This window comes from Alosa alosa, chromosome 15 (genome assembly GCF_017589495.1).
Source record: "Alosa alosa isolate M-15738 ecotype Scorff River chromosome 15, AALO_Geno_1.1, whole genome shotgun sequence".
NCBI classification, from domain to species: Eukaryota; Metazoa; Chordata; class Actinopteri; order Clupeiformes; family Clupeidae; genus Alosa; species Alosa alosa.
The window spans coordinates 2,996,526-3,068,614 of record NC_063203.1 but is presented as its reverse complement, the minus strand read 5'-3'; the positions used below and the strand labels follow the sequence as shown (position 1 = coordinate 3,068,614).

The window sequence follows — 72,089 nt, the reverse complement described above, 5'->3', positions numbered from 1 at the left end:
CCTGCCATACTGATTTTACATAAAAACAATGGTTTTATTTTATTCCCCTGAGGCTTGGACCTCAGGACGTCCCTCTGACTATGAAAAAGTATCAAAGTCAGAATATGCATAATTCGCCACCCGTACATGAATGTACAGGAACTAAAGTCTGGTAAATAATTAATGCAAAGACTTTAAGAGGAAAACATAGCTAACTATTTATGGCCACTTCCCACATCTGAATATAGTTAGGTAACTCACTGATACTGGTTCTAAGCTGTCTGTGATTTTCTTCACATATATACTTCCACCTGCAGAGCTACATTTTTTTCTGTTTAAAACAAACTAAATATATATATATATATATATGCTCTATCGGCAACATAGGTCCTGTGATGTTATGTTCATCCTATATTTTAACACTGGTTTAGTAGAGCTTAAGTAGCCTGTTCATAAAATATAATGATCACTACTGCTGATTTAGATTTGTGTAATTGTTGCAACGTATTTAATGCTAACTTTTTCCATTTATGTTTTGGCAGTCTTGCCTATTTCATCACAATTTAATAAAACTAATGTGATTCTCTAAATATTGAAAATCAATGCAGGATTTTGGGTCAAGTTCGAAAGATTCACACATTTCTTAGAGGACTGGACAAACACATTGCCAAAGTTCTACCTATTCCACTACATGAGGACAAGTGATAGGAAATGGACATATATAAGCTTTGTTAGTTTACAAAAATCCTGACAAAATGGCCTGTATGAACGAATCTTTCCCTCTATCAATTATGCTTCACATAGAGGCTGTCTAGTGATAGGCCGTGAACCTCAGCTTGGTCTGGAATTTCTAACACAAAGCTTTCTTTTTACCATGAACACAGCTCAGTCACAAAGATAAGGCAACCACACTTTGTTTACAGAGGGAGAAAGACAATCCAGGCGCCACAGTCAAGCGGTCCAATGTAAAGAAGCAAGCACGGAGGCTATTCACACAGCATCTGCTCTGCCACATATATCCAAATGCAAACATAAGAGAACAACCAAACCTTATGAGACACTTTCTTTCTGGGTTAAGGACTGTGATCGCACAGACACAGAGAGAGAGAAAGAAAGAGAGAGAGAACGAGGAAAAGGGAGAGCAAGAATAGAGTTAAACTCACCGTAGTTGAGCAACAGTTGAACCATGTGCAGGAAGCACAGAATCCATTTCAGCGAACCCCCTGTGCCATTCCAGTTTTGCGCGTTTCAGACAACTCCCTCTCTCTCCAGCCCAAGCTGAAAGCGAACCCCCTCCCTCTCTCCCTCCCTCTCTCCCTCCCTCTCTCTCTCTCTCTCTCTTCAGCCCAAGCTGAAAACGAACCCCCTCCCTCTCTCCCTGCCGTGCTGTCCCCCGCCCCCCATCCACGAGGGAATCATTTTCGAGTGCCCATCAGACTGCGAGCCGGCTTTAGCATGGTGCAGCTGTACCCTTGTCCAGTTTTCTTTCTCTCCAGTAAGGTCCCCTAATCCTTTGCAGCACGAAAGCAAAGAAGAAAAAAAAGGAGGAAAAAAGAGAGGGGGGGGGGGGTGCATAAGATCTGGCCTGAAGCAAACAGACAGAAAGAAAGTGAAAAAGAGGGCAGAGAAAAGTATGCACAGCTGCAACCTGAGTTGGGTGATCAGAGGGAGAGGAGCTGCCACCTGGGCCAGGGACAGGCTCGCTACTCTTCCTCCGAGGGGCTGAGGATCGGCTCAGCGACACAGAGGACTGAAAAGGCTGCTATTGAGGGGGAGGAGAGCTGGCGGCTAAGGAAACAGTGCATAATCCCTGCCTGTAGAAACTTCCTCCCTCTCATTTTCTAATAAGTGCAGCTACCCCCTTGGCCAGGAATGTTGAGGCAGGGCTTCAAGGGGCCCAGCTAGACAAACCCTCTAAGTCATTTCACCATAGTCCTGAGGTCAGACGGAGCAAGTGTGTGTGTGTGTATGTGTGTGTGTGTGTGTGTGTGTGTGTGTGTGTGTGTGTGTGTGTGTGTTATGTGTGTGTGTGTGTGTGTGTGTGTTGTGTGTGTGTGTGTGTGTGAGAGAGAGAGAGAGTGTGTGAGAGAGACAGAGAGAGCTTGCACTTGTGTGTGGGTGAGCATGCTTGTTAATTCACATGTTCCACTACATTACAGGACTTAACTGAACTCACAGGTAAATGGAAGAAATGAGTTCAGAAAATATTTCCTCCCCTCTTTTCTAATCTTCTACACGAACCCAATATCTTCTTGCACACTATGTCTTCATCCAACCATAGTCTCTCACTGTGACTAAACTGTTTTCTAAATCGGAATATAAATGAACCACACCATGTAACTCAAACACTGTCCCTTGCGCTCTGATCAAAGATAAAGAAAACACAGCCAGACTCCCCTAGTCTGTGCCCCTAAATAAAGACTGGCTTGTGTTTTAAACAGACAGAAACAGTTCCATTATTAACTACAGTGGGGCCAGCAGTATCAGATAACAGCTGTCATCCTGCTGAATGACATAAACCTGCTCTCTCTTGCTCTCTCGTTCGCTTTCCCACATGCACTCAGAATGCAGCTATATACCTGAGAAAGAAAAGAGCTGCCAGATCAGAACTCTGCAGGGAGGAACTACCCATATGGACAGCGCTACACTTTGATTTCAACACTCATGTTGTGCATACTTTTCTGTTTAAGTGACAAACTGAAAAGGATGTATTAGTTTTGACCTCAAGTGAAGTTGCTATATATCCATAAATATTCAACCAGGCATTGAGATGGGCTTTGAAGTAACTGAAAGTGTGCGAATGAAACTAATCCAAATGTTAAGCAGCAGAGAGGCCGCACCAGCATGGCCCACATGAGTTGGAGTGCACTTCCTCAAACGATAATGAAGCTGACAGCCTGTCTTAAGACCATCACAAGACATGAAGCTGCTGCTGTGGCTGAGGGGCTCAGCAGACCGAGCCTTTAGCCTCCCTGGCCAGCACTCCAGTACTTGACCCTAAGCGCAAACATCACCCCATCCGAGATAAATCAGAAGCACGCTCAAGCATTATCCAGTGTGATATGTATACAAAAGCCTCAGGTTTTGAAGATCTGAGTATGTTGTTTGCTGAGAATAAACATACTATCATTTACATTTAAGTCAAGCGAGACCATTAACACATTATATTTCAATGGGAGCTCCAATGTTTTAAAATATCCACGACGTCACTGAATGAAAAATGTCCAAACCAAACTATTAAACTCCAGAGAGGGAAAAGAAAATAATTCTAATACAGAGACAACCATGACCTCATGCTGACTTCTTGTCATGGTCCCTTATAATGATGTTCAGTCTTATGTTTTGCCTCTAACCCTGACACTGCAATACACACTACTCTCCTTGTGAATTGCAGTCAGTACCATGCACACAGCCCTTGATCCTTTCATAGCATTAATCACTGACTGTTTCTCGCACCTCTCTCTCAACATGTCTGATGTACCTCAGCTTTTATTGGCCTTTTATAAAAGCCTTTATATGGTTGTAAAGCTCCCTTTCGTTATGGCCTAATGAGTGGTCCTCTTGTATTTCCAGGCACAGTAATATAGATATCTGCTGCCTTACTGTTAGCTAGTTTTTGCTTCTGAAGAGTTAAAATGCAACGCCAGTCCCTAACCCTGGTGAAAGATGGTTTATACGTGTATCTGAACCACTGTAGCAATACTGTTGATTGCCTGGATCAGTGTTTGCTCAGTCTGAGTCACCATATTTGTTTCCCATTCATGTAGCCAGGACCAAGCACAAGCGTTTTTGAATACACAAACACAACAGAGCAACTAAAGCATCATAAGGAGAAATTGCCTGAATTTGAGAAAATGTGCATTTGATTATTATCAATTACTGCTGCTTTAAGATTTCTCTCTCAATCTTTCTCTCTCCCAGATACTCTGATGTCATCAGCAACCGCTAAAATCTTGCAAAGTTTCCACTAGTTCCATGACTCTTTCAAGTCTCATCTTCTACGTTCCTTCTGCTCTCTCTTCAAACAAGACCTCAGAGTTCTGACAGTCATGGTGGGCCATCATACACTTGAGTCAAGCAAAATAAACAAATAAAGTGCTTGCCTTTTTCTAAAACAAACAATGCAAAAGATTTTTTCTGCAATGTGATTGGAACACCATCAACTTTATCCAACAGCATCATCCATTGTTCGCTGTTCAGGCAAGGTATCAGCACCAAGACCACACAAGTCTCAAATGCAAGGGCAGTTAAGCAGTCGTCAACCTTGTCTTCACCGTGGCCTTTTCCAGAATTATTTTGGAGACTAATCACGCCCTGGGGAAAAGCACCTCAGCAGCCGTGGGCTTAGAATAGGGGCTCTATTAGATGTTCACTTGGGTCTATGCCAGCCAACAGCACTGGGAATTATTGCCAGCAGGACAAGTGGTTGTTCCTGCCCCTTACAATCCACCTCTCGGTGAAGTAGCATTGGTTTTGTCCATGGGTTGAAGCACCATGGATCCCACAGGCCAGTGGGTCAGAATGCCGGTGCTTCAGTCTGCATACCTATATTAAACCCCACTCCAAATAGCGTCTCAGCCCTTCTGGTGCCTGCAATTACTGGGCTCCAATGGAACTAACATACCATGGCTGCTAGCACTTTCCTTTATAGTTGTTCTCTAATTACAGAGAAATACCTCTATAATAAGGTGGTCATTAAATAGCAATAGAGATGCTTGTATTCACCAGGGTAGTTAAGGAGTGGGTTCTTCTATCTAAGCCTTCATTACAGTCTCCTAAACCTACCTCCTAGGTAAGACAAAATTCAACACAGGGTGAACTAAACAACTTTAACAAAGTAATTGTAATTGAATTTACTGTGCAATTTGCTGCCACGGTTTATCTTGACCAAGTGATTTTGATCTGATGACTTCCAAATGAACATAATTAATGTACTGGGTGAATCTGTCTGAGTGTTTTTTTTTTTTTTTTTATGAGCCATGGCTTTTTGTCATGTTCACATAAAAGACATGCAAAATTATTACAAATTATTACAAATTATTACCGATTGCAGGACTGATCCATGGTAGCAATTCGCCTCAACAGTCCCGTTAATTTTATGATGACTTCAGAAACCCATAACAACTAAAAACCCTCTTCCTTGATTAAAAAAGTATATATTTTTTTAGCATCTTTCTCCAGATGAGTCATTGCTATTATCTAAGTTTGTGTTCTCCTCTATCTTAATTTATGGGAGTTGGGGAGCGGCTGCTGACACTGGGAGGCCCGATCTGGCCTCCCAGATGTTATTGTTGAAAGGCGGCTGGCCAGTTTGCCTGTGTGAATGATAGCCTGAGCAGGCGGCGTGCCAGTGGAAGGGCTGGGACTTTCAGTGGTAGAGGCAGCCTGAGACTGGTGAGGCTGCCCTTGAGGGTTCATATATCATTACAGATTATTCAAATTACAATTTGAACGGCAGAAAGGAGTAAACCCTGTGCTAAATCAGCCCTGAGTCTCACAAATATGAGACGATACTATGATGAAACTAAGATTAGGCTTTCTTGCCTTTTTGGCTCTTTCCTTCAGAAGAGTTGAGGAGAGATGTAAGGTGACATGGGCAGGGTTTGAGTTGTCTTCTCCAATCTCATTTTCATTAACAACTTTAAAGTTGGACTGAGCAGGTCAACAATGTTGGTTAAGGTTAAGTTTAGGAGGTACTGAAAAAATTGATAGACAAAAACCAAGCTGGTTTGTATAACCGACAGATGTGTCTATGTGCTACACAGTCAATCTTGATATGACTTTTTCTTTCATGCAATGGAAAATATCTGAATGATTTTTGAATGATCACACATGCAATTATAAAAACACCTCAGCCCCTCCCCCTCTCTTCTTTCCAACACGAGAAGTGAGTTGGTTGATTTCCTCATCTGACCCAAGATTCATTAAGAAGAACTCAAAAGACAAAACTATATTTTGAAAGAAATATTGAGGAAAAACATGAGAATGCATATTTTAATGACTAGAGCCAAATTCACCCAAACAATGGTTGCTGTTTACAAAAGTTAATTATCATTTTCATTAAGGCATACTTTAAGGATATCATCTAGCCCTAAGGAACTCCAATTTAGTGTATGAGGGAGGGAAGGCAATTTGCTCTATAATTTGTATTATAATGATGCTTTTCTGATGACTTGATATTGGAAGACATTTACATACAACCAGGCAGAAAAGTGATTATTTCCCATCATCACATGGCCATTGAGTGAGAGACACAGGGTGAGCAAGATGGGGAAGAGGCAGAGGAACCAAAACAAAGGTAAGGAGAGAGACTGAAATGAAGCACTAGGTAATGACAAAGAACACATGCAGTCATCTGCAATCATTTTTCAGCAGCTAACAGTAACAGCATGCAAGCTCTCTTTTCTCTCTCTCTCTCTCTCTCTCTCTTTCTCTCACACACACACACACACTCTCACACACACACACACACACACACACACACACACACACACACACACACACACACACACACACACACACACACACACACACACACACACACTTCATTAGGCACATGGACTGAAATTAGTTTCTCACCATTGTTGTCTGTGATTGGCTGGGAACTGGAGTTGTGCCCAATGGACGCACAGTGTAGGAATGCTGGATTGGCTGCCTGGGCTTCCAGTAACCATAGCAGCCTAGACAGAGGCAGAGACTGGTGCTTGCTCCTTGTCTGGTGACTGAAAGTGAATCTGCTACCCCACCGCTGAGCTGCAGTCTCTCCATGGAATGGCCACCTTACGAGAGTCTCCCCCTGATCTCCCAGCAGCCTTTGCGTGAGGAAGTAGCCGCTGTGAAACACCAGACGTTGGCAGCGAGCCCAGAAAGCTCTTCAACCCATACAACCCCATCCACCCACCACCACCACACCCACCCGTGCAACTTCCATCTCACCATAAAACACTATCAAGCTACAAAAGCATCAATAAAGCAGTAAATACAAAACAATACTCATGCATGCCTACATCATACAAAATCACATAAAAATAATACAAATTTTAACAAATTTTAAAAAACACAATTTTAGCATGAATTGTATTATTTTCTACACATAATTCACTCTCTGATTCTGTTTTTTTCCCTATTGGTTTGTATTTTAAACTTAAACTGCTAAGAGGCAATAAATTACATTCTAGTTAGTTCTAAATGTAATTGTTACACATTATCTCTATTCCCTGGGAATGACAACGAAACAACAGTCAGTAAGACAGTCAGATCTGAGATAAATATATGCCCAGATCAGGGAAATTGATGAGAATACTCCTTGGACTAGAGAGTATAATGTAAAAACACAACCAGGCAATGGAACTAACATTGACATACATTCAGTTTAGTAGTTGTAGCTCTGTGAGTTGAGTTATATGAATCCTCTCTCTTCTTTTATTCCTATTTACAACATAGACATTTTTTCGTTTGCTACCTAAACTCTAGTGTTCTATGCCATTTAGAAATTATTCTAAATATTTATAACATCAATACAGAGGACCTGCACTTGGACCTTGAGTAGCAGTACAGATATTGGTCTATTTTTCTTGGGCTAATTTGTGAACAATTACACCCTTCATTTAGGGTGTAATTGTCCTCAAACAAATGAAAGATAAATAAATAAATAAAATGAATGTCTGGTTTACCAATTACATCAAGACTCTGGCTGGTAAATTTGTCCATATCTATCTGTGATGTCCACATGACAGTAAACAAAATACAATGGAACAGGTGAAAATAAAATCTGTCTTGTTATTTTTCATCCAGTCAAAGGATGCAAACGTTTTCCCTGCGATAGCTGTTGGTGCATGTACTACTGATTTACCAGTGATAATGTTCAGTGATTCCAAAAAAATGAAGACCAATCTTAGACAGTGGGATAGTGCCCAGTCTGCTAGCAAAGATTCTGAGAATATATTCTGTCTGCCGGGGTTCAGAGCAATGCCACAGAGAACCTCAAAAACAATAAATAACAAATACATTTCAAATATCAAGCTTGCTTTTCACTAATTGTTACTTGAAATGTAATCCTCCAAAATATTGCTTCTGTCTTTCATATGTTCAGCTATTAAACGTTTCATTACCCAGGCCTGATGATGGAGCAAACGTCAACACTTCCCTCGCTATATTTTATTTGGCGTCTGCACTTGAACAGAACTACCATCTTTGTTCCTGAAAAACGTTCCACTAAATCTGTCAGGGGTGACCAGGGGGAGTAAATGGGCTTCATTCTGAGGGCTTGACAAAAAAACAACCAATATTGTCTATTTGTCGTTGAGAGATCAAAGTGAGGATTTTTTCATTGCTTTACCATGGATAAGCCTTTGGACAAACAGCTATTCTGAACAATTCAGATCACTCCCCTTCACCAACAAAAGGTCTCAGGGATTCGTTGGCTGATATTCTAATACCTATTGTTCACTGTGAACCTGATAAACATGGTGAGACTCAGGAGAATGGTGATTCCACAAAGCCACCCCCTCCCCGTTTTCAACAGCCATGGAGCTAATCTTCTTGCCTGATACCGTATTAATGACCTTTTAATTAAAACCAAGAGCAACTGTGGACAAAGGCTGAATTGGTCCACGCCAGGATCTACCATCAGAATCAATAGAGGCCATTACCAAGAAACTAGAGTCACAGTGATGAGGGAGGGATGAAACCTCAAGTCTTACCCCAGACGACCATAGCATACATTAAGGTAATAACTGCACCAATGTACACAATGCTATGTACGCAGCACTTATCTACATGAGAGTGGGGCAACTGCAGGGCTCTAATGGACTAAAGTTTGCTTGAGTGATTGCTTTTTCTGATGTTGGCCAACATGAAGACCTGCTGGGCAATTCTGGGCTGTGCTTGCACAGGTTAAGTCTTTACTTTTTGTACCCATTAACTTGACAATCGGTACATCTTTCAAAATATGGGAAAACAACAAAAGAAAACTGTGTTAAATATAGGAGATGTTTGCATGTGTGTGTGTGTGTGTGTGTGTGTGTGTATGGAGGGGGGTGGGGGGTCTTACCATGACGGTGACAAAAAAAAAAACTCTTTCACAAACACCACAACAATTTCCCATCTCAAATCTACAGTCCATACATATCCCAAAGAGATATATCATACCATAAATACCAACATTTTCCCTCCCAGATATCCAGACTGCCATTAGAATTAAACAAAAAACATAAAGGTTTAAAATACCTAAAAAGAAGATTGGAAAGAAGACAAGAGACAATCTGTGAGCCATCCTCTAGACATGAGTCTAAAAGTGCCATACAGGACAAATGACGGTGCAGCCCAGACAAGCACCTGCGTCTGGCCGCTGATGAGCTCCATATATTCATTTGTATTGTGTGATGGGCCCCTGGCTGGTGGGGGAGGAAGGGGGGCAGACTGTGGCGAGCTGCTCATCTCTCATTAGCCATGACCTGGCAACACAGGGGTCGCGCAGCGGCCCAGTCATGGCTAAGCTGCTGGTGCTGGCCACTCAGAGAGGCTTTTTGATCTTGCACGGGTAACCAAGCGCGCTCACTGTGGAGCAGCTATCTGGGACCGCCCTCCCCACGTTCTGCTGCCTCTCTTGGGCCAGTGGGTGGGAGAGGGAAAGAGGAGGGAGGAGGCTTAAAGGAGGAGGGGGAAGGGGTCGCTGAAGGTCAAAGGGCAGGTCAAGAGCACTGCTTATTTTACTCCTCTGGCCAGTTTCCCCCTGCCCTCCCTCCTCCCCCTCTCCGTCTGTGATTGCCTCTGGGACACATGGGGTCTGGCTACATTGTTAACGGTGGAGGCGCACCACTGGGCCTCCGCAAAGGTCTTTCCACAGGTCTGCCAAGCCCCTCACCCCTCTAACCTCTCCAGCTGGCCTCATTATCTCTCATTATACCCATCCTAGCATATTCCGAGATGTTTAAAAAAAAAAAAAATGAGATGTGCCAAAATATTTATTCTGCTTTCTGAACTGTAAACAACAATTATTGGATGAAAGCAAAATAATGCATAGAATGGTCTAGGCACCTCATATAGCCCATCAGTATGTCTGTAAGCTATGCTGTCAAGTCATTCCTCCTGTCTCCATCACACACAGAATCAGAATCCAGCGTGGAGAAGCTGTATGGAGAGGTCAGAACATAGAGCTCAGATTCTATCTCCAATACAAACCAGCACCATCAGAGGGTGTTTGAGAAACTACACACAACTAGCCACTTTCACAAAGACTCCCCGCTTAAATGGAACCAATCCGCCTTTCTGCTGTAAGCCAGCACCCTGAAGCATAGCAAAAGGGGGTAGGGTGTGTGTGTGTGTGTGTGTGTGTGCATGTGTGTGGGAGGGGGGTACTTTTTCTTGATGTTACACGCTGTTCGCCCAAACCATACAGAGAGCAAATGGAGCAGCTTAAGGGGAAATGGGATCCATTCTGGGCAGGCTTGCTGAGGGTGAAGAGAGGACATTGCTGAGCCATTCATGTACCCCTGTGCACTGTTTGCTTCCCCACCACACCTGCTTCCTGTGCGAGCTCTGCCAATCAGATGTCACAACGCCAGCCACCAGACAAGGAGGGAAAAACACAGGAAGTTTCTGCACATCATGAAAAGGGTGTCCGATTGAACAGTGCACTGTACTGTATGTACTGGCTTATTTTGTAGTGGCTTGTCATGCTTCCAACTTCAACCTTTGTAGACGTCTCGGAGAAAAGAACATCCCTTGGCAAATTAGTGCAGCAGCTTTACATTGTAACACAACACTTTTCAGTGTTTAAAAACTCAGCAAGTGTAATGAACATGAGCGATAAGACATGACACGAATGGATGATGTCTTCACACACCACAGCATTGATCCTCTACGAAACTCACATTATCAACATTATCCAGCTTATAGCAAATGTCAGATCACATTGATTACTGCTCATTTATAAAAGCCCATAATGCAACAATTTGCAAGGCCTCAAAAATAAACAGTAAGCAATTATGATTATATTAATTACTCAATCAATGAAATATGACATCATGTTTACTGTAAGCCAGTGTCTTAACTAGTTTTATAATTTATAAATCTACCACAGTATCATGCATTGATTCTGTCAGCACTGATGCTGTCTGCATAGACTCTTTTATTACCTATTACCATACGGAACAACTCTTTAATAAGGGCATTCTTTTCAAAACCCAACAAAGCCATTTGTAGGCCATTGTTTGGTCTTGCTGCCATCTAGTGGCAAAAGTGATATATAATGTTTGGCATCTTTGTTAGTTTGGCCATAATTTGTCTACCTAGTTATGTGTAGGCCCTGTGTTCCTTAAAATATCTTGCTAGATGCTTCATTATGAAGTTGAGCAAACAAATCACCATTAAGAAATGGCTTTGAAATGTGGCCAGTATGTACCCAGAACACTAATTACCTACTATGAGAAACACCTGTAACAAGCATACTGTATACAGCCTATATCAGGTCAGCAACAGTTATAGAAGAGATCAGACACACCAACACATAAACCACGCAAACCTGTTAAAGCTAACAAGCTAAAAGCTGACAGACTTGCCTTTTCAAAAGCAAGAGTCAACACAGCTGTTATAAAAGCTAGCTAAAGTGTTGAATGGCAATGCCATGCTGTAAAAGCTCAGAGCACAAACATACATTGTGAATAGTACAATCTATCTAATAACTCAAATTCTAATTCTATATCATCTCATATAAACTTCTCATTCCCTCAACAAATAGATTTCAGAAATAGTCACTGACCTTTTAGACATGACTACTGTGGAGCATTCCAAATGACCTCGCAGAGGAGGGCACTGAGGGCATCTGACAAATGCTGTCATTTCCCCATGTCAAGCTGCTAAGAGAGAGAATGCTATCAAAGTTAATGGGCACTAACACAGCACTGTCAAGATTTTTCCAGGGCTTTATGGAACTCCTGCAAAGTGGTGTGTATTTAACCCAGTCTCTGGCAGAAGGGGCAGGGGGTCAGCATTGGCAGAGCTGCTTGCGTTGTCCTTGCCAGCAGCATTAAAGTAGCCACGGCCCTATAATGGGGACTGACAGGTCAAGGACCTGTGGAAGGTCTGTGTCCCACCCACTCACCCTCCAGCCAGAAGCAAAACACCAGCTTGTCAAAGTAGTTCCTCTTTAGCTGCTGTCTTAGTCTTTGCAAACTGCTGAGAGCAGCACAGGCTTGGTTCTGAATGAATGATACTTTTGTGGATCTTTTTTTGGCCATCCAACAAACATGAGTGTAGAATGTATTCAGTGAAAGCCACACTGTTTACACGGTTGGACTTGCAATATTTTAAATATCTTATTTTCTCAGACTGACAGAAGTTTGACAGTGAAAATGGAAATATGTTAAAAAGTTTAACTTTGCGATGTATCTGACCAGGGGATGGGTTAATGAGTCTGAATGCACAATAGTGCAATAAGTATCAGTAACTTAGCTAATTTTAACCATATATTAGTTGACTTGCACTTTCTTACCTGTAGGTGATTTTACATCATTCTCTTCTGTTTGGGCATTAGGGAATTAAAGTAATAGGGAATTAAATAATGAGAACTGCTTAGAGTCAACTTTCAAATCTCCCAGTGTCCTTATAGCCCTCTGTACTGTGTAATCTTGGCTTACCAGACAAAGGGTAGCTGGTGTTTGTGATATAAAGACAGCATGATGTTCACATAAAATGTGAATTCTGGTAATAAAAACCAACGTGTTCATTATCAACAAAAGTTTATGGTGGATGTCCATGTCTCATATCAATGTGATTTAAACAAATGCAGAAAAGTATTTTCATGTTTGCGGTGTGGTATGGAGGTGGATGGGTAAAGTAAAACAAAACAATCATACCCATGTACAGGCTGCACCTGAGTGAGAATTTAAGCCCGTCCACAAAATGTTAGGGAATAGAATTGAGTATGGCTACGTCAGGCTACACCTGAGTATGAACTGGAATAGGAATAGAATTGAGTATGGCTACGTCAGGCTACACCTGAGTAGGAACTGGGTTAATACCAGGGCAGCAGAACGTTTACAAAATCAATGTATAAACCACAGTTTATGCTCAGGAAATTCAAGTCAAGTCAAGTCAAGTCAAGTCGACTTGACTTGACTTGACTTGACTTGAGGAAATTAGAGTAATGTTTTCTGTGTCAGACACCAAACTATATGAAAATGGCAATAAAAAAATACATCTACAAATAAAACAGTTTGCTCAGTTTGCCGTTGCAGTTTGCTGACATGAATGAAAACAATTTACTACTATCAAGACAAAAAAACAATCATGTCAACATGATCATGTCAACAGTGGGTAGTCTGCCCACAGACTATCTACACATGCACAGACTATCAACACACTGTTGAGACTGTGTCAACTACACTATTAGGGCTCAGCGTTGGGTAAGGTGATGTTCAGCAATTGTTCAACAAGTTTTATATCCTGAATCTATTAACAGATGATCTGTGGGCAGACTATCCAAGTAAAAGTGTTACCAAAGCCTCAATGACCTCACCAACCTAAATGTCAAGCTCACCTGCCTTAAGCTGCTTTCTGTGTCTCTGGGATCACCCCTAATCTACAGCTGAGTCAACTCATCTGTATGGAGAGGAAATTTCACATGGTCCTCAAGTTAATACAAAATAAAATGCACATTTCAGTGATTTCATCCTGTTGTCACTTTAATCAGTTTATTGCTGTGTTTAATGGCAATCATTTTAGACATTTTTTGTGATAATATGCTTCTTTATGTGGTTTCTACAGACAGTCAGACAAATAGACACATCATTAAGAGGCTCCAATGAAAGGAGAATACTAGAAAATCATTCTGTAAAACGTACAAAATAATTAGGTTAGAGAGACAGCTAACCAAAGAGATATACTTTAGTTTTAAACATTACAAAACACATTCTGGACAGATTCAGGTCTTTAGGGCAGATGGCTTGGAAAGGGTCACTGATAATGAGCAGAATGCCTAACTGGATCATGATTATTTCCAAATCACCATGCTCCTTTACTAAATAGCTCTGAAAGTCAGCCACTCAAAACGCCTCACCATTATCAAATGAATACACTTGAATGTAATAACTCAATAGCATAACACATAAACTGTTATTTATGATCATATATGAGGTGTTTCTTCTGTTAAACACACCTTCGTAATCTGAGTCCATCTAAAGGCCATGTGATCTCTGGCATGTTCTACTACTTAATCATAAGCGTTCAAGTCATAGATATAGATATCTATGGTTCAGGTGGCACTGACAGCATCATCTGTGATCTTCCTCACTGACCACAGCCCCCAGTGGTCCCACCTCCGCCACATGCTCCGTCGGACAGTCCATCTGCTCCTCCGCCGACTTCTGTTTTAGAGCACTGCTTTACAGAGGCTCCAAGTTTATCGGCGAGTAGGAAAGGGCTGAGGTGGCAGTACTGCACACGAACACACACCACCAGGCAGACAGACCGACACACACACACACACACACACAGTTAACTAAACCATCAGTATCACAGGAAAAGTACAACTGAATATCTTGGTGAGACCATGATTGTAGACTTTAAAGGAACACTATGCAAGATGTTCACCTTTACAAAGCCAAATTGATAGTGAACAAACTTGTAGGAGGAGAATCGTTCACCTAGCATAGCTATACAGCATAGACATTGCGAGTTGCTACCGAGAAACCAGCCATGCAACTAAAAGAACGGCGGCCCGACAAATCTTGCGAGATTCCTGAAACATTACCTTGACAGTAGATACAGCTCTTTGGAGATAGTTTTTGCCTGTTGTTAATCCTTCACCTCCACAACAAAAGAATTTTCATTGTGTACAGGGGGATAAGTCACGAGACGTTTGCTATTTACAACAGCAGAGTAAAATATAAATATATCGTGACTAGAGGGAGCTCTACAGTCGCCAAAAATACCTAAAGCTGCATAGTGTACCTTTAATCTATTTCACATTTCTTAAATACACAGACAGAATATTCCAGTTGAAGACATTTTTCAGCACCTTTGATGGCTTCTGATGAGGGGTGTCCAACATCTGGATGCTGAAGTCTGCAGAAAAGCGTGTGCACTGCAGTACAGTGGCCATCTCACCATCAACCTCCACAGCAACGTTCGTCTGCCATGACACAAGAAGAGTGTTGACACTAGGGATGTAACGATTACCGGTATAATGGTAAACCGCGATTACCGGTATAATGGTAAACCGCAATAAAAATGTTGACGATAACAATTACCGTTTTAATTTCAAATATCATGATTATCACGGATGATTACCACGGTGTGGAAACTGTGTGTTTAATCCTTCCCAGCTTCATCCAAGCCTGCTTTTGACATACAGTAGGCCTGGTACAATGAAACAAAACTGGTACCCTACTGATTCTGTTACCTACTTGATGGATTTAATTGAGGCACAAAGTCAATTAAACATGACCAAGGAAAAAGTGAATGGGACAACACACAATGATACGGTAACGTTATGCTATGAATTAAGAATGCTCAGCTCAGCCAGGTTCGTTTGTGCAGTCAACCTATGAATGTGAATGAAAATATGCCCTTCTCCAGTAGCAATAGGCCACCTTAAAATGCACCAGAATAATAGAATCACTCAGTAACAATGTTTTTACCCTCCCTCAGCACCCCCTCTATGAGCACCCCCAGATGAAAATGAGGTCCAGCGTCCCTGGTTAAATGTTGCACTTTTGACAAGGTTTTGCCTATATTTTGCAAATGCGGTCACACTTTTTGAAACTATTTCAGCTTGTGTAGGCCTATTAGTCCTTTCAGAACATATCGAACACACTTTTAAAAATATTGCGATAATACCGAAAACTGTGATAATTTTGGTCACTATAACCGTGAGGTTAAATTTAATATCGTTACATCCCTAGTTGACACTGGTGTTGAGAACACAAAACCTGACTCTTTATGTTCCTTCACATGTATTATTATTTTGTGACTTATTTTATGACACACTTTTTCCTGAAATTAAAAGATACATTTGTTTGACTAGAATCTCAGGTATCAGCAGTAGTCAAGAATGGTATGATGCTGCCCCCTAATTTGAGCCCTGCTGATGATGGACCTTCAGGGTACTATACTTTAAAGGAATGTGAGGCATCAAAATCCAGCTGTTCTGCGCAGTCCAACACCGTTCCTTTGTATGTCACCAGCGCCTTCTTCTCCAAAGTGGTCTTGGGTAATTTAAAGAAACGGTATGTTCCGGAGGCATATTTAACACCACCTAAGGAAAACAACTGAAATGTAACTAACATTTTACTCTAATAGAGTAACAAATAAATGACAAGATTATGCCAACTCAATTGAAATTATACATCTGACGAGGATGCAACAACTGATGAGAACTGAAATTAAATAAACAACCTGTGTCACAGACTCAGACAGTTCTCTGTAGAAAGTAGTTTATTAGTTTCAAAAAGTATTACATAATCAAAAAGAGTATATGAGCAAACCATTTCCATAACCTACAACTAATTACAAAAACAAAGAGTAGGAAAATGGACGTATTACATGGCAGCACCTGTTTTATAAATATACACATAATTACCTGTTTTTTTTAAGAGTTCACAGTTGTGGACCACAATATGAGTTGCAGCCACAAGGTAGGGAATGCTGAAACCAATCTCCTTCACCATTGAAATTAAATCTTGCCAGTAGAGGGAGCCAGCCATTCCTTCACCTACCATCCATCCAACCATTCAGAACAAAAAAATAAATAAAGACATTCTAACATGATACTGATAAGATTTGGTACATCAAACACCTATTTATATGACAATTGAAGGACTCTGGCAAGACATCCTGAGGTTTAGAAAAGAGAATGAAGTGTAAATGTCCATATATGACCCTTCCTGTACATCAGTGCTAATATTAGTGCCTAAAAAAACATTTACCCCACAAGACAGGATCTTCCTTGAAGGATTCTGGCACAACTTCACTGGCATACATATCGCTGAAGTAGAGCTCCCCTCCTTCCTACGAGATACACATAAAAATGACACAGCATAGTCATAGACACACTGTAGGCTATTGCATGTCTACATATGCGACTGCATTGGTGCTGTGGTTTCACTCTTCTACAGTACTGCAAAAGGTTAGTGCTTCAGCTTTTGTTATTTATTTATCGTGGTGAAATACAACAGATGTTGTGCTTGACCTTCCCTTCCTTAGAATTCCATGATTACACACACACACACACCAGGGTTGCATCAGCTGGCACATTTGATATGATACATGCACAACAGCACAGTCCCACCCATGTGACATCAGTGTATACCCCTTTAAGGTTTTTTTTATTGTCTGATTTGTTATGTATTTAATCATGACCAAATGTATGCTTTATATGGTATTCCGCACACATGGCTAGATTTACTTATGGCTTGGCAGTCTTGCTGAAGGTCAAACATGGCTAATGGTAATATATGCAAGGCTGTAAAATTTTAAAGGGACACTTTTCTCTTTACTGTGTGTCCTCAGGTGGGAACTGAAGCACTGTCTCCATATTTCCCCTTGACACATAGCCGAGGGAGACGAGAGGCTCACCTTGAGCACTCTGTAGGCTTCCATTAGCACGGCCCGCTTGTCAGGGCACAAGCATATCACACAGTTAGACCTGCACAAAGCCAGAGTCTGCATTACCACAAGCCACAGACATATATCATCTTATCTTTTTGTGAGCTACCACACTCAGCTTTGACTTTGTTGAAACATAAATGGAAAATGAAATATAGTTCAAACCTACACCACCACATCTAAAGAGTTACTTTGTATCCCAGCTTCATCAAGCTTCTCCATATAACCCTGCACAAACACAGTGTTGGGTTTTTTGTAACCAAACATCTCCTGGTGGTACTGAACAAACTTCTGTGCGGCAGAGACCTATGAGATGAGAGAGACAGGAAGGTCACAGACACCATAAGGCCCATGCAAGTACTTCATTAAAAGCTTATTCTAAATACACACCAGTGATTCTGTCATGTCGATGCCAGTCACTTGGCCATGCTCCCCAACCATTTTGCCGATGACGTAGCAATCTCGTCCCGAACCACTGCCCAGATCCAACACTTTACATCCCTCCAGTTTCTCTGGGATCACAAGACCACAGCCAAAGAACCTGCAGCAACAACATCAGCATCCATCCACCCATATTATATTCATTAACGTCTGTTTAGGCCTATATGCCAGAGTTAAAGGACAGACCTTCATATTAAAATCTCTAAGGACCATTCTGGAACATGACAGGCATGTTGGGGCTACAAATCTCCATTCTAACATATACGCGTATCTGACCAATCTTACACAAGCAGCAGGACTAGTAGGCTAGTCGAACTCTCAAGGAGTGAGGGTTACCTTTTGCACACATCAGGGTGAACTACTTTTAAGGCATCCCGGGCGCTTTTCCGCATTAAAGGTGGAGGCCTGGAGCACGACGTAGCACTCGTCTGCAGATCTGCAGAAGTTTCCAATCGCGAGCCATAGTAATTCTGTGGGAAGTCGGTTGCATGCATAAACTTCACGTGAACTTTAGAGTTTTGCGGTATTTTGCTTCGTATGGCGCTATGAGTTAGTGGCCTGCAATGTTAAATATCTACATTTGTAAAATGTAAAAACATGTAATGTAGCACCTTGACACTTTCGTGAACTTGCGACGCCATTGCGTCCTTTATGTAACTTTGTTGGGCTATGCTAGTTACTGCTGCCGCTGCAAAACAACACTGCAAACATGTAATCTTACAACAACAGGGTCAAACACAGTGACATTCGACCAATATAGTTTCCATCAAAAAAAGGTGTTTCGGTTAAGTAAAAATGTGAGTTAGTCCGCTGACAAGACGGCTATGCCATTAATCAATCGTTCCGCACTTCTTACAATAACATAGGCTAAGCCTTTACAATCTATAACTTGTATGGCTTCTGCGCGATGTAGACTAAATGTTATAGTCTAATCAATAATTAGTCCAGTCCTTACAGAATTACCGGGGTAGGCGCTCTGAGTTAGTTCTCTAAACTCGATTCACGCCGGGCATGATCATTTCCGGTGCTGTGGAGCAATCTTGGAGTACATTTCCTTGTGTATTTTATGCTCCAGTCAAGGATTCAGTAGGCTATTCACTTTTTTCCTCTAATTTTCTGACTACATAATCGGTGATCGGATAAAGTATAGCCCCAGAACCGCATTTGGAAGACTGGGAATTTAGGCTACAAACAATAGATTTTTTCTTCAATTAATTTATATAAACCCAGCGCTAATAAATGCAGGATTTATTATCTAAACATGATTAATGCACTGCAGGGTCTCATGTAGCCTGAAGAGACAATAAAATATCAAAGACACTAAGTTCCTGTTTTGTTATGGACTGGCCTGGGAGTACCTGATAGTGCAAATGCTGATCTATGTCTTGTATTTTATTTAACTAAAGAAATAACATGCTTACAAATGTTGAGCATTCCTGGTCAGGTTTTAGGGTAACACCATACTCACCTTAAAGTATCAGTCCTCCTCAAAATGACTCGGTCACCAAAAGCAGACAATTTATGTTAGCCTCTGGCCTGAACCCTGAACTTCAGCAGTGATAGGATCAAATCACTGTGACTCATGATAATAAATAAAAAATAAAAAAGCACGCTGATAGTGACAAGTTAGCATGACCGTGCATGTATAACGAAGATGGTCATACAATTTACGCAATTTAAGTTCTTCATAATGGATGTCCAAACAGGACTTAATCCTATAATGGGCACTTAACAAGTAGGTAGGACAGGTAGCCCAAGGGTAGGTAGTCTATATTTGTTTGATCTTGATCTTGAATTGTGAATCAAGATTGATCCGTTTCCCTTTGTTTGTGTGTCATTGAAACATAACAAACATATCATTCAAATTATGTGACTAATGTAATGCTTATGTCTCTTTTAAAGTACACAATTACCGTAGCTATACAGAACAAAAAAATATCACAGTGGACAAAACTTTCACTTTTTTACATGTAGGCTAGACCTATAACTTCATTTCCTCAATCATTGAAATAGATATTACATTCCATGTCCTGTTCTTACCAGAGGGCTGTCTATGTGCTGGCAAATGTTCTCTTTTAAGATCTGTTCCTTTCTTATGTTGCCAACCAGTATCACTATGAGGCTATGTTCTACAACCCACACACACAGACCACTATAATGACAGTAGTATCTTGGGCCCAGACATGGGCAGTATTTTAATTATATGTATTTAAAAATATGATTTAATTACTTTAGCGTATTTTGTCATTTGTATTTTGCAGGATTGGAAAAACTCAAATGTAGTTTGTAACAAAATACTTTGAGGGATTGTATTTGAGCATTTCAACTACTTAAATACTTCTCAAATAAGCCAAAATGTCACTCAATTAAATATACTACCTGCTATAACCATGCAATAGGCAATGATTGGTGAATCTGGTTTTAAGAATAGGCTGGGTGCCTGGAGATATCATTTGGGCAATTCCCTATATTCAACTGTAAAGTTGACCTAAACATTTCATTACCTTTTTGGAAGAAAAGCATGAAATGTTTACCCATTTTCCATTTTTCTTGCTGTGGTATGCCACATTGTGACCAACTTAAAAGTGTTAGATCCAACTTTCTTCTATTACGATCCCCTTTGAACATGTGTAAAGTTGAAAAAAAAAAATGAAAAGAAAAGTCAATTGTGGGAGCCAAAATGGTCAACTTCATCACCCTTCTGTAAGGACAACATGGGGTGTAAACCCAATTTGTTTGTTTGTCAATTTTTGTCACCCTGTAGACAACCTAAAAGCCCCTAAGAACCTCTTAGGCTTAGAACATGTAAGGAAGTTGACAGAATCTAAAAAGTAACTAGGAGCTTGAATTGTCAGGTGTGTTAAGTGCTACAAGGCTACAATTTGAAAACGATACAGATAATATACTGAGGAAGAATATTAGGACCATGGCCTTTGACCCCATGACCTTGAGTACCTAATAGCTGATGTTCATTCTCACTACAGGACAGTATTAAAACTTGGATTTGACATAAGGATTTATGTAAGGAGTAACATCCGCTAAGGTGCCCTGATATGCAGAAACTAGATGTACCGCATAGTGGTACAAAATATGACCGCCGCTCAGTCCTGTACATCCGTTCCGCGAAAATAAATCACACTTCAATTTGTCTCCATATTTTACTCCATCCCCCACTCTTGAAACGTTTGTGTATGCTTGTTTGGCATGCCTGAGTGTGTGTGTGCGGCTGCACAGAGAGTAGCCTACTGGTGCTGAAAAGGTGAATAGATTGTAGAATAGCCAAAGAAGATGTAGCATTGTTATAAAACCTTTAACATCTCTAAACAATCACAAGTAGGGCAGTTCATCACAGTTCATCCATTGCAACTGGATTGATGAAAGGTCACTTACACCTGTAGGCTACATTGTATTTGGGAAAAGCAAAAGGTATCAGAATAATGTTATTTATTTATTTATTTATTTATTTATTTATTTATTTATAAACAAAAACATCTCTGTCAGTTCCGTGCTGTTTTCAACAGCTATCAAAAACAAAGGTCATTTTTGGATGGATGGATTTTTTGTGAATGTTTCTTCTTCTACATAAGATTTTAGTCATCTTTAGTTCATGTAATACTTTATTGTCTGCACAAATTAAGTAACAGTAGTCTGAAACGTTATTGTTAATGCACAAATTAAGTAACAGTAGTCTGAAACGAAATGCTGTTTTACATCTAGTGGTGCAAATAACTGACATGTCCAAATGTGCCTTGATGAATTGCGTCGCTAGACTGTTCATACACATTTTAACGGGCCAAAGTTGAAGAGCTGTTGTCCGTTATTGTTCGTGCAAATATAGGCTGATTCATGTTCGCTTGCATTGTGTAACTGAGGTCCATGGCTAGTCTGGCTTTCACCAGACCAACCTCAATCTTTTAAGAAATCAAAAAATAAATAGCGGGCAGGCTGGGTTCACCAAGCCTAGTCATAGGCACCCGATATTGTTCACGCTCTGGCTATTCTAAATGCAAAAATGCATCAGGGAGTTATGACAAAACTGTAACTAACACACTATCCTAATAGAAAGCTGTTAGCTTCCCTAAGCTACAGGTAGGCTTATAAGGTAGGCCTATTTACAACATAAATTGTCAATAGGCTATGCTGGCTTTAACAAATAAAATCTCCTTTGAAAACCAATGGCTTACGCCTTACAGTATCAAGCCCGGACTTAAACTGCCATATCGCGGGCGAAAAGTTGTAATAACATTCACGCAGCTCCATGAGTCAAGGAAAGCGCGAATGAAGTAGCCACTTCTAAATGGGACCCACTACACAGTATCTTAAGGTGTGTTGCTAAAGCAGCCATAATGAAATTGTCATTGTTTGGATACTTCACACACACGTGCTTTTTAATTTCACAGACTACAACTACCAAGCTGGAATCAAAGCACATCGATTCCCCTCTCACACCCTGCACGCACTTAAAACAAAATGAACAGGCGTCTCAGCCTCACGCATGTATAGGCAAAACTGTATCAGACCGGTGTAACGTTGGTAAATCTTCCATTGCACAGAATGATTTTTGTAGCACATGCAACAAATGACAGTCGAAAGATACAATTACAGTGCTGCTATCAATTTGCTTGGTATAACCGCATTTATAGTTTTCTACAAATGCAATCAATCAAATTGGCCTCCATCACTCAACCAACGCTAACGGTAACATTACCTAGGTCCTTATTGATATTATAAGATTAACGCATTACTGCAGTAAAACCAAGCATGTCCGATAAACATCCTCAGATTTATTTCGGCTTCAAGAAGAAATGGGAATTACATTTCATGTGAACATCATCCTATCCTTATTAGACGTTCTCTGCGGTAAACTATAGTCCCTGTAGGAAGCGTCCATTGTTATTCCAACCCACGTTTAACTTCCAACAAAATTACGTCTCACTGCAACGATGCGCCATCTAGTGGACAAACGACTACTTATCGCCAATACTGGAAATGCAGCCATGATGATGATGAATATATATTTTGGCTTTCTATTAATCCTACTGAATTTGTAATTATGTATCGGCCGTTCTAATACCGATAGTATGTGGGTGCCTGTGTGTGTGTGTATATGTGTGCACCGCCATCTACAGGCCAATGAGTGTACAGTCACTAAATGTACACATAATCTATTTTTTTTTAAGACCCCCCCATGGATGAAATTCTACGAAACTTGGCATACCCCCAGAGAATGCCAGGTCAATCATACAAATAAAATTTGGTGCAGTTCTGAACATCTTAACTGAAGATAGGGGTGATTAAAGCAGAATAATATTGCATTTTCATTTTTTACCGGGGGGGGGGGTGCAAATCACAAATGAGTGGTTATGGGCCAGATTGATGTGGGCCCTTGAGACCAACATACCATAAAAGATTCTTCATCCTCGGTGCCACGGTTCAGGTAGTTATTTAGGAAAAACTGCTTTTTTTGCGGTTCGGGGGGCCCAGCACGGGGTGGAGTGGACCCGGGGACGAAACAAATTTTTCCGTAAAAGTCTAGTGGGGCTACATACCCACCAAATTTCATGTGTCCCGGTGGTTCGGTGTCCCGGGTATCGTTGACCAAAAATTCAGGAAGTAGATGACGGAAATAAAAAAAAAAAACGTTGACAACCCCTATAGGCTATGAGCGCTTCGCTAGCGGCGGTCATAATAATGGAGGAGACGGAGACAAAGACCTCCCGGAGTGGAATTCCCCAAGTTAATTCATTCCGTATATTGGGACACCTTATAGGTTGTTATTCTGTTTATCCCCCATGCTGCCAGTAGGCATGCATTTATAGCACAATAGCACAACAAGGGAAATGTAGGCTAGTTCAGTTTAAAAAGAGGCCAACCTGTTCAATTTGTTGTACTACTTACATTGGTTACGGAAAATGATGGTGGGTGCTTTGTTACAGTTGATTCCACTGTTGCGAAGCCTGCTTGTCAGTTCAATCATTGTTTACATTGATATGGGATGGTGATTACATTTTTTACCAGATCTACTTCATAGGTGCCCCAGTGTACAGAATTAATAACCCCTGCCAGCCAATCAAAAATAGTATTTCTTGTCTCTTGGGGTACATTTCAATAATATGCCTTGTTAGTACCATGATTATTGTGTGGGTACTTTTGTATTTTCAAATTACTGATTACTTGTATTTTAATTAAATACATTTTTCACATCAGTATTTTGTATTTTATTTAGTTACATTTCATGAGCCAGTATTTGTAATTTGTAACAAAATAGTTTTTGATGTATTTCTGCCCACCTCTGCTTGGGCCTAGACTAGTAGAGTATAACAGCTTCTCAACATTAAGATGTGTCCTATCTCTGGGCCTCACGTCCCTCATCTCTGAATGTTCTCTTATGCATTTACTTAACCTTTAGCTTATAAAAGTGTGAGGGATTTTGTTTAGTACTGTAGATGTCTCGAGAGACTTTATAATGAGGAGACACAGCACTCCAAAAATCCTCTATAGAAATGCATGGGGTTAGTTACTACACATATCCCGCCCCTTCGGCTGCCAAATGTCAACATGTGAATACATTGTGCAAATCATGTGATGTGTTGTTAATACATTGTACCAATTATGTGTTGTGATCTCGTTGCTGGAGGTTGGTGTTGTGAAGACTTGAGCATGCACTGTTTTGCTCGAAATGCCCGACAAGTGCCCAAAATACGTTGCAATATGGCCGCAGAGTGGAGGCACTTGCATAAAAGGACTTGATGTCTCCCTTACAGAAAACTATACTACTTTAAAGGAGAAATCTGGCAAGTTTTCACATAGATCTCGGTTTCTTGAGGTCACCGAGTTCAGTCAGTAGAAAAACAAAAAACAATCGGTTTTACCTAGCTCGAGTTGCTACAGCCAGGCAGCTAGAGTGCTACACTCTGGGGGCATGCCCGTGAGCTCCCATTTACATGCCCACAAAGTGTAGTGCTGTAGCTGCCTGACTGCATTAGCTGCTGGCGGTAGCAACTCAAGCCAGAGACTTTCTAATAAAGAGACACAACACTCAAAAATCCTCCATAGAAATGCATGGGGTTAGTTTGTAATGCCAATATGGCAGTTGTCTACACATATCCCGCTCCTTCCACAGCAAAAAAAGTCAACATGTGAATACATTGTGCCAATCATGTGGTGTGTTGTGAATACATCGTGCCAATCATGTGTTGTGATCTCACTGCTGGAGCAAAGTTGGTGAAGTGAAGCCTTGCGCACGCGCATTTTTGCCGAAATAGATGGCCGATAAGTGCCCAAAAAACGTTACAATATGGCCACCAAGTGGAGGCACTTGCCTAAAAGGACTTTGCTTGAGCTAGGTAAAACGGAATGGTTTGGGGTTTTTTTCATACTGACAGTACTTGGTGACCTCGAGAAGTGGAGATCTATGTGAAAACTGCACCTAACTGCAGAAATCCAATATTTTGCACATGGAGATGTTATTGTAAAGCATTAGGCCTGTAGGGGTTTTTTGTCTCATAACTGCATTTTTTTTTGTTGGTGAGGGCTGGTAACCTACTCTACTCTCATCTCATTGTTTACCTTCCATGATGTGTTTTCTTGTTGTTGTTGTTGCTGCAGGGGTATTTAAATAGGATACATCAGCTAGATGCATTTTTTTATTGCGTTGCGCAAGGAATAACTAAATTTATCCACCAACGAATTAAAAGGAGCTTTGCTCAATCACAAATCAGTAAAAGAGTAGTAGTAATAACAGCAGTAAAATAGGCCCATGGTATTGATTTAGGCTATCGCTTATTCTTGTTTATCGCCGGTGAAATGCGGAATCTAAATCCTGAATGATCCTGATGATATTTTAATTGAAGTCTAGGCCTTCTTCTCGTTTTCATAAATTCCAAACGGCATTTTCCTTCTTGACTGGCCACACAGTGGCGCAATAACACCAAACACCCTGGCGCCACTGCCAATTCAAGAGAGCAAGGCGGCTGGCCGTCAGATTCTCTAAAGTGGGTATAAGATAGATATTTGGAATACGACGCGCCACATTTCTAAAAGGATCCAGTCATTGGTTATTAATGACACAGTTGACTTTCTTGTTTGTATTATTTTCTCAAAGTCATTGATATCTATCCTTATCACTGTAGTCTGAGGATGAACGGCTCGTTCTTATCTAAATAGTCAATGCAAAACCATAAACATAGCAGTCAGGGTTCCTTTATGTCAAACTGATAGGTCTATCCCAAATTGCACTGAATATTCATTTATTCCCATCCTCTCCAACATTATCTTGACAAGGGATGTTAAACAAAGATGCAGGCTTTGGTTGCGCACCAAGGCCAAGACAGAAAATGAAGAAGGACATATCAGTCAAATCAAATGCCTTATTCTATACATTTTACTGATAGGCAGTAGTTCAGTGATCTAAAAATAAATACTCCATAGAAATGGTAGTATGGAAGTTATATAATAATAATAATATTATTAATAATAATACAACCGATATTAAAAAAATACTATATTATTGACTTAATTGGTAAATTAGGCCATAACACAAATATGTATTTATGTTGTCTGTTGTGACTGCCTCAGCCTTCAGCAGCTCTGGGAGGCTTCTAGACAAACAGAAGAACCCAGGTGATGGTCTGGGTAAAACAGAAGGAGAGGGAGCTGAGGAGAAGTAGCCTGGGAATACCCATACAAACATTCAGGAAATTTGGGATTTGCTCTTGTGAGTGTCTGGGTGTTCCCTGGCTAGAGGACAGGGAGAGTTTGTTTTAAATCTGTGATTAGCGCTAGCCCGATTAGAAGGTCTTGACCTATGCATGCTAGTCTACCTTCAACATTTTACACCTCAGTGACCACCATTTGACATACCAGTTGGCAGTTGGTGGAGGGAGTCTTGGCAGCAATAAGAACAGATAAATAAAGCTTCTTGCTAGAGGAAGAAGGCTGATGTACTACAATGAATGCAGACATTGTTGTTTCTATGCCTGCGCCATGCTCGAGAACTCTTCCCACAGCACGCTGTCTGACATTAAGCAGAATCAGTCAGCTGTGACCTCTTTTTGCCCTCTGTGTCCTGGGTCTCTCACAAAAGAGCGCACGGCTGCCTTCCAAAGGGCAGGCTAAGTATGTCAGTTTTTACCTTGTTGTAAGCAAATATCTGTGGGATAAGCTGAAAGACATTTTTCCCTAAAGGAATATTTGTTAGAGATACTCTCTAAGTCTGCCTATTTTACTGATCTTACTGTCAGTGTTAATTATCTGGAAAGGTGAAAAACAGGTCAGGGACTAAAATAAAATCCTTGAACTGCAGAGGTCAAAAGGTCATGACTCTGAACCCTTATAGAGGATAGAGGTTTAATGTCTGAGGCAGCTGTCAGCAATAGGGTGTATGCAGGATGGAAAAAACACAAAATGGGAGTTAAATTACTGGGCTTTTATAGGAATCTGCAGGATTGCATTTGATGGTAAATTCATAATGGAATTGAAGTAGGCTGCTGTACTTTACCAGCTGTAGGGTGCAATAAGTTAAGCAAATGCAGACATGATCCATTCCATTTTTAAGCAATAAGATTGTTTCATCATCAGACATGGTACTGCTGTCTGTGTCATGCGCTTGAATGGGCCAGTGGATGTTCATGTAAGGGCTTGTTATCAGTTTGATAGCCAATGCTTTGTTTGGAAAATTGTTTTCTTGTGATGGAAAAAAGATACAATTTCGGTTTGATGTTAAAGAGCTGACCTTAATCAAATCTCCTCTGCTCCTCTCTGACCCTTTGTACCACATCCAGAAAGCTCTGACCACTGACTTAGCCTTGAACATCAAAGCCAGCATTTAGAAAAGACTCCCAGTCTTCTCTTCTTACAGAAGTCTCTGAAAAACAGATAGCTGTCAAACTCCATAACCTGGCCTCTGTTTGAATGGCTTTCTTATTTGTTTAATTTCTTTTCCCTTTTTGTTGTCAAGGCAGGCGAGGGGTTATTGTTAGTTCAAGCCTGACAAACATGTCCGCAGAGGGTAGGTTCACTGCTAGACTAAAGGTTACATGAAGTTTAAGCAAAGGGTAATCATTGGAAGATCAAATAAAGTGGAAGTCAACATCAGGGGATGTGTACAGTGTGACTCAGGCGCCCTTCTGCTCAGGAGACAAAACCTTACTGTTCACATCCGCTGAGCTAAGTTCTCTTTCTCTCCCTCTCTCTCACACACACACACACACACACACAATGTCCCAGGCACATATGCAGACATACTGTACACAAATTCAGGGTCATAGTCTTGCACAAACTGAGATCTCACTTAACCTCTGCTCTGCCTTTGAACTTTCAGCCTTTCCAGTTAAAGTGAGACATTACAACACTCACTCATTTCCCAGACATAAATACAGGAACATTAAACTGGAACGTCAGATAATTAGAGCATGATTTTAAAAGTGGCATAATGTTATATATCTCTCAGGAAAAGTAATAATAATTGAAACATATAATTGATATGGAAACATATGTAGCCTATATGAGGAGGACACTTCATTCATCCTCCCCTCCCCTTTTCATTCTAAGTTCCCCATGGCAGTACAGACTGACTTTGCAGGTTGATGGGAAGTAGAAAAAACAAGAACAAAATGTTTCACTTCCAGATTAGTCTGCCCTTTGGTAGGAAAGACTGTGGAGGTTATGGTGACTTTTTCAAGGTGCATGTAATGTCTTGTACATTGAGTTCATCTATGACAGATGTGTGTGTGTGTGTGTGTGTGTGTAACATACCAACATATCCAGCAGCTGTGGACCTCTGAATAATATAAATCAAATGTAAGATTTTCATTCTCCCACTTAAGCACAGGGGTCATTAGCTCTCATCTGCGCAGCAGGGCATGCTTTATGTGTATTGTTCCACATCAGCAGATTCATGCCAACTGTGCAACTTTCTTTAACCCAACAAAAATGCACGCAAGCTCTCATCCAATTACCCGGGCGAGGATCTGTAAAACCTTCAGCAGGGACATGAAGTGTGTCATCCACTTATACCGAGTGCTAACGCGGCTCTACTCCCTCTCTCCATCCATCAAAGCTCAGGGCCGAATGGATCACTGACAGGAGACTTTTTTGGAGGGAAATTTCAGTGCATTAGTTGAATAGGGGACCTGAAAGCTAAGCTCAGGCTTTTAGATGGTTAGCCCACTCTGGATGTTAAAAATGGCACCTTCGTCTTATGTTGGCATCAAAGATGTATTGAGGTATTTCACAGATTTATTTTGTGATCAACGTGGAGATTTTGCATTGTGCACATCTCATAATGACCTGAACTGGCATGAACTGGACATTTGTGCACAGTCTTGCCTGAAAACAAAACAATGGTCTGTCAGCTGCAGGTGTGAGGCGTCTCTCCAGCACTGCTGTGAGCAGTAGACGTTTGTCATATCTTTCAGTTCAACGGAAAATCTATTGAATCAGGACTGTGCAGCCCGGTGACCTTGCTTCTTGTGATGCCAAGAGCCGTAACTCCCCTCTGCTTGTTGGTGTCATTTATCTCGCACCTCCAGCATGCTGCTGATTCACTCCTCTGACCTTGCGTCGCTTTTCCTGCCATTGTCTGCATGGCACGGCCCTCCGATAGGGAAGGCAGCTTCCAGAACTCCTACCAGGCAACCCGAAATACACGCTTTTTAGTCTGACAGACCACAAAGAACTCTGCTTCAAACTGCAACATGATTGTTTGTGTTTTTAAAGAAAGGGTTTGTCAGAAAGAGAGGTAATTACTGTGTGTGAGAGAAAGTGATGGAGAAGAGACATTAGCACTGTGTGTGTATGGCTAAGGGAGAGAGAGACATTAGCATTGTGTGTGTATGGCTAAGGGAGAGAGAGACATTAGCATTGTGTGTGTATGGCTAAGGGAGAGAGAGTCTCTTTCTCTGAGGCCGCTGGATCTCTGTGTGCATGAGTTCTCTTCTATTTCTCGAGATGCAAACCGTGAGCCTGAGGGAGGCTGCTTTTCTTCACAGAGTGTCTCTTTCTGGAATAATTCTCTTCACAGGCCACTGATCTCTCTTGATGGTGACCCAGCTGAAGCTCGGGGTCACACCCACTCGATCACTTCCTTACACATTTATGTCACAGTGACCAACAGGAATTAAGGTCACAAGTGAGGGCTCAGCATAGTATGTAGGCCAGCTACAAGGTTGGGAGTCTGAATATAGTCAAAACTTTCTTCTCTGCTCTGTCATTCATCAGAAGCAGTGCATGCTATTTCTTTTATGGAATGGTAAATTGTATGTATGTATGTACCTCAAACATATCTATATTAATTTGCAAATGTATCTCTCTACATTAACAACCAAGGAAAAGTGGGGTTTAAATAATATTACTATAAAATAAGTATTTATTTAGTGTGTATTGGATCTATCAATTCAAACTGCTGTACATAATAGGCTGTACATACTAAATTGCAGTGTATGAGGAATTTCTGGGTCCCAAATCGCAAGAAGATGTAAACATATCTTAACAGTGTCAAGTATATTAGCAAAATTCTCCTTAGCAGACCAGCTAGCTTTTATTAGTGCCTGCTGTGCTGTTTGCAAGGTGCATTGCCTGTAGCCAATTGGCTTGCTACAACTCTGCTCCTGTATAGGCTACACAGTATGCAGCATATGTATATTAGCAATCTCTCTGTATGTATGTACTCTATGTACATACAGTACAGTATACTATTAGTACCGGTATGTGTGCTGACCTGAAAATGCACTGATAAACAGCAGCGCATGCTCAGCAATATACAGCATATTTTCTCAGGATAAGTACTTCATATGTCAGGAACAGGATTTTCCAAGAATAAATCCATTTTATTCCAGTTGTGCATTTTAGTACTTTATTTAAAATCTGTGCAAGTAAACACCAAAAATGAAAACATTAAAAAAAATGATAATATTAATAACCATAATCATAATATAGCAGTTCACCTGCAAGAAAACAATACATATATTTATATATATTTATATACTTCTTTAAACAAGCATTCATTCTGAAGCTCCAAAAATGATTTTTAGCACTTGTACTGTGTAGAGCTTGATTGTTGGTTTTCTACTTGTAAAAGAACAACATAAAGAAACAAAAACAAAACAAACAAAAAAACAAGTATAATGCACATCTGTTTCCAAAATTTTAAACGGTTTCTCTTTTTTCTTCTTTTATCTTTTGTTCAGCAGTCTACTTCTTATGACTGACAGACAAATCACATTGTTTAATGCTATGGGCTTCATGACAAAATACCTATGCTTTAAGACTCAGAAGATCCCCATGTCCAGCGTTACACAGGGACCATCCCATGCATCATCATGCAACAGGCAGTCAATATCAGACATAACACAACATGTTGCAGAACAGATTACTGTAATATTACCATGTAGAGACACATGCAAAAGAGGGACTGGAAACAAAAAGAACATTTTCTTTAAAGTTATGTACAGTGTCACACAACAGTGTTAATATTTCCTCTGGGAATTTAAAACAGCTCTCTTTCATCCATACAAAATAGCTCATCTTTCATAAAGTTTTGGCTATTTACAGAAATATAGATTGTAATGAGTCTATGACAAGTCTTTTAAGGAAAAGAAAAGCAATGAAACTAATACCTAGGAAAATGTAAGACTTCAAAATGTAACATTTCAGCAAACTTTCTGTGGGACACAAAAAACCCTTTTGCATCTTTGACCACCCTTTGACATCCATGACCCACAAAATAGCTTTGACTTTGAGCCGACTTTAGGTATACCTCATAGTCCACCTGGACCGGCCACCTCACGTGGATCTAACTCACTCAACCAATGTTTACACCAAAGAGACTGCACTTGTCCAGTGTATGTTTATCGGCCAAAGCTGACTGAAGAAGCTGTTGTTGTTACAGTATGCCCCTTTTAGCCAATGATTTTGTTTTTGTTTTTTAAAGTAAAAATTGACATGTTGGCACAGTTCAAATGCTACAACAACTTACACCAAGCAGTTCACCAAATAGTTGACTAAATGAATAAATTAAAGAGGCTTCAGAAAAAAAAAATACAAATTGTATTCAGCCCACATCACGTACCATGAAATGTGGAGACAATGTCACAGCATCAGAACATTAATCCATCGGCATTGCACCATCCCTGACTAAATGAAATTGATAATAGATTCCCATTTGGCTCAGTAATAGGGGCATCTATAATATTACAAACCTCAGCTGCAAATTTTAAATGATCATTCTTCAAAATAAAAAATGCTAGTTTCTGAGAGTGAGACACAGTCTCACAATTATAAACAAATTATTTTTCTTATTATTTATTACTTTTAGTGAAATATTGTCGAAAATATTTAAAAGTACTGTTTGGTTGCACTTCCCACAGAAAGGGATCATATTAAATGTATTCTGCAAGTAAAAAAGTGTAACATAGATTAAAATGCTACAATCAGCTTTAAGTATGTATAGAACACAAGAACAAAACAAACAAGGTCATCAAGTGGATGAAGCACAGTCATAGATAAATGGAGATGGTTGTTTCTCAACTCAGCAACATTTTATCTCTTCTGTGAAACAGTTTTACATTATACATGTAAACAAAAAGCAAAGCAAAAGGAAAAGCAATGTTTTGCAAATGTCTGGGAATTGTTTCCTCCATTAGAAATAATTGCAGATTAAAAAAGGGGAGGAAAGCCAAACAGCCACAAAGAAATGTCTAGTCAATATACATCCACAGATTGACATGACTGTTGATTTTATCACTGGCATTTCTTGAGTGAACCGTTGAGCCTCTGAGTTTCACTCTGAGGTCTCTCTGTATGATCCTCCTCACTGTGTCTAGGGGTCAGGATGTGTTCAAAGCCCTGCATGTCTGCAGGTGGTTCCTCTTTTACCTTCACCTGCACCTGACATGCTGTCCGACCCCGCTCACGCTCTTTCAACAAGTCTGCATTGCCCTTCTGTAGCATGTAGTACAAAATGGGGTTGGACCTCATCAGTCGAGGCGAGTCTGGTTGGGAGATGTCCTCGTCCCCACCAGTGGGTGTAGGTTTTGGTTTTGGAGACTGTGGTGTGCCCTGAACCCCCCAAGGTGATCCAGGAGCACTATGGCTCATGTGCCCAGCATGCAGAGACCTCGGGTCAGCTGGACCATGCAGTGGGACAGGACTACGGCTCTGGACACCGGCTTCAGTGCTGTGCCCAGAGGGCTGATGGACCCTGCTGCCATTGAAAGTGTAGCTGTGCTTGGGAGAGCCTGTGGGTCCTCCCGGTTGAGAGAGCTCCCTCAGACAGTTGTTAGAGAGCAGGAGCTGCTTCAGCACATTAAATCCACGGCTGTCACTTGGAGGAGACTCACTGACAGGGCACCTCACTGGTGGGCTGTCTGCAACGGGAGGGCTCCGTGGACCTCTGACCTCTGGGCTGCCAGGCAAGCCAGAGGCAGAGCCATTGTTGTTGACCTTTTGGGTGTCAAGGCTGTCAGGAAGCGCACAAGTCTCACTCCCTGTGGGTTGTGCTTTTGGCTCCATGGAATATTTCCGCTTCTTAGGGATAGTTGGCCCTTGGTGCTCCTGCTGTTCCTCCTTGACGGACACCTTCTGGGAGTTGTCTGGGGTGCTGAAGAGGACAGCCCTTGGCTGCTTTAAAAGATGGCTGAGAAGACCATCTCTAGGGATCATCTCTGGGGATATGGGTTCCTGCTTAATGACTGTCACATGAGGAAGACTAAGAGGACTGCTTCTGCTGGAGTCTGACATCATACTCTGGCTCTGTTTGACCTCCCTGTCATGGTCACTGGTGTGATGCTCCCTTCTGGGTTCAGTCTTCACTGTAACATCTCTCACAGGGCTTTTGGAGGCACCCAAGCTCTCGCAGAGGCTCGACTGCAACTCTTGGCAGTTGCCCTGGCCTGCCTCTCGTTTCCTCTTACCTCCCACTTTGTCTTTGTTGGTGGCATTTCCCAGGAGAAGCTGGAGTACTGTCCGTCTTTCCAGAAGATTCTCAATTTCAGAAGTGGACTGCGAGGACTCGGGCCGTCGTGGGGGTATTAAGTAGGCCCCTTCAGATCTAGGTGAGGGGCTCTGCTGAACTGGTGCCGTGAGTCTATCCAGTAAAGTCACACTGTGATCAAGCTTCATTTCCTGAGGGTGCCTCTGGACAGAGGGCATGGAGGTTTTGAGTGGTGGGGATGAGCTTGCACTTTGTTTTCCAGACTGGGCTAAATTCTGCAGTAATTTACTGGCACTGAAAGCGGGCTCGGTGACACTTGGCTCACTTGGGAAGGATTTGTTTTTACACAGATCTAAGGGAATGGACTGTGAATGAGAAGAGTCATATAAACTGTAAGGGGAGGATGTACTGCTGGTGTCTTTGCCATATGACAAAGTGGGTAAGATCAGGGGACTTTTGCTAACAAGTCCACATTGAGGACTGAGAGTCCTTATTTCCTCACACCTATTAACTACAGTCTGTCTGGCCACTGGCGCCCTGCTAACCTTGGGGATTATGACTGGGTGCAAATCTGGATTATCCAGACTTTTGTTTACATTCCCGTTATTTTTATGATCTAGCAGCAACTGCAAAAGTGTAACCTTGTGATGGGGCTTCATTTCAGGGTTACTTTCAAGCTCTCTGTCTTTGCTGCAAACTGCAGAGGGTGGAGGGGGTTCAGGCTTCCACTTGTTTATCAGACCCTCAGTTATTCTGTCTAAAGCTGGGGAGGAGGAGGTGGAGGAGGAGGCCGAGGAGGTGGCCGGTGGGGCACTGACCCTCCTGCCCTTTAGAGAGAGGTCTATTGGGGAGCAGCTGGAGCTGCTGCTCTCGGCGTCACTGCTGTCTTTGAGGAAGCTGCTGTCTGGACTCGAGTGCCCCCCTTCAGAGAGCACAGGCGAGCCCCGGTGAGATGTGGCGCTCAAGTCACTGCGCAGGTGGCCCTGGCTGTTGAGCTGATGCTGTGTGTTGTGGTTGTTGAGCAGCTGCAAAAGTAAACTGCTGCAGTTTTGAGACGGCCTGCTGGCGAAAGGTCTCTCAAAGGGCCGCCGCTCTCGGAACGGAAGCAGTGGCCGAGGGGAGCCCGCTGTCCTGCCAGGCCCTGGAGGAGTCACACTTGTACTCTGCCTGCTGGACGCTGATGCCATGGGGGCCAATCCGTTTTTGGCTTGTAAGGAGCTTACAGTGTCTGATGTGGTCGTCTGTTTTGTGTCCTGCGTTTTATGCGTGGCCATGGCTGCCAGCCTCTCGCTTGCTGACCGCCCAGCGAGCTGTGCTTTGAGGGCTTGCTCACGAGAGTACTGTTGCAAGTGAGCTTCGCTGGACAGCAGAAGAGCCAGCTGACTGCAGGCCACACTGGGTCTGGGGGATGGGGCCGGACTGGACCTAATGTTCACCAGGTTCGCCACCGCTTTCAGCCGTTCTGCACAGGAGAGTGACTCCGTGGAGGAGGACTGGGCGTTTTTCTGCAGCACCTTTGGCGACTCACTTTGCCTCTCTTGGCTGGCCCGCCTGCGCTGGTAAGGCACACTGTTGCTGTGGTTCTGGACTTTGTTCTTCTTCATCAGGCCCTTGAGGCGACTGGAGGCCGACTCACGGCACGGTCCGGCCTCTTTCCCGTCCTCTGCTGGGCCCTTGTTTATGTGGCCGCTGGCCTCCTGCTGCTGCACCTGCTGATGCTTCAGACTCTGCACGAGCTGCTGTGACAGGGCCACATTCTGGAGCCTTGAGCTGAAGGACTGCAGCAGGGACGCCAGCAGCGTGCTCTCACCTTTGCACTTCGCCGAGCCGTTAAGGGCAGCGGCGTGCTCCTCCAACTCTCTGTGTCTCTGGCCATTCAACTCTGCCGGGGGCGTCGGCCTCTTCCTGCTCTCGTGCTCCATCCAGGCCTCGGACCTCAGCAGCCGGGCCTTCTTAAGGTGCTGGGTGACCCCAGTGTGGGGTGCGGTCCTCTCCGGCTCAGTGCCTTGTGGTGGAGGGGCATGGTTAGGCTGCCCTTGGCCTGGTGCAGGTGCTTTGCTGTTGCCTTGCTCCTGGTTGCCGTGCCCAGCCTGGCATCTCTGTGTAGCTGTGGCAGCCTGGCCTCCGGTGACCTGATGCATGAGTAGGCCTTCGAGATAAGTTAGAACAGCAGAATCTTGGTGCGTCTCAGGGCCAGGTTCCTCCCCATGAGTCATGTTCAACACTATAGTCTCTAATATGGTTCGCCACCACGACAGAGAAATAAAAAAATAAATAAAAATATTTTCCTCTTCTTTGTCCTTTTTAAGCTAGGAATCGGTGATTTTAAAAGTTACAAAAGGTACAAAATGTAATGATAGGGATGTTTTTTGATCCAATCTTGAAGAAGAACAAAAGGAGCATGCATCAGATTTTTTCACAGATTAACCAGATGACCTTGTTTGCGTCATGACTGTCCACTGACGAGGGAAGTTCATGTGGATTTGTTACAGCCCCCGGAAAGGATTGAACAGGGGCATGTCAGAGCCTCCCCTGTGAAATTCCATGGCAGCCGCCATGCGGTCAGTCTGCCCCAAGGCTTCAGGGATGCCTGTGAAGATCCTCATCCACAGCCTAACCTCCTGACCACTGGCTCACCCACAGAAGAACCTACAAGACAAAAAACAATTGAGCATGAGAAACCCTGGGCAATGACAGAGTAGCACTTCATACAAAGGATCAAGCTGCCAAACATTCCTGCAACGATTGCATTATTTCACTTTATTGCTAGGCACTCTTTTCTCCCTTGCAATTTGATTAATTCAATTTGATAACAAAATAAATTGTGTGCCCACATTAGCTAATCATGTTTGGTCTTTTAGGCTGTCTCAAACCTTTTCCCACAATGAACAAAATACTGAAATTGATATTTAAAAAAAAAAACTGACAAATAATACTATGCAGATTTATAAACAGGTTTTCTTCCAAAGAAATAAGAAATGCCTTTCCCCCTCACTGCTTTGGAGGGTATGTGTGAGTGAGGACAGAGAGGCAGGCAGTTGGGATCTAGCCCTAAAGCAGTACATTAAATGTGGGTCTGTTCTAGCATGCGCTGGGCCTTCCAAGAGCTCGTTTCCCCTCTCATGCGAAAGATCTTGGCCAGGGATTAGTCCTGAGCACGCACTTACGTGCACACTGTCACTGCACTCACTCATTCACTCGCCCTTTCCTTCCCCAGCTGCCACACGCATGAGACCAAGGCCTGCCGAGGACTCTAGGGTAGGGTAAAAAAGGTCATGGCTAAAGGAGCAAGTTCATAACCTACAATTAGCCCACTGCTTATTGTGACCACTGGCAATGAGGTATAGGAATTAGAAACTTAGAGACTAGAGGCTCATAATGGCTACAAATATAGACAACAGTGAAAGACAAAGAGACTTGATTGATTGGCCAGGTATTAAGTGAAACAACAAGACAGTGTAATCCTTGCAAAGATGAGATGTTTTGACAGAACTGGTGCCAAGATAACCCACTTGAATGCCAAGAATAAGACTACTCCTCCATATGCACGTTAAAAGCAGAAAAAAAAGCCCATATAGGCCAAGACTGATGTCCGACTCATTGAACCAAACATGATTGGAGAAGGTCCAAGTTTTCAATGTTTCAAAGTTATTACGAAAAAGAGACCATGAAACCACAGCAAGCAGAGGCCCTTGTGTACGAGTGCCAGTGTGCCACTTATAATACCATTTAGGTCTGAGTCACACACCAGGCTATTAGAGGGTGAGCCTGTGTGCTGTGACCCTGTGTTGATGCTGTGTGTGCATGCCTGGGTCTATGTGTGTGGACGTTTATGGAGAGGAAGCAGATCAGTGTGCTTGAGGTCACGCCCCCTCATGCTCCCATTCCCTCCTCTGCGGTCACCCCCACCCCCTCCACTCCCCCCAGAGCTGTGTCAGCGCCTACCTGCTGCCTCCCTGATAACCCACCACCAGCTATAGCCCACACGCAAACACCAGCATTGTACTCCCTCTTTCTCTCTGTGTGTGTGTGTGTGTGTGTGTGTGTGTGTGTGTGGGTGTACTCTGCCCTAAAAGTGGTTTGGTTTACTCCAAAAAATGCTCTACATTTTCAAACTGTAACAATCCTTGTTGTTGTTGTTGTTGATGATCATGCCACTGAATCTAGCATCTTCCTCAAAATCAAATGAGGAGGCGATACACAATGAGGTAGGGAAGCACGTGAGCCTGAAATTAGGAAGAAGACTGTGGCAGTTGATTTGAGTTCATAGCAATAACTAACCTCCTGACAACTCTGTGGGGAACGGCAGCCATTTGAACTATCATTACACTGATTTTGCAGCCCATGGTTTAGCCCAGTAAATTGGATATCTTTGTCCTTTACCACTGACCCTGGCAATTAACCCACACATCACAGAAGTAAGCAATTAAAACCACTCACGAGGGAGTTAAATGACAGCATTTCGGCCCAGTAATTAAAGGCTTGGGAGACTTCGCCAGAAACCAAGGGTGATCTGTTAAGGTGGAATAATAAGCCTGTGGCTCCCTGTGACAAACTAGGCCAACTCTGACACTGCTTAATGGTCAGCCCATCTTCAGAGCAGCCCATTGGGTGGGCTCTACCACTAATTTGCACCTGAACTTGCAGGTTCGACAGAGAGCATCTGAGTGGAGGGGAGACCTTAAGGCCTTGTCAAGCTGCCGCCCTGCATGACAGAGGTACTTGACAACAACCCCATTCCCTTTAACGAAAAGGCTAAAGAAGTCCCAAAACAAACCTGCCCACTGCAGAAAGACCAACTGAGGCCAATCATGAACACACATCCTTCTGTTGTTGTCGTGTTTTTAGAGTTACGAGAAATCAGCTTGTCTCCTAGCCAGTTTAAATGGGATTAGAGGGTTTTAAATACACACTGAACTGTCTTGGTCATACAGTGTTCTGTATAGAATTATAGTCTCAAACCACCCTCATATACTCTCAATTTCTTCATTAAATTAAATGTAACCATTAAACCATCAATTTTACTTTATAATAATAGTAATATATTTCATAATATTTTAATGGTGATCAAAAATGCCATATCTGTTAGATATGCCAATGCCTACTATTCAGCTCATATTTCTGTCATCACTACAGTATGCCATCATGATGAGTGCTTAACTGTAGTCAACTCTAAAAGAGAACTCAGAGATTTTTTGTTATCCATTGTTTTTTTGTTTTACCATTTTGTTACCTGATTAAACAAAATGGTAAAAATGATTTTGATATCTGGTTTGAAAGTCCCACTTTGTAGGCCAGAGGTGTTAAGATGAATTGAGCCCCAAAAATGTAGCAGATAATAAATGACATCCCCCTCATCCAGAAATTGTAATCCATTTGTGCTATTTAAAATGCATGATGAAGCAAAAAAAACCTGCAAGATCCCCCATTTCAATTCAAGGTCATTCCTCCTCACTGCTGAGTCTCTCTAGTTGATGCAACAGCTGGCGCCCATACAAGGCATTAGGTTATAATAAAAAGTGACAAACCTGCCCTTGTTGGTGTGGATCACATTTAATACCTGACAACTCTTGCTTAGCATATGTGGCCCGGGTATTAGAGATGTCTCAAGGTTAGATTTGATTTACAAAGCAGACAGATCCCCAGCTAGGACTCGGAGAAGACAGCCACAGCTGCCTCCGTAAAACCAACAATAAGACTGGCTTGTTAGACCGAGACGCAAAATTAACTGGCGTAACTGCAACAAGCGCATTCCTGAGATAGCGTTCAGTGACTCAGTCAATCAGGGCCACGCACCACGCAAACTAGGTCACTGTGACCTACTTCCAAAGGAGCATGACGGGCATCACGCATCAATGTTTTCACTGATGGAGCACGCCCCTCTTTGTGGATTCACCAATTACAAAGCAAGACTTGAGCAAGTTGGGTGGGAGGGGGTTGGCAGTGTTGAAAAGAAAAAGAAGAAAGGCCTGAGCTTGACCTACATACACACAACCTAAACATGTCTCCTGGTCCTTTGAAAAGGACTACCCTCCCCCTCATAAGTCAGTTGTGAGAAGTAAAACTAAGCACACACTCTATTCACTGGAATCTAAATATTGAAGCCAGAGAGGTTACTTACCCCTCGGACAGATTTAGCACGAGTGTGTGTGTGTTTTTAACATCAGGAACCACAGCTCTTCATTGCACTGTACTGTACTGCACACATATGTGACCGCTTTGTCCCATCCATGTGGGTAAAAGGGGGAGAATGGAATGGATAGTGAATAAACCCCAAAGTCACACCACAGGAAGCCTTGCGACCAATCCACCACACGGTGCCTTGGCTGAGAAATGTGTCCAGCTCTGACAGTTAGGAAGGCAGAATAAATATGTGTGTTTTCTAGCCTAGATGAGGAACACTTGTGTTTCCTGAGGGGAAAATGTAGGTGGGCATGGGAAATAGTGCAGGAACTGTTTGTCTGTGATATCCCACGATAGCACTCCGTGTTCCTTCACATAACTTAATGGAGGTGCCTGCCATGCTGCATGTGCTCAACAGCATTGGAGGGCCTCATTATGAAGGACACACCCTCTCAGGAAAGAGTGACCATTCTGACCTAAATTAACTAAGGTGTACGTGATTGAACAGGATGCATAAAGATATACATTTTCCCAGCAATATCTTACCACTCTTCAAGGCAATGCACTGTACATCAAATAACTTCATTAAGGCATTTGACTTACATAATAACCTAAGGGGTTTACCCATATCTTACAGCAATCACAGATGTAGTGCTGAAACAAGAGCAAACCTATGCTTTTACATGTCCACATCAAGCTTTAGGAGGGTCAGACAGGCACTAGTAGCTTCATTAGGTCTGGCATCACAACACACGGTGGGAGTGAGAGCCTTAACAGAGACCACATCAGGGACGCGGCCAGTTTGTGGTGGCATAGAACACTGCATTGCTTTCATCCCATAGCTTCCTTGGAGCATCGCCTTCTCAAATCCACTGTAAAGATCAGATAGAACGCCATATAGGAAAGCCTTAGGCTGGATTGTTTACAAATTTGATAATTGCCTCAATGTCCAGAATCACACAATATTTTGTTATGCTGCAAAGCAGTCCATTGATCCACCAGATAAATAATAAAAAATTAGCAACGTGACTGCACTGTTCATCATGCATGGTGTCCACATATTATGTGGACAGTTCATTTAATTCCATTTGGGCTTAGTTTATAATGATTATTGTCTCCCAACATCTAATGGGCGGTGTCAGTAGATGCATAGCAATATTTTAGAATAGTTGCTATCTTTTAAATTCTCTTCTCTCTTCCAAATATTAATTGTTTGATAGCATCATCAATCCAAGATGTGGCCTTTCATCCCATCTTACACCTTTGTTGCACAGTGTCTACATGTGTGGGTAGTTAAATAACTTTTAAATAAAATAAATTATCTAAAAAGAAAATAAAATGGTCAAGGTCAACTTTGAGTAAGAAAATCAATATTAAATATAAAAACTCAAATTAAAAACTTAGATAATTCTTTTCATAATTCATGCATGAAAGCTACAGTAAGTATTCCTCTGAGGAGATAAATCACATGACCACTCTGCAATTCAGGTCTACGTGTGCCAGTCATGAACGGCTTAGTGGCATCAGCAGCCATTCCTGTTGGCTGGGGATGATGTAACCAAGCTTTCTTGGCTTGTTATCCAGACATGCAGGTGGCCAGGTCACTACTCAACCTTACTAGCCTGGTCACTGTGGCCTATATCTTCTGCAGGCACATATTGAACCTCCTTCATCCCACTTGATCAAAACCATTAAGCTTATGTGCCTTAGCATTTCGTATCTTGTCAAAGACTTGTAAATATACTGCACTCAGGGTTTCCACAGCTTCTTCAACATCAAACTCAAGGACATTTCAAGAACTTTCTAGGTCCAATTACCTCAAGTTCAAAGAACCAACACCTCATGGTAGATCAAAGTTAATTACTATTACAACACTGAGATTTGTTATAATAAGAACTGGCAGGCTTTACAAAACCTCACAAACAGTACTTAAAAATAGAGAGTCTTGAATGTGTGGGCACTTCTCAACTCAATTGTGCTCTTGTGTTACCTTCATGGCAGACTATGTGGTATCTTGGCTTTTCTTACACAAAATGTATATAACACTTTCAATGACCCAAGTCTATTTTCTATCTTCCATGGTCTTGACCCCCCTCAAATTCACTTAAAGGGATGTCAAAGCCCTGTGGATTGTCCTGTGTTATGACTCACTATTGGCGGCTAATACTTTGTGTGGTCTGAAAAACAACCCAGACATCTGTGTTCTGTTCTTCTCCTATTCATGTGCCTTCACCTACTGTTCTCCCGTCACTCCTTCCAATGCCTACACACCAGAATGGGTCTTATGCATGTCAAGCCATCTGACCTGTCCGTGTCTGGCCCTGATTTGTCGACTTCAGGACATAAATGAGAGGATCTCCTCACCAAAACCTCAGTAGCCATGGAGGGTTAGTGGGAGTCTGATGCTAAAAGATAGCAGGGTGCTGAAACAGCTGCAACATATTTGATGAGCTCCACAGATGTTAATAATTCATGTGCAAAACCAATGACATTGATTCTTGACCAGGGATTATGACCAAGGTAAGAGTGACAAACGCATGGGTAGTACAGTGAACTAAAACTACAAAAAAGCCAAAAGTTTGCCAGTGTGTCAAACAAGAGCACCTCATGATGCTAGCAAATGATATGCATCAAAAAAGCTGACTTGTCATTTAAGCCCGCTGTCTTTTGATGAGTTATAAGGTTATGAGTCATTTTAATCATTCAATCAAATTAGACACGGTCTTTATCCTTCTGCTTCTCAATGAGCCTCGTCCACCTCCACTCAGACTTGCTTCAGACGCTGCTTGTTCTCTAACTTTGACCAGCACATTAGAACGCCGAGGCCCCAGCGATACGGGAGTGTTGTGTTTCCCCCTCACACCAGAGGTTAGGCGAGCCTGGCGTGGCTTCACTCGGCGATGCCAGCCCAGACACACAGTGTATAGTCCTGCCTTTTTTTTCTTTTCCGGGACTGAGATGCCAAGCACAGGTACAGTGTAGTAATCAATTTGCACTGCAGGCAGGGAGACTGTGTCTGAATACTAATGTGCCTTTGCTCCCCACCACCACCACCACCACCTCTGTCTCTCTACACCCCCTCTGTCTCTCTCCCTCTCTCTCTCTCCCTCATTGACACTTCCCCTATGTGTTCCGCTCCTAAGCAGGGTAGGGGGCAGCAGCCTTGTCTCTGTGCACAGATAACTACCAGCACTAATAAACTGTGTGAGCACCAGGATTGGAGGACTCTGTCAGCACAACTCAGCAGTGAAAAGCAGCTAAATGCACGCACAACAAGGTCAACATTAAACCTGTGGTCACCCGGCCACCTCTCTCTCTCTCTCTCTCTCTCTCTCTCTCTCCATCTCCCTCTCTCTTCCCCCTCCCTCCCCAGGCTCACTTTTTTATCTCATCTGCACTTATTCCCTACATACACACACACACACACTCTCTCTCACTTTCTCTTATTCACTCTATCCCTCTCTCTCTCTCTCACACACACACACACACAAAATAACACACACACACAAGGATGCCATTTCTATTCACCTCAAACCAATACACACAGCCACCCACAGTCACGAGAACTTGCATCCTTCACACACACACACACACACACACACACACACACACATACTCACACTCACACACACACACACACACGCCTCCATCGGCATGAGATAATTCATCATATTTTACTACTGACGGCTTTTTACCTCGGCTGAGCGATATTGCATCCTGGCGAAGTGACAACAGCAAGACACATGGCCAGGCTCCTACATCCTAAGGACACTTGCAGTCTCCCCCTCCCCCCCTCTCTGCCTCAGTGGCTGCAAGAGCTGCTCCAACTCCACAGAGGTGGGTTTTAACCCCAGACGAGTGGACACGGCCATGGTCAGTTCTTTCTTTCTTGACATGCACTCCAACACAGCCCCTAGCCCCCCCCCCCCGTTGTGGCACACCTCCCTCTCTCTCTCTCTCTCTCTCTCTCTCTCTCTCTCTCTCTCTCTCTCTCTCTCTCTCACACACACACACACACACAAACAAAAAAGCCAAGGAAAAAAGCTAAGCCAGACCGAAATGCTTGAATGGGTAAGACCTCGATTGCTTCAGCATGCCCCAGAGCTCTGAGCTCTCACAGAGAATGGCATTTAAAGTCTTTTTTAATTTGCCAGGGAAGATAAGGACATTTCCTGACAAATCACAGCATGTGCTACTAATTATTTGGACAGCAAAGCTTTTTTTAAACCATTACAGCTGAACAAATACATGTGGGATTCATATATGAAAGGCCTTTCAGGCATCAGGTCGGAGTCATCTAAACCATGTGTTTCTGTACATGTTTAAACATTTATTGACTAAAGATTAGAAAAGCTGAGCATTGACTACCTAATGTACATAATTAGTGTTGCAATTAAGCAGATCAATATTTAGCAAAAACTGCACCGAGAGCAAAGACATTGAGAAGTTAAGTCATTGCATTGAGAATGACAAGTCATTGCATTCAGGCAGCAGAGTTTCCTTTCTCCTATCTCTCCGCATGGTAAATAAACATGTTTTCAGGGCCTGCACGGCAAACGCAACCAAACTGCAAATCCACAACCTTGCTAAATAATTAGTTTCTCTCTGTTTGGGTCTAATCTAATTCCATCTAAATTATGTTGATTGAATGTCAAATTCATTTATCTGTTTGTCAGTTTGTCAGTCACTTTCTGGTGAATCAGCACTTTAATTACCCTGAGCTGAGTGGAGAGGGAAAGTGCACACGAGGAAGGCGTTTTGGGTGGCTGTGAGTGAAAGGGAGAGCCTGTCAGGCTGTGCGGGGAGAGAGTTAATATAGCGTATTATCCATCATGCCGTGCTGGAGGAGATTGTGGGGGTGGGAGGGCAGGGGCGGGAGAAGGGGGAGATGGATGCCAGGACTGCTTGCCTTTGCAGAACTAGAGGAGCTCCATCATGTACATAACGAGTGTGATTATCAGTTTTAAACGAGAGGACTCAACCTCCCCCGTGGCTGTCTCCCCCAGCCGCAAGAGAGTGTGCAACGGGCGAAAACGAGGAAAAAGAGGGAGAATGATGGGAGGGAGGCGGTGCAGGAGTGACACAGAGAGAGGAAAATAAATTCAAATGAGGAAATGGAGAGAATAAAGGTGGAGGAAAATGAGCAAAATCAAAGCCCTCATAACAATCGGCTGCTTGGAGCCTGCACTGGCTGTGTCGCATTAGGGAGCAAGGGGGAGACAAACAGCAGCAAAACACTTTTTCACAAAGGTGGGGGCAAAGCAGGCGGGAGGGCTGGCAGTGCCAATAGCAATGCCCTTGACTTAGTGACATGAAGAGGGTGGAGGGGGGGGCAAAGCTGTCATGTGACACTCTTGTCATTGGCCACCTGGCAGATCCTCCACCTTCTCACGACCTCATCCTCCAGTGACCTGCAGTGCTCGTCTGAGTGCGGCGGAGGGGGTGGGGGTGGGGGGTGGAGTCAGAGGGGTGCCCCCTCTGCTCTGACTGTGGGAAGGTCGAACAGGTCACTGTGTCCTCATCTGTAATCCGCTGCCATTCGTCAGCAGCCGGGGCCAGAGGAGCCAGCCTCGCTACAAGCAGAGAATGCCCAATTAGGCAGCTGTCACACAAAGCAAAGCAGAGGCTGCAACTGAAAAAAGGGAAGAAATCACACACACACTCACACACACACACACACACACACACACACACGCACACACACCCCTCCCTCTCCCCCGCCGCACCCCCGATGCTGACTGTCTGTCAAAGGGGACACGCAGCTGTGGGTGCCAATTACAGCGACATGTTAACCATTTCCCTTCAGTAAGGGAGGAGTCTCCCTCCTTCCTCCCCCCAAGCCTGGGACTGCTCTGGCCTCTCTAGGGGCCGTTTTTGTGGGGTCTCTGAGGCACAACGCCAAGGCGTTTACGCCCTCCACCCCCCACACCCCCATCCCTTCTTCCTCACACCACTAGGCAGTCATGATCGCTGAGGAGAGCTGTCTTGACTTAAAAAAATACTTGGCTTTGACTGGAGCTATTTTTAGAAGCAGCTCAAAGATAATTCTTCTCGCTGGCTGATGGCAGATTTCTCATCTCAATCTGTTGTATGCGCACTGGTGTGCATGCAAGACAATATTTTATCTGGCAGAGAAGAAAGGAAAAGCTACACAGTTATGAAAGGTTACAATAAACGGTGTGTTAGAAACTACCCATCTCTGACAAACCCCTCCCCAAACTCTCTCTCTCTCACACACACACACACACACACACACATTCCCTCCAACAGTATCAGACTGTTCCAGTCGTGGAACTTCACACCCACGGAGCTGACGCAGCACCCAGGACGGCGACACACACGGAGTGTGAAAGAGGGAGACAACTGGAGAGCTGATCTCACCTTGGCCCCTGGACCTCTCCAGCAGCTCCCCTCTCCACCTCTCCACTAATGTCACATTACCATTCTCCCCCTCTCTCCCTCCCTCTCTCACCTCTCGCACATTCCCTGTCTCTATCTATCCATCTCTCGCCACATGCCCCAGAAAGAGAAGAGCAGCGCAGCTACAGAATGTTACAAGTTTAATCAGAGATAGATGAGGGTGCTGGAAGGGAGACGGAGCTGACTCCAGGCTGAATAATCTCTCCTCTGCTTAATTAAATGATTGAAGAAAAGCCAGCACATTAAAAGGAAGAGTGCGCCTGGGTCCTCTGCCTTTTCCCTGGATGGGGGCGGATGGAGAGAGGGGGCAGGTGGAGAGGTAGGTGTTGGGGGAGGGAGAGGGTTCAGAAGAAAGTGAAGTCTCACTAACAGCCATCTGAGCCAACAGCACAAGCTCGGGGAGAATGTGAGGACTATCTCAAGGATACAAGCGGGCTCTGACAGAACAAGGGGCTCTGCGGTTTACGTGCTTGAACAGCTGTACATGCTCATGCTTAAATGCTGATGGTGTACATCTTGGAGACTCACTACAAAGTGAGCTCATCAGCAGAATTCACTGTTTCACTGAGAGGCCTGGCTAGGAAGTTTGTATATAAAATCAAGGTACTGCTCAAGACACTCATTTCACTTTATTTTCACTGGGACATTTACCAACAGTATACAATATAACTCACGTCCAATGCATGTTCACTAAGAACTAACTCAAAAGATAGAATAATTCAAGGGGACTGGTCTAAGATCAGTCTCATTAGGACTCAATCAAACCCCCCTCATCACACTGATGACCTCATGAATGTATGTGTCAGTGTGCTCTGCAGACAAAGGGTGTGTTGAATATTTTACGCATAAGATTCTGATGGAGGTCAATCAAAGTCACAGAGCGGAGGGAGTCGAGGTGACCTTTGTTTCACAAGAACTTCTGCAAGCGGAAAGTTGAGCTGAGAACTTGAAATAGATGTGTTGACAACGCGCGGAGGAGGGGAGCAGGGCTTGCGTGTTCGTCTTCTCTCTGCGGCCCGTTTTTGCTCTTCAGACGCTGAGTGGAGCATCATGAATAATACATGGCGAGAGCCAAAACCGCCGGCCCAGTTTAAAAGCCGATTCGCTCGCAAATGGCTTGTTTTCCTGGCCAATCACAGCCTCGCCTCTTTATTGACGTGGCGTGTACAAAGATAATGCTTGTTTCCAGATGAGAGAGTCAGGCAGGCATTCAGTTTGTAAATGGTCCCCATGTGTACCATTCCAATTGCTGGGCTCTAGCCCTGGGATCTCACTGGATTGTGCCACAGTGTGGGATGTCATAGGAAACTCTGTGGCGCCTTTAGCTTAATAAAACAACATAAGTAAGACTGGGATGGCACAATAGTTGTAAGGCACAGCTGTCCTAAATTGGACTGTGCTCTCAAAAAAGAGACCAAGAACTTTTATTTCCCCATGAGCCATGCATTATTGTTTACAAATAATATTAAAATAAGATGGCTGTTTGTGTTTTCTCCGCTTCTGACAAGGGCCGCGTCCCAATTGGATCTCATAAGGCCCCCCTTAATTTGCAATTATGTTCTCACACTTCCCCATGCCAACCTCTGAGGGCTGAGTGTGCCCTATTTCTCATCCGGCGAGCAGGAAGGGGCCCTCCCTGCTACATCTGCATCTTTGGAGTCCTCTGCAGTAAAAATGATCACTGGAGCGCACCTTTAGATAGTCAACGCCGCCACCCATTTAGCCATTTACAAGATGGTTCATCCGTTTCATCCAAGAAGAAACTCGGTAGAGTGAAGCCAGACAAGGCAATGCTATTTGTATTGCTTTGGAACTGAACCAAATGACCTTGGTGCTAAAACAATGGTTCTCTATTCTCTCCTAGTCAAGCTACAGATGTTTTAAGGATGATATCTGCTCATCTGTTTCGTGGCTTATTGTACTCCTGTCCACCTCTGCTTTATCCTTCCTGGTTAGCGCTCTTCTGGGCTAGCTGAAAACGAGGGCTAGTGGCTGTTGAGTCAGTTTCCTCTCTCTCATCACATTCCCTGCTGGCTGTCTCTTCTCTTGTTCTTCCAGCTCAGGTTGGGCTGGACTGCGCCGTGGCGTGGTCTCGGAAGAGCTGACGACACTCTTTCCCTTTCGCTTCAACCGAAATAATAATAAGCACTTTTGAAGGACTTGAAAAAGACAAAAGTAATGACAGCAACTCTGGGGGAAGGTAGCAGTCGAGCCGCCTGCCACAGATGGATGGGCAGGAGGGGCGCGGGCCTGTCACCAGTGGCAGGGCTCAGTCTTCCCTGTCGCTAATTAGCAGAAATGAAGCCGGATTAAAAAGTTAATGGGGAGGATGAAAACAGCATGAGCCATCGAGCGGAGGCCTTGCTGTGGACTTCAGAGAGGGCCTGTCCCTTTAAGGGAGTGTGTGTGTGTGTGTGTGTGTGTGTCTCCTCTCTCGTCGTTTTCATGGCGGCTGCCCTCTCCCTCTCAGCCTATGTGTCAACAACAAAGCTGTTTCCAAAGCTCACTCAGTGCCACCAACTCCGTGTGCCCTAACTGACAGATGACCATGTCATCTGCTGCCACGGCGTGTCCTGTGGAGTGACGATGGGTGAAGCCCCAGCGTGCCCTGCCCTGTCCTGCCCCGTGATGGCTGGAGAAGCAGCAGCCCAGCGGCCCCCGCCACGCGGCAGAAGTTCTCCAGCAGGAGAGGAGCACACAGTGCAACAGAGAGGCTGTTTACCCAACTCTCAGGGGGAGACATAACTTCAACTGCAACCCTACCTCCGCTCTACTCCACACACACACACACACACCCATATCAACACACACACACACACACACACACAGCCTCCCTTTCGAGTTGTTGCAGAATGTCACGGGGTGAATGTACGCGACCTTGAGGCGCTGCTGTGCCTCAGCGAGGGTTGAGCTGCCTGCAGCCGTCCTTGAACTGCATGTGCAAGACAAAAAAGGAAATGGGGGGAAAAAAGAAGCTTCCCCTGCGCCCAGATAGAGATCTCCAGCAGCCTCTCTCCCCCAGCTGCTTCTTTTATCTTGCACGATGGAGGGCGAGGGGAAAAAAATGTCTTGGTGAGGGGTGGATGCTTAAGATGAAACGTAACAGTTCTCTAAAAGGTCAGGTCGTCTACGTAGTCATTAAGCTGCCATTTGCTTGCTTGCAATTGAGAGTGAAATTATATATCTGGAATTGAGTTTTACCTGCTATATTTGGCAGCATTTCAGAGAGAGAGAGATAATGTTTCCCATTACGGGATGGTATTTTAGAGGTTATGCAACTTAACGAATGAAATATGGGGTGGACAGCGCTGTGGCAAAAAGGTTCCGGTCACCATAAAAGACAAATCTCAGATTGAGTGAACACCTCAGATCACACCCTTGGACGAGTCGAAAAGAGTGGAGCAGAGACCAGCACTCCATCCAGACTTGAGTTTCCTTCATCCGGTGGACTAAGTAATCTAAACACATACTGCAAATCAACACACAGGGGTAGGGACACGTTGCGGAGAGGGTGGAGACTAGGAGGGTACCTAACTGCCTTGGAATAAACAACATTTTTTTTTACGATGTGAATGATGACAGCTTCCCAGAGGCCCGGGCCCCGTTCCGAGGAAGCGTGGGGCCCTACCCTTCATTGGATGTAACTTTATCTCCTGCCGGAGTGCTGCCACACTTGTACCCAGCTGTTCTTGTCCTGTACTTGGGTGTGCTTCTCTCTCCGCAGAACCATCTCAGGTTCCGCCCCGGGAGAGCCATCAAGAAGAAGGAGACCTGCACTGAATTTTCCGACCAGCCCTTTCGTACATACACACTGGTGACACATGCTCTATGCCTTTGGCTTGTTTCTTAAATGTTTTTTTTTTTTAAATGCCCATCACCATCACCCAACAACTTTTTTGACCTGTAAGCATTTCTTCTATTTGACATGATTCTAAGAGGTCACAGCCGCATAAGTGTTGTGGTCTCAGAAGCGTTTAGCTCTGAGAATGCTCAAATTGTATGGCAAGCACGTGTGTCATTTCTCAGAGCGGCCTCTCCTCTTCTTGGGGGTCTGACCAATGTCCTGGGCTTTGCGTCACAGGTACATCTGAGAAAAAGCAGCACACTCTCTGCCATGGCCATCACTCTTAATTTAGCTTAGTGAAATCAAAATAGGTGAAGCTCTCCTAGTGCCAAGTCATGCCAGTTAGGGGGAGGTATTTGCATACGGCAATGCCACGGACACCTGCCAGGGACCTTGAGAAGGACCAGGGGCAAGAGCAAAACCTTCACAGCAGTGACAGCACACAGAGACTACACAAGGTCAAGGCAATAACACTGCAGAAACAGGATCCTCAGAGACAGGCAGGGCAGACTCATGACATTACGCCACTAAAAACCCTTTAGACACAGACTATTACCAAACACAGCCTGGCAACAACAAGATATTTGGAACTTATGAAAGGAAAACTAAAAACATACTTATCTGAAAATGTGATGTAATTCAATGAGTGCATATGTTATATAATCTCTTAGAACACATAAACCCTTTAAGGGGAAAAACTGTTCTTGTGCATAGTATATCGAATATAGTGTATAGTATAAAGTAAGTATATAGGAACCATTCTTGATTCACTGTTGATGGCATTTGAGGACTGAGGTGCTATTTCAGGTCTCTCTGTCTGTAAGCACAGATAACACTATGCCCTCAGTGTGAATTGCTTTGGATAAAACCTGGATTGTGTCTAAATATAAGCACACACTTAAAGATGGCTAGCTCTATAAAAAACACATACGGCCTCTGTATGCTGTGAATACAGCTGACTGCTATTAAATACAGGTGCCTCTCTTTACTCAAAGCATTCAAACTCATGGGTGAATTGTACCTGTTATTTGATTATTCTCTATTTTTGTAAGTCGCTCTGAACAAAAGCATCATCAAAATGAATAAATGTGATGTAAATGTAAGAATAAATGTGAATTATATTTGACCAACCTAATTCCAAATATGGGCCGAGCCACAGGCACAAGCAACCCCAGGAAATTCATACCAGATTACTTTTTTTCTTATTTACTGTGGCTTCTCATCCAAACAGTGCTGGGTTCTGTGACCCAAAAAATAGGTCATGCACACACGGCCTACAAAGAAAAGTTCCAGACTTCCACCGAGCCTGTCCACAGAGACAAGCCATTATTAACCTCTAGCGCCATGAGAGCAAATGCTCGTATGGTCAGATATGCATTCAACCCTTATCAGGGGTCATGTATGTGACACACAGCCGTCTTTATTAAATACCATTCAGAGCCACGGGTCATGCGTCGGTCAGGCTGTTCAACACATTTATTGATGGTGCATGCACATTGCGTGTGAAGATTGCATATGCCATATGCTTGGCCTTTCCCTTAAAAAAATAAACCCAATATTGCCACTGGCAATGAAGACTCTTGTGGTAATCAACAGTCCTGTAGGGCTCACTGTCACGTGATGAAAGAGCCTTTTGTTTGTTTTGTTTGTCTACTCTGAAAACGTATGAAACTAGTTTTCCGTCTCGTCATTGCCCGCATGCTTTTGTCCAAAGCAGCTTCCTTTCTTTGAACCATGACCTTACGATGGCCAATTCCATCCTCTAGCGAGCCGAGTTCCTTGCACGTGCCTGGGTCACGTCAGCCAGTGTTGACAGCAGGGGCTGCTTCCGGCTGCAGGTGCTTGCTGCCATTTCCTGCTTCCATGGTATGTACGTGCAAACCATAAACAGCTGCTGCTACTGCTGTCGACTATCTCTCAGTACAAATTCCTCCCGTGTGATGATTTGTTTTGTACTGCTATAAACAAATAAATAGCCCAATATCGATTCCCCTTATTCTCTTCTCCTGCTGCGCTGCCTTTGTATCTTTCTCATTTTGTGTGTGTGTGTGTGTGTGTGTGGAGGAGGGGCATTGCATACAGCAGACTAGCACACACACTTAATCATGAAGAGGAATACCTGAAGCGGTGGTTGCAGAAAGGCAGCGGGGGGAAACACTAACTGTATAGCCGTAGCCCTTCTGTGTGAAAACACTTTTTGTGAACTGGAAAAATGCTGGCCTGCATTTGGGCTCTGAGCCACGGTCTGCTCGGCTCTCCGCTGCTCTCCGCTCTCCATCTCCCTGCACACTGCCCCTGCCTGCTAGCTGTGGCCCTGACCTCCAGTTGACCTTCAGCGGCGAGGCAAACAAGGTTGACCCGTCGCTAAACTTTCCCCCACTGGATGATAAGCACTTGTTTAATTATATTCATCTACATGGATCTGACATTGTTCCAGGATGAAGTCAGTGCTCTCTGAAGGTTACCGGGGGCGGAGGGCTGGACAGGGGGAGGTGGGGGCTGGGGTGGTGTGGGCGGCGGAGGCTCCGAGCTGAAAGTGGATGGGAATTTTAAAAGCCACGCACACTGCAGCAAGAGTGCAGCCAGCAACTTTTATTTCCTGCTCTGTGTCAGAGTCACAGGGGATCAGAGAGCGGCTGCTGTAGGGGGGTGACAGAGGTAGGGCCATGTGGACAACGCTGGACAAACAGCAGTTTATCTCTCCAAACGCTACTGTACAGACTAGCTTTCTTCTCTCTCATTCACAATGACTGGAATCATTTGAGGAGGGAGAACAAAAGAAGGTTGCACAATAGCAGCTTTTTTCATGAACTTATCACTCATGGCCGGGTCAGTTCCCTTTGACAGATATAGGTGTGTGTGTGTGTGTGTGTGTGTGTGTGTGTGTGTGTGGGTATCTGTGTGTGTTTACACCCCAGGGGAACACTGATCATGGCTGCCATAAAGTCTCTTTAATGGCTGAACCTGGTCCTGCCGTGTGTCGTCTTCAGCACATTTATGGGCAGAATGGCTGCTTCTCCTCCCCTTCACCTCTCCTTGCTGGCTCCTGCTCCTGCGCCTGCTCCCACCCACACAAGCAGCAGCGCGCTGCCAGAGCGCGACTAGAGCGGCAGAGCCCTGTCCAATTAGATCATTGCCCTTATTTACAGAATGTTTTCAGGTCAACCCTAATCTCGTCCTAATCAGTAAGGTCAAGCCACAAAAAAGTGCATGCAGATAGCTTAGAAAGGAAAAAGGGCCAGCTAAATCGGAGCTGTCTGGCTTCTGTGTCAACCTCAAACTGCTGAACCGTGTTACATAAACAGAGCAATGGCACATAAAAGCTTTCTGTTGATCAGCACAAAGCTAGGCGCTGATACATGTGTGCCATGCGTCCAACAGCTCTCTGACAACTCTCTGAAGTGGTGGCAGTAGCATTAGAAGGGAATTTTTTTTTTGTATTTTGTAGTGTGAGAAGGGATGACTGAATTAATAAGCATCTAAAGCTGGCGTGTTTCAGAAACTGACAACAATAAGCACAGAGATGTAGAGGAGTGAAAAGATATTACATTGGTATTCCGCATTATATACTTGTATCTCCACTTCATCACAGCTCACACATTTAAGAGGATGCCTTCCTCTTCCTTAAAACTACAACTGAAGTAGATTCAGAAGAGCGCTCTGGCACTGAAACAGTAGCCCAAGGGTCAGTCACTGCTAACTGTCTCTGTTCAAAAACAGTCACTGCTACCCAATCTCACAGGTCCCATGTTAAGCCAGTGATCTGAATACAAGTTGAACAAGCGGCTATGTGTTTGCTTCAGGTTGGCCCATATCATGTTGGAGGGGCAGTGACATTTTCCCCCGTTTTCCGGTTCAGCTCTGCAGATCACCAGGCTTGTTTCAGCTGTGAATGGTGCAGACCAGCCACCCAGGTTTGCCTCTGTGTCAGAGCGAGTGACTCAGCTCTGCCAGCACTGAGACCAAAATCCATTTAGCCTCTGGCAAACGCCTGACAAGTCTCCATGACAGAATTAAGAAAAGGCATGTGAGTTAGATGTTGACATTTTGGCAGGTCTCTCATACAGTGGTACTAATCACACAATTTCCATTTCATTTTCAAGTGTTGACTACTGTCTTCTGTGTCCTGCAATTTTGTTGCAAAAATAGTATTCAAGCCTGTCCTTTGATATGATTACACAAGACACAAACACAATGGCGTTTCATCTGTCTGCAAGTTCTCGATTTTCTTTTTCTGAACTAGTAAGAGAAGAATGACTTATACTCCAATATGGGGAAAGAGAAAATAGACACTGCAAAGCAATAGTAGAAACAATGTCAGCAAATAGCTCAACCGATCCTCACACTTTACTGAACTTCCAAACATAATCTAAAGGTTATGTAACCACACTTCAATGTGGAGCAAGACTGAGGCTCTTTTCAGACATTGTGCAATTCAGTTTGTTTGCATTATGAAATGATGCATAGCAAATTCAACTACTGCCACAGCTGTCGCCACGGCTCAAAATGAACCCATATGACTGCCCTTTAAAAGGTCTCATGTCTCCAGACCTGACAGCAGCTTATCAAATCCTGTTTGACCTTGGCGTGACATTCAGATTGGATAACAACCTTGAACTGTGGGTGAGACTCGGTAAAAAAGACACCCTTTCTGCACTCAGCAGTAGGAGTGGCATCAGGTTTCAGGGACCCATTACTGGACATGCCCACTAAAAATACAACAGCCAAGAGCAGCTCCAGAGTGGATGAGCCCATCAGCTGTAATTATGTGATGAAGTCAAGGGGAGATGGCCTGCCCTGCGCACCATGGTCACTCTGCACACTCACTGAAAGGCGTCAGGGCCACAATGCTCTTGCACCACACACACACACACACACACACACACACTTTAGCCTGTTTTAATAAAGCAGACCTATCACCTAGCAGCATCACCTATGTCTGGGAGTTCTGATGAATGTGTGTGATGATTATGATTATTCCTGATTCTTTCATTCATTCATATACTCATACAAGACACACACACACACACACACACACACACATACACATACACATACTTTTTCCAAAACATATAGAAATATCCTGTGATTAACATCAGAGATTATGCTGAGGAAAAACAAACAAATCAAATCAAGAATTTACAACCTAAAGCAAACAGCAGGAAGGCGGGCAGCACTCTAGAAACAAGTGTTGGCATATCAAAGAGACATGTGAAACACACAGGAGTGTAATGTTTATCCAGCTGTCCCCAGGATCCCCATCACTGCCCTGCACAAATTCCTTCAACAATTCAAACATGGAGGACAAACAGAGAATACATGGCCATAGAGTGCCATGACCTGAACTTAAAAACACTGAAACCCCCTGGGCAGGAAGACTAAACTGCATATCCATCTACGCTGGTGTGGGGGATGGGGGTTGTCCTCTGTTGCCCAGCAACAGATCACCGCCACCTCTTGAGTTCAGCTCGACAAAAAAAACACACACAGACAAACACTCTCTCTCTCACACACACACACACACACACACACACACATACACAATATCTCAGTCTGTTTGTCTGTCTGTCTGTCTGTCTGTTTCTGTCTCTCTTTCTCTTTGTCTTCACTTACCATCTCTGAACTTTTGACGCCTGACTGTAAGGCACTCAAATTGTCACTCACTCCTGCTCATCTCTCTGAACACATACCTTTGGCTTATTCCACTCTGTGCATATGTACAACTGATTCAGACGTGACGAAACCCCTCTTGCCATGAGCTCTCCTGAAAAGCAGACCTGCTCACACGTGTTCACAAATAAAGCCTCATTCCCTTCAACACATCGAGCTCCCAGAGAGAATCCTACACTGCTCCTAGCTCAGTCTTTGACTAGGGACTAGCCCATCAGACATGACAGATGCCACAGTCGTGAGCCCATCTGCCCTTTCGGAGGCACAGAATTGACCGGTGTGGAAAAATCCACCCCAGTGCTGAGAATGCCATCAGACATGAATGTGTGAGCTGCAGCACGGCAGCCTCCTCCAGTTCTCCAGGCATAGCGATGGATTTGCCCTCAGGCCATCAGGCTTTGGCTGAGCTCTGTCCTAATTAGAGGTGCATACTGTCAAGCGTTGGGTTTCCCCTTAGCCAGTCTGGGCTCGAGCGCCTTGCTCGCTACCTGGGAAGCATAAATATAAACAAGCTGCAGGCCAGGCATCCAGTCTCCCATTACCAACACTAACTAAGCGTGGTAAGGAGATGCCATTGGCTCGCCACTTATATAAGGCCCAGAGGTGAAATATACGGCTTAATTATTAGGCTTAGTCATAAATATAGAGTAGCTTAAAGGATTCTTTCAGATACATTTGGCTTGACTTCTGGTGGTCTGGCCAAACCAACAAACAAACAAAAACAATTCTATTGACAATAATTCTATTGAAAAAATATTGCCCCCACACTAGTATCAATAGCAAAATTGTCATCAAGGACTAAATAGCTCATGTCCTTATAACCCAATTTTGGCCCGTGATGACACGGCAGCAGTTCGGTACATCATGCAACATGTAAGATGTCAGCAGCTGCTGTGTATTAAAAGGGGACCAATGGGATCCAGCAGGGGCCTGACTGGTGCAAGCGGCTGGCCTGGACCTCTGCATCTTGGATGAAAAGAACTACTCAGCAGTAAATCCACAGAGCCACACTCTGTCAGCCCTGCCTTCGCCTCCATGCCACACATGTCCCCTTGAACTGTATATCAATCTTCACCTGTCATTCATAAATTCTCAAATTCCCCTTTTAGTTAATTGCTGGTCAAATTTAATTTCTTAGAAAAGCTTTCAAAAGCAAAACGACACAATCAAGTTCCGGTACTGTGCCTATCTCTCCTCCAACACCATACTCTTGTCCTTTTATCCTTTCTCTTTTTATCTTCCATTCTTCTCCCATACCTGCTGAAGTCAATGAGGGTGCATGTGTGCAGTGTCAGATGCTTGCATTAGAATCAGATGATTATGTAAGCATGAGGCTCCTCCGCTCCCCGATACCGAGCGAGACACAATGCCCTTGGCTGAGCTCGGAAGACTCTAGAAAGGGCAGCTGGCTAAGAAGTTGTGAAGGACAATCCCCCTCTACTAATAGGACAGCGGCTCTGCGGCGGCCTTGGACTTGGAATCCGTTTTTTTCCCCTCTCTCTCTCTCTCGACAGGAACATGCATCAATCCGTCAGCGAGCCAGAGACAAGGTCTCGTAACCTTCAGAGAGGTGAAAAAAGACACAGGTCTTAGGATTGGCTGAGAATGACTAACATTGTGGTCTTTTTTTCTCTCTTATCACTGGGGCTCCCTTGACTGTTAAATTAAGACACAGTTGAATAACACTCCTAAGTCCAATTTAACCATCAGTCTGCCACGTCCTCTTATGCCTTCAATTATGCTGAGCCCTTCCAGAGCTTTGTTTCATCTTGAGCCTCTCAAACCTCTCCCTATCCTACATTAGCATGGCCTACAAAAATCTAGCAGGGCTGTACAAACAAAGGCACAGCCAAGACTAATCAGGAGCATTCAAAATAACCCAACTTTACTATTTCAGCTCCACAACACCAGGCCACCCTCATAATATTACTGTTAGAATACAAACACACCTCAAAATACAGACGGACCCAGAACAATGTTGGCACACTGACAGAGTTGTGAATAATGTATTTGCTTCACAAGATTGTTACTGTGTGTGGAAATGTCTATATTAGGTAATGGTAATGCTATATGAACAACATATATGACACGTAACACAACATATGTGTTTGTGGAAGTCTTTCTCTCTCGACCCAACAGAAAATTATAACAGACTAAATGACAGCTCGTTCATTTTTAAATACCTTTGCTTCTGTTTTGTACTTTCCCATTTTTAGCAAATTGACTGGAGAAATGCTCAATACTCAGTGTCAGTGCCCTGCATGCATAGGATGAGCAGTGTCTTATGTGCTCTGACTGCCTCTTAAGTGTAAATGGTTAAGGTGACTAGCAGCAGCCTCTCACAGAACAAGTGCTAGGTAGGTCTGATTCTGGTCCTTCCCCGAAAAGAGATAGATGGCATGTGCCAGCCAATAATCTACATCTGCCACCCTCTACATCTCTGAACTGGGATTTCTGACCCCCACTTCCATAACCCTGCAAATAAAAGCAATCCAAGTGTGAAGTGCAATTATGTAGATATTCCAATTATTTTTAAAGGCCTATGTATATATATTCATACACTGAGCAGGATTCTTGAGAGTATTGATATTTTTAGGGGGGGGGTCTGTCTTTACCTTTCAAATTCAATGCATATATTTATTCATGCGCGTTATGGAGGGGGCATGCACATCATAAATCCGCAGGCGTAATATAGGCCCACTCTATAAAAATGTCACTGATACACCTCGGCTGCCTCGGGGTGACATTTCTATTCTACAGATGGAAAAATCATTTCTGCGCTGCACTGCTGATAGATGAGCTGGCACAGTAAGACATGATTTAAGATGCTCCCTTTCCTTTTGCCCTCCACTTTTGCTTACGCTATTAGTTTAATACTGGATCCTTTGCTTACATTTGTCTTTTTCCCTTCTTCCTTTCTTCTTTGTGTTCACAAACCACGAACCAAGCCAATTTAAGCAGCACAATAAACGTCTCTACCCTCCCTCCCTCTCTCTCTTCTCTCTCTCTCTCTCTCTCTATCTCTCACCCTCTCACACACAAGCTGGTGCAGTGCTAAGTTTTCCTGTTGGCGTGTGCTCATTGATCTGGTGGTGTTTACAAGATTTCATCTAGCCAGTTGTCTTTTCAACAAGACGGCTGTTGGCGTGGGCCCTCCGCTTGATTTATCTGACCTCGATCTCAGTGTGGGTTTGCTTGGTACTCTCTTCCTCCCTTTACCCTCATTCTTTCTTTCCGTCTCTATATATTTCAGCCTTCTTTTCTTCCTGTCTTTCAGCAAAGTATGAATAATGTAGTTAAAACTCAATCACAAGTGATTAAACCAGGGACGCTGGGAGGTTTCGTGACCCGCTGTACGTTAAATGAGCCTATAATTATCTCATGAACAAAGACACTCTCCGCCCACACCCCCAAAACTCCCATCCTCCACTTCCAATCTTTTCATGTCATCCTTTTCCACACCAACATGTTATGTTTGCCCTGCCCTGACACACTGGCACTCACTCAGTGCCATTTTATCCCTTTACATGTTGATGTGTGTTGGTACCGGGGTTAAAGTCCAGTGCCTGGGGCTTGCCACTTGTGATAAACTGGACAGACAATTTCACTGAACAAATAGAAGACTGTATCTGGCTGTGGCTATACTCATGCAGTGACCAATACAAAGAGCAAAACACCCCTGTCCTCTCTGCCAAAGCTTATGTCTGCCTGTTGTCTCTCAGTGCTCAATGAGTCACCAGAGCTTATTAGTGGCATGCTGTATTAGGTGTTTTGGGTCACGAACACAGCTTAATAAATGTCTCCTGCAGTTGTCATACACTTGGGCATTAGCCTTGTGTTTAGGTGCTTTGGGAACAATGTGACCTTATAGCTACTGTTGCCCTTTCCAGAACAAAGTCCATCTAGGGTATTGTTCCCTGTTGACATTTTCTTGTACGTCTACAAGGCTGTCTCTTAGATAAACACCAAGCAACAAATACATTCACAGCAATGCTTTAGCATACTGTGGCTGTAATAACTGAGAGGCAAGGCCTGTTGTTGAGTATCTGCCCTTGTCTGACTCAAAAAGTAGACTGGAGATAAACAGGAGTCCTTGGAGAAAGAGGCCACGGAACTGCAGAGGCTGACCTGACCTGAGGTTACTCGCAACCTAGTGTTGACCAGGTTCCAAAAGTATTCAGTAAACACTCTTCAGAGTAGGACACACTCAGCATGGATCTAAACAGGCTTCTATCCACAACCACTGTGTTTTCAGTGCCATGTTATTTCTATAGTGACAAGAAGAACCAGCTTATATAGAACACCAGAACAACAGAAGTCTACTATAATGGCAAAGGACCTGTTATAACAAGCTCAGTTCAGTTCAGTTCTACTGTTGTATAAAAATATGATAAACCTTCACACATACAGCATACAGAGTTCAACGACCTACAGAGGTGTGTCAAGCAAGAAAAGACTATCTCAATGAGCCATGGGCGGATTATGAACTTTCGGGCCCCTGGGCCCAGATGTATTAAAGGCCCCCTTACTTATTGTCGTATATATGTGGGAGGGGGGGTTTGGGGGTCCTCCCCCAGAATTTTTTTAATTTGTTTGATGTGATTTCCTGTATTCTGGTGCATTTTGGGGATGGCCAATACTAAATTCAATCAGATTCATAGCCTACATCCTGATTTGTTGATATTGAGGCAATGATTCCATGCAAAGGCTTGGGCTTCAGGGCCGCCTGACCCCTTGGGCCCCTGGGCCTGGGCCCGGTAGGCCCGTGCAGTAATCCATCCCTGCAATGAGCCACGCAGTTTAGAAGCTTCTTAGCTTGCTTAGAAGAAATGCTGAAGCAGAGGCATTCAAAAGAACGCTTGGGCTAACCAAGACTAGAAAGTGTCCCTTTCACCCCTTCCACCACCCACTAACCTTTGCCACTAATGCCATAGATATCTTCATCACTCTACTGTCTGAGACCACATTAAAAGACAGTGGATGGCCAGTGAGGCCATTTTTACAGTTACAAGTCATCCCTGAACCACATCAGATGAATGAGCAACGGAGGAAAACCAAATTATTTCTCCACAGCAGCATTTTGAACAGTTTCAACAGAAACGACTTCATCTCCTAACAGACCAAAGGCAAAACCGACATTCAACAGTTAACATACCAGTTTTGTAGGTAGGATATAACATCAAAAACACAAAGTTCTCAAGCAAGGGGGGAAAAAAGTTAAATGGGTAAGACAGATAGCCTATAATAATAATAATAATAATAATAATAATAATACGCTAATAATAATAATAATAATAATAATAATAATAATAATAATAATGGAAAATTGGATTCTCGTTAAATAAATGATCAAATAAGTCCATCTTACTCTTCACAATATCCGTTATGCAAAATACTTTCTAGGACAAAAATGAAGAATCATACGAATAGCCGTTACAGCCATTTGGTATCGCTTCCTACAAATAAACTCCAACCGTGTTTAATTAACTGAATGTGACAAGTGAAAGAAACTCTATCCATTAACCAGACGGCATCCACTGTAGACATAACGTAACCCTTAATGATGCTGGCTACATCGTTCGCAAATGAAACAAAATGGAAACTAATGCTACGTTACCGACACATCAGTCGGTGACACAAACCCAATCTCGTTCCTAAAGCAGAATTCCACTGTATCGTACCTTATTCTGCTCTTCCTTCGACAAACAGAGAATGTATTCGAAACACACTGATATTGCATGCTAGTTCACACGAACAATACTGCTGCCGTGTCCTCGTCATGTCATGCGACGGCTTGTGGTGAAGTAGGCTACATCCAGTTGGTCACGTACCTGTTTAGATGCAGACCGATAGGAGTCTTTGGGAAATTGTGCTGCATTTTTAGAAACGCGCAGGATTTTTCTGAGTCTTCATACAGTCGATATTTTCGAATTATGTCAGTTTCGCCAAATAGGCCTACATGGTTCTGAACATAACGACCCTTCATGCGTTTCCTTCACAACATTCTGTATACACGAAAAGGTCTTTCTGCCTCTAGTAGCAGTTCAACACCAGGTCCTGCAGTCGACTCCGGGTGAATTGTTTGTTCAAGGTATCCCCGGCACTCTGCAATGCCATCTACACTCCTCCTCTCCCTTGCATGGACAACACCCTTAAAGGCACAGGGACACAACTGACCCAGTGTCCAGACCCCTGCGCGTTTGACGTCGTCTTTCTGCATAAAGTTTATTACAAGCATAATACAGGCAGGAACACCATAATTCTGAAATTATTCTATGAGACTTATCATTTTGGCACATGTTGCCATTTTGCTATACTGTATTAAATGTCCTATGGTGATATATGTTTAATACAATTTATAACAGAGAGAGTTTATAATAATAACAACTGTATTACAATCACACGGTAGGCTATTTTAAAATATTGTCTTGAATCTCCAGCCATAGTTTATGAAACACCAACAAAATGAAGGGAGAGAAGCAAGGGAGTGCATGTTTCTAATGATGCTATCAATAAGTGCTGAAAAAGACATTAACCCAACCTCCCCCTCCAGTGTTGTTGCCTCACACCTCTTGTTCCCTGCTGGGCCATTTTGGGTGGGGGTCTACCATTGCCTTTTGCTGTGGTCTCTTCCTCCTTGGCAGCTGCCCTCGTCCAGCTAGATCACTGACCACACAGCTGCCCAAACTCAAGGGTCCCATAACCAGCCTTGTGGGAAAGATAGTTTAAAGATCTGCACATGTTTTTGACGCTTAAAGAACTGTACCAAGGAGATGTTCACGCTTGACTGGGTTGAATGTATTAAAATGTATGTTTCTTGGTTTTATGAAGTGTAGCTAGAGACAACACGTACGATATTGCAGTTAATGCATTCGGTTAATGCAAATAATTAGTTAATCCAAATAATTTGGAACAAAATAGAGAGAACTATTGAACTGGCTGTAGTCATTGATTAACTGCAAGAACAGTGCCATCTAGCACAAAATAAAAAAAAAATAAACAGTAATATTTCAGAATACCTGTCAATAGTTGATGCTGTTGATGACCCTTCACCCCAAAACCTTTGGCATTCTATGTTAGAATTTACCTTTATCACAGGTGGGGAAATTTGGTAGGAAACATCTCTTTCTGTCAAAGGTCATTTCACAGCATGCCTGCATGGAGAATTTGAGCTCACCCGTTGCTGGCTTTATATTCTAAAACCAGTCTATCCCAATATTACCGGGGTTTGTTGTTCTTCACACTTTATTGTTTATTCATAGACACACCTGCGAGCATATCAGACAGTTGGAATAAGCAGCAGAGGAATTGTTTTGACTATAATTGCTTTCATTTCAAAAGTTCATTCTATGGTCACTGTAACATTTGAAAATAATGGAGACAAGGATGAACATTTTACTATACCTGAACCACGTACTAAGCTACATAGTATATATTATTTTAGATGACAACCAAAACAAATGAAATACATGAACATATGTAATCATGATACACATGTATTTGGTTCAAAGGTGGTCATGTCTCAGACCAAGGCAGCCTGCCACTAGGCTGTGAGCACCTGATAGTCACAAAGGAGAGCACAATGACAGTGTGACCAGCCTGTGCCCTTTGGACCAGCCTGGTTATTCTAGAAATGACTCTGAACAGGAAGAGCAAAGAACAAGAGTGCAAACAAGGATATGCAGAGGAAGCACACGTATTACCATGTCAACTTTGGACTTCGAGTCAAAGGTAAAGAGCTGGTTTGGACCGACAGACAGGTGGAAAATGAAAACACACAATTACTGATTAACACACTACTCAATAAGGGATTTTACAAAACATCCTAAAAAAAGGATCCTGTTGGTGGGAAAGAACAGAGTGTGTTGTTTACTATTGTCTCAGTGACACCATTGAAAAAAGCATTCAAAGGTAATGAATGTATTCTAAACTGATATGCCCAAAACCCCAGTCTCAGTTACACTACAATGTCTTATCTCCATCATAAAACCATATGATCGGATCATGTCAAGAGGTAACCTTTTCTGTTGTCTTGTGATAGCCTTTTGTGATAAACGTCTTGTGACTGCAGTTACAGATGAGCCAAAAGCCATCATATCTTCTACATCTTCACATTTTTCACTGTGTACACTGTGTACTGTCCTTACTTGGTAATTCCCTTGAGAATAACTCAATAACTTAGACTAATGCTCACTTTCCATTCACCAAAACTCAGACCAACACAATCAATACCGATTCACTTAAGCAAAACCAATCTATCCAATGTCATTGGATTGATGCTACACTGGTATGCAAGAACATACAGGATAGTGCAACATATTCAAAAACAAAAGCAAGATGTATCTTAAAAGGGCTTCCTTAGCCTCTATCCCATGAATAGAAGCACAACTTGACAAACTGCTCTTACCCTCCTACTGGTTTTGCTGAAATCCACTGCTGATCATGCCACTTGGCCCAAGAGGGTTTGGTCACTGAAATGAACCTTTTAACCAGAATCCCTTCTGACTAGACACTCTCTCTGGATTAAAGCTGTTGTACCATAATGTAACCCTCGTTATTTCCCAGAGCATGCTGAATCAATACAGACTGTTTATGTATGCAGTGCATGTATAGCGCACAACATCTCATTGAATGAAAGGTTGCTATTATGGTCGCTTAAGACCTGGCAGGGACTCAAGGATGAACAGTGGCCAGAGATGAGACTGCTGGCCTGGATATCTTCTGCTAAAATGACTGATTCTCAATTCTCTTCATATCATAAAGTGTTGAGTTTTAAGACTATGAAATACGAGGAGGGCCAAATATCACAAAGTGTGCATGAAATCAGAAACTTAATGACAACCTCAAAAAAAACAAAAAATACCATAAAACCCTTTACATTGGCAGAATATGTATCAGAAATCCCAAGGATCAACACACACTCTATCAGGGAAAATGGGAAACAAAAAACTGTACTTGCTGTGGTGTCATATAAACCATCTGACCTGATGTGTTGGTGTACACAGAATCAAGACCGTCAAATTTTCAAGATATTTTAGAGAGAAACAGAAAAGCACCAAGACGAAGAAGCAACCGAGAGTAGGCAAGAAGAAGAGAGCGGTCAGAGAGGCAGAGCATGTACTAGAAGTGTACTAAAATGTGCTTAGCTCTGACAATGTCTCGCTGTGACATGTTTTTGTAGGCAGTGGGGGTGGAAGATGTCGGCAGGACAGGCCACTCACTGTTTGCACATTGTGCAGCCATGTATGGCTTTGGAAGGTATATTTTTACCCATGTACATCTTCCACTCTCTTTCCCATAGGTATTGCCCAGTCTCAGGGGCATTGCTCCCATTTTGTTTTTTTTCTTTGTTGGGCCACTTAAGCATAAAATATAACTGACCTAGCTTTGAGTACTTTATAGGTTGAAGGAGGTATGAATTGCACCTGCCTATGATGTATGAATGCATACGCTGATTAAAAACAGCTCTCTTTTCAGATCTCATTGACCTAACACATACTGTATGAGTAATTAGATACACAAAATCTGAATCTCAACACAGCACCCACTTCTCAAAACATGTTTTAAAATGCAAATGTTTCCCTCATTTCTCTGACTGAATTGTGCTAATCCAGCAAGCTGCACTATATGTGAGTGGGGTAACCCCATCAAACCATGCACTCGCCATGAAAAATGGCTCCAGCTAATCTCTGTGTGTGCACACCTCTTATCAATGGGCTAAGACTTCATATTCTTTGCCGATGGCTCTGTCTCCTCATGTAAGGGATCTTATATTCTAATCCTCTGATCACACACAATGAAGCTTGTATCTCGTGCCCTGCTGCACTGCCTCGCTATCCTTTAAAGAGTGTGCTAGATGAGAGCGAACGGAGGGGATCTGTCAGTGGGCGGCTTCATGCTTGTGTGGCTTGGAGCTCAAACACTCTGTGGATTCTCAGTGTGACAGAGAGACAGACAGATACCCAGACACAGATCCGTAACGGAGTTGGGCAAGGCGCAGAAACATGAAGATGCTGTCAGCCATCACACTGTTCTCACAAACATTAGATGGATCGAGTTTCAGTATCATTCCTGAGTCCTGACACATTTTTCCTGGCATAAGAAGGATTTGAAAGCCTACGATTTTTTTGTTCCTTTCATAGATCAATATACCAATTTTTTTCTAGTTAGACCTTGAATCCAAATGGTAGACAATTTTAGCTGAAAGTCTCCAAATCAGCTCAGCAATAAGTATGTTCATCCAGAGTTTTTTATGTTATTTTTTTTAACGGTGGCCTATATTTCTTTGAAAATAAAACACTGTAGGAATTTCTTGTCTATCATGTCTCTACCCCCAAAAAAAAAAGAAATATGTGAGAAGCAGGTCATGGCTGATCCACATCTGCATGGATGTGTGCCACGGGGAGGTAAGCCTTGCACCAAAACATGAGATGCGATGTGTCAGACCTGTTTCGCATTGTGCCGTGCCACTCATTATTCTCGCATGCTTTTGTTTCCGCATCTTGTTGACCTACTTTGTCCTCTTTGACTAATCCCCTGGTCGTTTCACGGGTGGTCTGGGTGGAGCACTCTTCTGGCTCCCCTTCATTAGAATATCAGACAGCAAGAGAAAAGAGGGGAAAAAGGAGGACTCTGAAAATAAATAAATAAAATAACAAGCATGTACTGTCAGGGGATTTGGAAGTGGAGCACAGGCCTTGGCGTGCATTGTCTCAAGGGCTTGGCTTGAACTCATTTACAAGGGACCTGGCCTGTAATCTTGAAATCAAACTTTATGCATTGAGTTCATGCATTGTGTGTGTGTGTGTGTGTGTGTGTGTGTGTGTGTGTGTGTGTGTGTGTGTGTGTGTGTGTGTGTGTGCCTGCAGGTGTGTTTCACAGATAGACTATCTGTGTGTGAATGCAGCTTTACTGTTTGTGTGTGACCTCTTACGCTATCTTCTAGTTGCCATACAATCCAAAATTCTGCCATACAATTCAACTCTCTATAATGTCAAAGCCAGTAGCAGTAAACCCAGCTGTGAGATAATGCATACAGTACCAGTTGGCTTCTTGTCAAACACAGACAGGTCAGTCTTTGCTTCTCAATGTCTACCAGTATTAGACTCTCTCAAGTGCCCTGTGTTCCTGTCCAGTTGTTTGGCACAAGGTAATGCTTTTGTATCATTTGCCATGCCTACAATAGAAAACATTCAAACCTGGTCTCTTGGACTCCCCTTGACTCTTTAATAGTTACTGAACTCTCAACATATTCTTTCTGATTAATCAGGAAACGTAGTAGAACACCTGCTTTCTATTTGATTTGGGTGTGGACTACACATTTTAAGGAGGGTGGGACTGTAATGGTAACTCTGTAAATTGAAATTAAATGCTAACATTACTTACAGCACCTTTAAACAATGTGAAATTGTATCCATTTTCCAATATGCCAAACCATAATACCCACCCTACGACCCGTAATAAAAAGCTGTGGAGCCAAAGGCATTCATAAAATGAAATTTTAATTGTGTTTAATATTTCCTTGCTCAGTTTTTTATGATCTTTCTCAGATTGCTGAGTCCCTAGTTAATAAATTGGATTTCATTTTGGCCCTTCCCTCTCCCAAGTCACTGGTATAATTACAGAGATGATGTTTAATTAGGGCAAAGAGAATAATTATCCATCGTCGCTTGATGTGTTTTTCAAGATGTACACCATTTTCTTTATCAGTGAGCCAAAAAATTCTAAAAGGGTGGCTGGGCAGAAATTGAGAGATAAAAAAGAAGGCAACATTGTTGCAACATTAGCATTTGATTTCCTGCTCATTCACCCATGTTTTATTGCCTGTCCTTCCTGTGGCCCTCTCCGGTCAAACTCCTGACCTTTCACCCTGTTATCACACAAGGCTGGGCTGGCAGCACACCGGCAGAGGCACTGGAGCTCTGACTCTCCCTCTGACTCAGACGGGAGGAGAGTGGAATAACCCCGGCTCAGGCGAGCACCAGAGCCAGCTAAAGGACACAGCAGAGGTCCTTGTCGGGGAGGGGGGGAGGTCAAGCCGCTTATAGTCTCCCCAGGCTGACAAGCAGCGAGCTGGGCAGGGGGGCGGGGGTAGGACAGTAAAGCAAGGGCGGCGTGAAGTGTGTGCTGGGGGTTACCTCAGTTCAGATGGCGCTATTGGCATACTGTTCCCCTGATTACTCATTACATGATCAGCGGGGAGCTGTCTGGGGCATCTCGCGCAGACATGGGGGAAATCCGAAAGCTTTGGGGACCCGCCCACCACACTGCGCTGCTGCTGCTGTAAGGCACTGCCCTCCTTATGCCCTTTGGAAGCGATGAGGCGAAGGGGTCAATGCCCTCACTGCACCCTGGCCAGAGCGGCGAGGTCAGGGCGACTGCCGTGTAGGTGTAAGGGTCATAAAAGCCGTAATGTGAAAGATGTGGCGCCAAACAATAGCCCTGTTTGTTTCACTTAGCGCAGGCAGACCATAAACTTCATGTGCATTTCACATGTTTTAAGGAGTGGGCGGATGTGCAGATTTTAGAGATGAGATTGGAGATTTGTCTGGCAATGGGATTCCACATTGGATCCATGCAATCACGATAGGGTCAAATTAAAGTAGAATTAGCTTAAGTACAGCTGGACAAAGTTCATGGCTTTGACATTGGATTGTTTGTTGGACTGAAATGGTCAAGATAAAAATAGAAATGTTGTTGATGAATAGGATTGCATTAGAGCTGCATTTAGAAATACAAAAATCAAGAGATTAAAATATAGCCCCATTGCTCTGACTACAGAACAAAACATTATAACAAAACATTGTAACATTACAACAAATCTTTGAGTGCTTGATTAAACATGAGCATATAGTATGTTATTGTTTTCAGTATAAACAGTTTATAGTTGATTTGTCTTTTAGTTTTAGTGCATTGCATGTTCCCTATTTCTTTCTAGAGAAAGAACAGTGACATTTGGGCTGAAAGTCTATTTAAGGATATCTCAATTTGTTTGTGATACTAAATAAAACACAGATTATGAAAGCACAGAGGTAAACTAAGTAGGGTGACCTTGTGCTGGCACTGTAATACAAGCCCCAGAATGATCTGCAGGTCAGCAACCTTCTCCTTCTCTCCATTATCAGGTCTTTCCCTTCTTCCTATCGCCCAGCCTCCCGCTCTCTGGGGGCCCGTTTATGTCTGTTTGTCTTTGACCATCCTTACAAATTTATGTCTGCCTAAGGACTCTGCTTTTTCCTTATAGTCATCAATTTCTATGCCTTCAATGTAACATCAATGTCATGGCGGTCACCTGAAGGCATGGGTCTGTGGCTTGAGCCAGAGCAGCAGCAGGGTGTGAATGTTAATGACTGTTAGTGAGGAGAATGCCAGGCTTTTATGGCTTTTACGTCGTCTGTGTGTGGTGGGTGCTGGGCTTGGGAAACAGTTTGGGTTTCCAAGTGAACAGCTTTAGTGATGTGTAAAATGTGTAAAATGTATACTTATGGACCTACAAGTAGACACTTACTGACACACACAGTCCCCCACACACACACACACACAATACACACACATTACACCCACAACATACATGAATAAACACACTCATACAGACACACACACACACACACACACACACACACACACACACACACACACACACACACACACACACTCAAGCATGCACGCATGCACACTTATATGTAGATTTTCTAATAAATGTGGCAGAATTATCAGCTTGTTTCTGTCCTTTACTCTGAGAGTTATCAGAAGAGAAATTGAAGGACATTTCAAGGCTTTCCTGCCTTGGGTTCACAATTCAGATAGAATTTTTTACCCTGCACTGACTTATACAATATGGGTATTTTTCACCTCTCTTCATCAGAGGTCTTCTGAAATCTCATGTATCCAGTTCTTTTCTCCCCAAAGTCGACATAACATTGTTACATCTAAGAACAAAAAATGATACCGCACTATACCTGATATTGCACTTTACAGCGATCCAAAGTTCTAGGACAGCGAGTGGACATTTGTTGAAGACCAGTGTCAGCACAGTAAAGCACTGGTCAGGTGGCAGCATACATGGCTGCTATATTTCAGTAAAGCACTGGTCAGGTGGCAGCATGCATGGCTGCTATATTTCAAGTTGGAGGTTACTACTATACATAGCAGTGGAAGGACCAGTTGTGCCCCTAAATTTACGGCATTCAATATCGTCTTACTGCAATGTGCCAATAATTGGTGTGAATATTATCTCAGAACATCCATGTTCACTGGACACGGTTTTCCCAATGATACTTCTTGGAATCTTGTTCCATGTATCTATTACACTGTTTGATTCTACAAATTCCTGGTAACCTTGTGAAAATATGGTAATTTTGTGGCCTATAGTGGCAGGGCTAGTGGGTATTAGCAAGCAGAAAATTATGAATAGAGGTCATGAAATTGCAGTGTTACATACATCTTCAACATCTAGAGTGTTGAAACATCCATTCATGCCACAGTGTATACTTGAGCATCAAATGTTCCTCAATAACGTTGATCACCAAATCATGAGTTGTGAAATGTGGGGAGTGGTGAATGCAGTAGGTCTGAGGTTGACAATCCCTTTAATGCTGTTATAATTAGAACGAGAGATAGCAAGAGAGAGAGAGAGAGAGAGAGAGAGAGAGAGAGATGTGGCTTAATATTGATCAGATTATTGCGGAGGGTTGCTGCTTATAACAGCACAATGGGCAACATTTAATACCACACTGTGAAAGACCTCACATTTAATCAACAACATCAGAGCTCCACACAACTGCGATCATACATCTCCAAAGAAAATTATTTTTGGGGGCTACAACACTTTTGACAAAGGTTGAGCATATTTAAATTATGTAGCCTACTTACTGTAAAGTCTATGAGTTCTGGTTAACATTCTGGTAACCTGGATTACAGACTACCTGACCGAGCGACCACAGTTCGTCAGACTGAAGAACTGTCTCTCTGACACTGTGATCAGCAGCACCGGAGCGCCACAGGGAACTGTGCTCTCTCCAGTCCTGTTCACCCTGTACACATCTGACTTCTGCTACAGCACCGAGTCATGCCACATGCAGAAGTTCTCTGACGATACTGCAATTGTGGGGTGTATCAGGGATGAGCAAGAGGAGGAGTACAGGAGCCTGGTGGAGAACTTTGTGCAATGGTGCAAACTCAATCACCTTCAACTCAATACTTTAAAGACCAAGGAGATGGTGGTGGATTTCCGCAGGTCTAAGCCCGCTCTGCTACCAGTCTCCATTGATGGGGTCAATGTGGAGGTGGTAAGCACCTACAAGTATCTGGGTCTCCACCTGGACAATAAACTGGACTGGTCAGCCAACACGGACACACTCTACAAGAAAGGGCAGAGCAGGCTGTACTTCCTGAGGAGGCTGCGGTCCTTCAATGTGTGCAGCAAGCTCCTCAGGATGTTCTACCAGTCTGTTGTGGCCAGCGTCCTCTTCTATGCAGTGGTATGCTGGGGAGGAAGCACAAAGAAGAAGGATGCTGGGCGACTTGACAGGCTGGTAAGGAAGGCTGGCTCTGTAGTGGGAGCTGAACTGGAGTGCATCACTTCAATATCTGGCAAAAGGACCCTGAACAAACTGATCAACATCTTGGACAATGAATGCCATCCACTCTACAGCACTATTAAAAAGCAAAAGAGCTTGATCAGCTGGAGACTTCGCTCACTGCCATGCACAACTGAAAGGCTGAGGAAGTCATTTGTCCCCAGGGCCATTGAACTGTTCAATGCTTCACTAAAGGGAAGTTCTACTGTTTTACTACTGTCCACAGCCTAATGTTTTTACTACTGTTTTCCTGCTACACTGTTTTTCATGCTATATTAGCACACATGATCAATGGCTTCTGCTACAATACTGAATGGCTGTAACCCTATTACCTCAACCTGTTCTTGCACTGACATAGTTTTTTATAGTTTTTTATATTACCTTGTCTACATTATACTTTACTCTCCGATTTGTCCATATTATTTATGCTGGTCTCTAGACCTTATTATTGCACTGTTGGACTAATGTTGGACTACTTTTTGCACCTTCACAATGA

At 43.2% G+C, this 72,089-nt stretch overlaps 2 protein-coding genes and 1 long non-coding RNA gene across 6 annotated transcripts in view; all 3 read right to left on the bottom strand.

Annotated features, from left to right (window-relative positions):
• Positions 1-1,258, bottom strand: part of LOC125308044 — a 41,306-nt gene extending 40,048 nt beyond the window's left edge. The window contains exon 1 of the long non-coding RNA XR_007195821.1: positions 1,143-1,258. This is a non-coding gene — a long non-coding RNA (uncharacterized LOC125308044). The remainder of the gene's footprint in view (positions 1-1,142) is intronic.
• A 12,397-nt stretch (positions 1,259-13,655) lies between these two features.
• Positions 13,656-19,062, bottom strand: zgc:153372 (uncharacterized protein LOC767695 homolog). Of its 3 annotated transcripts, none has more exons than XM_048264234.1 (11): positions 18,983-19,062; positions 18,639-18,715; positions 18,364-18,497; positions 17,977-18,127; positions 17,756-17,892; positions 17,557-17,626; positions 16,908-16,989; positions 16,562-16,693; positions 16,095-16,237; positions 14,999-15,112; positions 13,656-14,415 (listed from the first exon to the last, which is right to left on the bottom strand). In XM_048264234.1, exons 2-11 carry the CDS (start codon positions 18,666-18,668, stop codon positions 14,269-14,271), a joined length of 1,140 nt encoding a protein of 379 aa, XP_048120191.1. In that variant the 5' UTR covers positions 18,669-18,715; positions 18,983-19,062; the 3' UTR covers positions 13,656-14,268. The 3 variants fall into 3 exon arrangements, with proteins under 3 accessions (XP_048120191.1, XP_048120192.1, XP_048120189.1); XM_048264235.1 differs by having other exon boundaries at positions 18,991-19,052; XM_048264232.1 differs by having other exon boundaries at positions 18,639-19,026.
• An 11,812-nt stretch (positions 19,063-30,874) lies between these two features.
• Positions 30,875-62,145, bottom strand: nrip1a (nuclear receptor interacting protein 1a). Of its 2 annotated transcripts, none has more exons than XM_048264173.1 (2): positions 61,847-62,145; positions 30,875-36,607 (listed from the first exon to the last, which is right to left on the bottom strand). In XM_048264173.1, the coding sequence occupies exon 2, from the start codon at positions 36,172-36,174 to the stop codon at positions 32,767-32,769; it is 3,408 nt and encodes a 1,135-aa protein (XP_048120130.1). In that variant the 5' UTR covers positions 36,175-36,607; positions 61,847-62,145; the 3' UTR covers positions 30,875-32,766. The 2 variants fall into 2 exon arrangements, with proteins under 2 accessions (XP_048120130.1, XP_048120131.1); XM_048264174.1 differs by lacking the exon at positions 61,847-62,145 and adding an exon at positions 61,697-61,813.
• Positions 62,146-72,089: the final 9,944 nt, after the last annotated feature.

What these genes read in the sequence shown, in the direction of transcription:
- zgc:153372 (XM_048264234.1), bottom strand. Translation starts at nt 18,668, where the DNA reads ATGGCGTCGCAAGTTCACGAAAGTGTCAAG. An exon ending in TCGACATGACAGAATCACTG is followed by an intron (nt 17,893 to 17,976) that starts GTGTGTATTTAG and finishes CTCATCTCATAG; the next exon opens with GTCTCTGCCGCACAGAAGTT. An exon ending in GGAAGATCCTGTCTTGTGGG is followed by an intron (nt 16,694 to 16,907) that starts GTAAATGTTTTT and finishes GATGGATGGTAG; the next exon opens with GTGAAGGAATGGCTGGCTCC.
- nrip1a (XM_048264173.1), bottom strand. Translation starts at nt 36,174, where the DNA reads ATGACTCATGGGGAGGAACCTGGCCCTGAGACGCACCAAGATTCTGCT.